Source organism: Fundulus heteroclitus, chromosome 5 (genome assembly GCF_011125445.2).
Source record: "Fundulus heteroclitus isolate FHET01 chromosome 5, MU-UCD_Fhet_4.1, whole genome shotgun sequence".
Classification (NCBI taxonomy): Eukaryota; Metazoa; Chordata; class Actinopteri; order Cyprinodontiformes; family Fundulidae; genus Fundulus; species Fundulus heteroclitus.
The window spans coordinates 43,374,669-43,446,199 of NC_046365.1; the positions used below are offsets into that span (position 1 = coordinate 43,374,669).

Consider the following 71,531-nt stretch of genomic DNA (forward strand, 5'->3'; position numbering starts at 1 on the left):
ATCACCTCTCCTTCCTCTTCACTGTGGTCTACCCCAGGGTTCTATTCTGAGTCCTTTGTTACGTTTATTTATTTAGCTCCAATCCACAACATATCATCTCTTTCCAAAGTCCATCAGATCCTCCAGGTTGGTGAGAAAGTTTCCTCTCTAAGGAAACCCAGCAGGTTGCATCAAGTCTCTCCAAGCAGCATTCACTCCTCCTGAAAGAGCGTAGAGCCACAGTGGACAGTCGTCTGCATTGTTGATGGCTTTGCAGCAATCCCTCATACTGAGCATGCATGAAGCGACAGTGGAGAGGAAAACTCCCCTTTAACAGGGAGGAGAACCTCCAGCAGAACCAGAACCAGGCTCAGTGTGAACGCTCATCTGCCTCCACCCACTGGGGCTTAGAGAAGACAGAGCAGAGACACAGAAAGCTCAGAAGCTCACATTGACCCAGGAGTACTTTCTATGTTAGATGGTAATAGTGGATGATCTGCCTCCCCTGATGATGTCACAGCTAACAGAATGCCAGACCAGGTGTACCTTCTATGAAGAGAAAAATGACAGAGAAGAAAAAGTTAAAAGATGAAATAACAACAAACAATGCAGATTGGAGAGCAGTAGGAGAACTCAGCAGAGTGAGAGAAATAGACCCTGATGTCCTCCAGCAGCCTAAGCCTATAGCAGCATAACTATAGAGGTAGCTCAGGGTAACATGATCAGTGTTCCCTCTAAGCTGCGTGAATCACGCACAGCAAAGCTATTCTGCGAAGTAAATAAAATTCAAGCTGAACTGTAAACAAAATAATAATAAACCAAGTTATTTTTTACCATTTTGCAACTCTGGTGAGATGGTGTTCCACAGCCACACTCTGTGAGCGGCAGGTGATGATCAGAGTGCACCACTGATTGATGGGTGGGGCAGACGGCTTTATAGTTGGGCAGGTGGCGGTGTGTGCGTCTTTGTTCTGGGCCGATCTCCCCTGATTAGAAAACTGCTGCTCTGAGTAGTTCTACCTCATTCTGTCATACTCAGCGGTTTCGGTTTCAGAACAGGTGATATCAACCAGGTAACTAAACTCAGTTAAATGGGAGCAAGCGTGAAAAAAGGTCCTGATCAATGGATCGCAGATAACGTGATTCACCATGGCAACGGCAGGAAATAAGAAGCCCAGAAGTGGCATTTACCGCGAGTGGAATTAGAAATCTTTAAAGAATATTAAGCCATATAAAACAACGCTGTGGCTGCGGAAAAAGTGAGTTGGCGGCAGAGAATATCTGAAAAACTCAAAGCATGACATGAGAGTTATTCGAAGAGAATTACTGCTGTTTTCTCACACTTCCCTCATTCGAAACAAAAAGGGAAGTGTGGGGGGGGGGGGGGCACTGGTTTCAAAATGCATTGAAAGGACATGGCAGCAAATCACGAAGATGTATGAAAATACAGCTTAATCAGTTAAGGTTAAGTTAAAAGTTTTTTTTATGTTTAACGGTACTCAAGTAAAGCATTAACTGCCTATATTCAATATATGCAATTAATTATGGGATGGTGTGAGTTGTTCATCTTCATCTTTTTGCCAGCATTGTTCACCCATCCTTCTGAAAAAATTGTTTCATTTGTGCCAACCTCACTTTTAATAATGACATAGCCTATATTTATATTTTAAGTTGAAGCAAAAGTGCCGTTATTTAAGTGAAGAAATGTGCTGCAGCCCGAACGGTGTTGGGGGGGGGGATTTATGAATGGAAAATAAGAGCTAGAAGTCCCAAATTTTGATACAGAATAAATTATTGCTTTCATTCTGTGTAGTTCTGTTCTTGTGGGTCTCTGACTATGAAACACCGTTAAACCATAACTGAGAGTAACAGTTACACTCCTGACAGCGACATCCAGCTGCCTCTGAAAGATTTTAAGTGTCTCTGACGTTATTAAAAAGCCGCCTTTGGCATAAAATCGAAGAGCAGAACATAGAAATTGCGTATGTGTGTATTTATACATATGCATACACAAATGTATTTATTTATTTTTTTCCATGCATACACAAATTTAGACTGTAACCTCTCATGCTGCAGTATGTTCTGCACAACACAAACCCAGAATTCTGCACTTCTGACTTTCTAATACAACTAGTATCTGTTCTGTTTATATCATATTATATATTTCTATCTCTCGACACAGTAATCTATGTTCTCTGTAAAGAGAAAATTGGTCTTATTAGATGCTAAGGAATGTTTGCTTTAGGCTTCAAGGGTAGTGTTGATCATTGCAATTAACTGATTTCAGGGAAAAACAGTTTGGAAAGATTATGTTTTGAGTAATCTGTGTGCATTCTGAGCTGATGTCTGTCTCGCTAAAATGTCATTGTAGGAACAAGATTCTTCATTCAATAAAAAAAAATAAATCAAGATTTTCATTCTGTATTGTTCTACTGTAGGAAGGAGTCAATCTACTTTATTATTCCAGGATCTATAGCATGGCAACAGTTGAAGATGATGTAGAAATACCAGCCGATTCTGTAGAATCAAAACCTTCAACAAGGATGGAAGTTGCGAAGAAAGTTCCAGGTGAGACTTAAATCCTAATAAATCAGGATCTCTGAGGTAAACCTTTATGTATGACAGTTTTTGTTTCATGCTGTCATTCAGAGGAAGTTATTTCTTGGTTATTTCTCTGTCTTTGTGTGGATTTCTGCTTTCAGACAGAAACATTTACAGGCTGGTTGGGTTCAGCTTTGGACTTCTTTGCATCCTGCAAGTTGCTCTCAACATTTCCCTGCGTCAGACTCTCTGTGAGTTGGTTTATGTCCCATTTCTGCAAGTCCTCTGGATTTCTAAGCTAATCTGGTTCTCTTCTGAAATTAGCTCCCCTGCCTGTAAAACAATAGCAGTGCGCCGACTTCAGAGAAAAACTCTGCCACCCAACGGACATGTTGATACAGTGTGCTAATTTCTTTATGCTAATTAGATAAACTTTTCTGAAGCTATTATCTCTAAATGGAATATTATGATCCGTTTGAGAGTTTTATTTGCACTAACTCTGCTTTTTTAGACCATTCTGATGACCATGGAATAAAGTCACCTGAAGACGATGGAGACCGAGGCAAAGGCAGAAAGATCAGCTCAGAGGGATTTTTTTGCTTTTACGATGATGAAAATAAAAAGAGTTTGAATCTTACAGCAGGTGAGTTTAGTGATTTCTAAACTACTTCAGTTACAGAACGTGTCATGGTCTGACCTTTATAATCATTTTATTTGAATACCTATCCATTTCTTCTGACACTTCATTGTAGTAACAGAAACATCTAAAGAACTGCTGGCAGAATTTTGCCCCAGTGTGTATTACATCTCCTCCACCAAGAAAACGTGGCCTGAAAGTAGGAAAGATTGTCTGAAAAGAGGAGCTGACCTGATAATCATCACCAGCAAAGAAGAGCAGAAATTTATGGGACAGTTTAAAAGGATCGTTTGGATCGGTCTGACTGATGCTGACAAAAAAGGTTTATGGAAATGGGTTGATGGGACTCCGCTGACTTTAAGGTTTGTAATGTTTTTAAATAATGATATACCACCTAACTATTAGTCTCTTAGACTTCCTCTGAAGCTTTTCTTTACCTTCTAGTTTGTAATTGGAGATTGTAACTGAAGTGTCAATTGGGTTCTCTCTGGGTACTACCACAATTTGTCTTTTAATCCAAAAGTGAACTGTGCTGTAAACACAGATCAAAAATCAAACTGAGCCGCAGCCTTATAGACCAACAGCAGCTGTTTACATCTACAATATTTCTTCTTCATGTGTGTGAATTTTGTTTTTCCTGACCAGGGTTCTCTCTGTTTTTGGTTTTCAGCTTTTGGGTTCCCGGTGAGCCGAACAACTTTCTAAATATAAAAGAATACTGCGCAGAAACTAGGGATTTTGATTCAGAAAACAGCTGGAATGATAGAAACTGTGATGCTCACAACTACTGGATCTGTGAAAGGAAGCTACTGAAGAGGAATGGTGCAGCAGCGGGTTCTTAGAGAACCGGTTACAGAAAATCTGTCTCAGGAACCATGAAATGACGCCTGAGAGAGTTGCACTGTTTTTATTGACTAAAGGTCAGTTTGAAGGTTTCCATGAATGCAAAGATTTTTTAACAGCCTCAAAATAAACTAAAGAATAAATTATTGTTTTTTTTTTTACTGTATTATGCCATCACAGCATGGCTAAATTGTGTTAATTTTGAACAATGTGTGAAATGGGGAAAGAAACAAAAAAGGACCAGAAGTGTTTCACATCCACAGCCACCAAGGATCCGCCTTTACAGCAGGGTGCCTGCTGTGAACACAGACCACTCCCCCAGACAAAATGTCAGAGCACTTCTGACCAGACTCTCAGACCACTTTTCCCTGGAGCACTGGAGGAGAGGGAGGCTGCCACCCAGTCTTCACCTTCTTCCTGCCTGAGACAAAGGAAGAGGGAGGCTGTCCTGAACCACGAGGGCTCACAAGGCCAGAAAAGACCCACAAGCACAGGGGAGAAATCCCTCTTCACCCGGAGGATATAACCGGGCAAATCAGAGTGAAGTCTGCTGTCTTAACTTCAGTGTAAAATACCAGAGGAAAGGATCCCTCCATGCCAAAAATAGCTTTGTGTATTTCTTCTGAGTCTTTACGAAAGCGGACTGCAGACAGAGCTGAAAAGCCGGCAAAGGACCCACTTTCACATGCTAAGGAAAAATCTGCTGAAATCTTGACTGTTACCGGGTCAGAGACGCTGCAGGAGCTGCCAATCTCGACCACGTGTCAGCTCATGGCTCATGTCTACTGCTAAGCCACTAGCCGCTGTTGAAGAAATTACGTTTTCCCTTTTCAGTGCTCCCTTCCTTTGATGACCAAAGTGGACTGAACTCACACGAAGCGCCGACAAGTCGGGCAGAATTGAGACAGGGAAAGGTTACACGGTCATTGGGAAATGTTTGCGTAATGTGTTTACATGGTGTTTTTAAAACAAAGAGCTAACGGAATTAGCTCATGAAAGTATTTGGTACCCTATCATTGCCCATATGATTCAAGTGTGTTTTTATGGTTGTGACAAAAGTTATCTCCACAAAGGTTTATTACATTAATATTAATTTTTATGTCAACCAGCCAACTCATTATGACTAATACAAAAGGTGAAGCTTTTAAAGTAGCGCCGAAAATCCACTAGCCAAAATGCTATTTAGCTTCTGGTAACTTCCGATTTCCAGTTATTCAACAAAAGCCGTTTTAAAGCATAAGGCTTGCTCGATTCGCTCCGCCATCGTTTCATAGTGCTGAGCCTTATTTCCACATTAATATGGAATATTAATATTAATATGGAATATTAATGTCAATATAAAGGCGTTTTGGTTAACTTTAGGAGTAACCGATTTTAGTGACCGATCGCTACAGCGACCCCTAGCTCCTGGAAGTAGAATCGCATTAATCAAATCGGGCGTCCCTAAAGTAAATTATTTTAATGAGCAAATCACTCTTTAAAATGTTATTTCCTCAAATAATGTTTTGTGTATCTCATGATTTGCATTGTGAATGGGTTGAAACATATTCCAAATCATATTTTTCATCATTAATTGAGAATAAAAATAATCCTAGATTTCTCTTTAGTACAGTTGCCAAACTTACCCAGAGCCACAGCTCTGTTGATCCATCCATTTTCCTTAGCTCTTAGCAGTGATGATTTTATGGGATTCTTCACAAATAAAATTGATTCCATTAAAAATAAATTAATTGGCATCCTCCCAAACATGATTACCTCGTCCTCAGTAAGTGAGGCAGCGTTGGAGGAATCTTTAGAACCTGCGCAGTGTTTGAACTGTTTAGAAGCAGTAGAGTTTTCTGAGCTATCTAAAATTTTTGCTTCATCTAAACCTTCTACCTGTATGTTAGACCCAATCCCAACCAAGTTGTTTAAGGAGGTATTCCCTCTGATCAGTGGTCCTATTTTAGACATGATTAATCTATCCTTGGTAAATGGATATGTACCACAGGCTTTTAAAGTAGCTGTTATTAAACATTTACTTAAGAAACCTTCTCTTGATCAAGATGAGTTAGTAAATTACAGACCTATATCTAATCTTCTTTTCTTATCTAAAATTCTTGAGAAAGTAGTTGCTAATCAACTCTGTGAACATTTACAAAGTAATGACCTACTTGAGGAGTTTCAGTCAGGCTTCAGAGCTCATCATAGCACTGAAACAGCTCTGGTGAAGGTCACTAATGATATTCTCATGGCCTCAGATAATGGACTTGTGTCTATACTTGTCCTGTTAGATCTCAGTGCTGCATTTGATACAGTTGATCACAATATTCTCCTAGAAAGGCTTGAACATACTGTAGGGATTAAGGGAAAAGCATTAGGCTGGTTTAAATCTTATCTGTCAGACAGATTCCAGTTTGTTCATGTTAATAATAAATCTTCCACAAACTCTAGAGTCACCTGTGGAGTACCACAGGGTTCAGTCCTTGGACCAATTCTCTTTACTATATATATGCTTCTGATTGGCAAAATTATCAGACAGCATGGGATTAATTTCCACTATTATGCTGATGACATTCAGCTATATTTATCCATAAATCCTGATGAATCCAATCAATTACTTCAACTGCAGTCATGTCTTGATGTCATCAAAAGCTGGATGACTTTAAATTTCCTGCATTTAAATTCTGACAAGACAGAAGTTGTAATCTTTGGACCAGAGTCCTCAAAAAACTTCTTAATCAATCACTTAATCTGGATGGCATTAACTTGGCCTCTGGTAATAAAGTAAAAAATCTTGGTGTTATTTTTGACCAAGACATGTCATTTAAATCCCATATTAAACAGGTTTCCAGAGTTTCCTTTTTTCACCTCCGGAATATCGCCAAAATTAGAAACATTCTGTCCAGGGGTGATGCTGAAAAACTAGTCCATGCATTTGTTACTTCAAGGCTGGACTATTGTAATTCTTTACTATCAGGAAGTCCACAAAATGCAGTTCAAAGCCATGGACAATGCAGATAACTCTCCCTGTAGCTCTACGCTTCCCCAGGAGTGAATGCTGCTTGTCGGGAATTTGATGCAATCAACCGGTTCCCTTATATAGGAAATATTCGACCAGTCTGTATAATATGATAATCATACGAGTGACAAAAGGGAAATGACTCCTGATGAAAGTCAAAGTGGAAATTTTTCAGATGAGTCAACAGGGAGTAAAAATGACGATGAAACTCGAGCAAAGAGAAGTGATTATTATCTAAAAAGAGAAAATACCCACAAAATACCTTTCAAGATTACCTGCTAGACCCTAAAACCAAAGACGCAACAGAAAACACATTAAAAAACAACTGAGAGACAAAAAGGCTCTATTTTCTATTTTTTTATTTAAAAAATTTGTTTATGTCAGTAATCTGTTATTCAGAGTTTTGGGTGTGTTTTAATGGCAAGGCAAGGCAAGGCAAATTTATTTATATAGCACAATTCAGTACAGGGACAATGCAAAGTGCTTTACATGATTAAAATATAGCAAATTAAAACAGAATAAAAGCAAGTAGGAATAAAATGTAGATATAAATTAGAACAAAGAAGTGGTGATTCAGTTAACTAGAACAGTCTTGATTTAAAGGAACTCAGGAACTTAATATTAAGCATTTACAGAGCGTTTCAGAGGCAATTTTAATAAATCAAGAATAGTTCGACAATTATTAGCTTGTAATGCAACCTTTTGGTACCAGTATAAATGTTAACATAAAATACTATTTTTCCAGTGGAACCACTATTACAACTGTTCCTGTTCTTTATTCATAATTAAACAAAGGATAAATCTAAATTTTTACGCTTTGCCTAAAGTTTTTCTAAACATTAAAAACACTGTGAACGTCATTTTAAAAACTCAGGAGACACCTCAGATTGTATTTATTAACATTTTTACTATAACTGCAGCTAATCTGGGCTGAATCATAAGCATGTTAAGCTTTAACCACAGGTGAGTCTGCTTTAGAGAGGCCTTTTATCCAATCGCTCAATGCAATATTTTTAACCACTATTCTCAACAAAACTATGCACGTGTGTATTTAATGATGAAAATAAAACTATTTTTAGTTTATAAAAGTTTACTAAACTGACTACTTGTCATAAAAATCAGAGCAAGTATTAAGGAACCACAATAAAGCCGTACCCTGAAGTACAAGCTAGACCTGAAATTAATGATTAGCCTAATTATGCATTTTATTCTCTAAGTTTTTAAAGCTTATTTCTGAGTTTTACATTTGCACATTGCAAACCCATCTAGAAAAGCTGTTTTTCACTTTAGATCCTGTTGATTAGATCTGTGTGCTCTGTGTGCAAAACTTTATTTAAGCTTATTAATATTTTAGCCCTTTTATTCCAGACAGATTGTGAACAAGGTTCTATAAGAACCTCTATATGCTGTCATGTTTACCGCATAAAACTAAAGAGGTTTATTAGATTTCAGCAGAGCTCAAGCAAAGACGTGTCTTCCTGCAGCCTGAATGTAAAACGTTTCTTCTGAGGAAACAATATGTTTTTGTTTGACTTTATTGTTTCTTTAAAATCTGATTCAGATGTCTTTTTATCGCCGTCATGTAATTCATTCAGATTTTATGACTGATGCATGTTTTATTCATTAAACATTTAAATAGAAAAAAAGATGAAAATGAAAATGAAACAGAAATTAAGCACACAAAAAAACTGAGAGCAAAATAGAGAGTTTATTCAAATTTCTTTTGTCCATTTCAGGACGGATTATTCTGACATAAAGGCAAGGCAAGGCAAATTTATTTATATAGCACAATTCAGTACAGAGACAATGCAAAGTGCTTTACATGATTAAAATATAGGAATAAAAGCAAGTAGGGATAAAATGTAGAAACAAAAAAAGAACGTTAAAAACAGTAAAACAGTTTAACTGGAACATTCAAGGGCAATTTTAAACAAATGTGTTTTTAATCTTGATTTAAAGGAACTCAGGCTTTCAGCACTTTTACAGTTTTCTGGGAGTTTGTTCCAGATTAGTGGAGCATAGGAACTAAATGCTGCTTCTCCATGTCTGGTTCTGGTTCTGGTTCTGGTTCTGCAGAGCAGGCTGGAGCCAGAAGACCTGAGTGGTCTGGATGGTTGATACACCGATAACAAGTCTGTGATGTATTTAGGTGCTAAGCCATTTAGGGATTTATAGACTAACAGAAGTATTTTAAAGTCTATTCTCTGAGAAACAGGGAGCCATGGAAGGACTTCAGAACCGGGTCCATGTTCTCTACGTTCTTAGTCTTAGTGAGGACTTCAGAACCGGGTCCATGTTCTCTACGTTCTTAGTCTTAGTGAGGACGCGGGCAGCAGCGTTCTGGATCAGCTGCAGCGTTCTGATCCACTTTTTAGGCAGACCTGTGAAAACACCGTTGCAGTGATCAGTTCTACTAAATAAACGCATGGATTAGTTTTTCCAGATCCTGCTGAGACATCAGTCCTTTAATCCTGGAAATGTTCCTCAGGTGATAAAAAGCTGACCTTGTAACTGTCTTTAGATGCTTTTGAAGGTTCAGGTCTGAGTCCATCACTACTCCCAGGTTTCAGGCCTGATTAGTGGTTTTTAGCTGAAGCGACTGAAGCTGTGTGCTAACTTTTGATCTTTCCTCTATTGGTCCAAATATTATTACTTCTGTTTTGTTTTTGTTCAACTGAAGAAAATTTTGGCACATCCACGTATTGATTTCTTCTAGGCATTTACTCAGTGCCTGAACTGGTTCATAGTCACCTGGTGACATGGTGATGTAGAGCTGTGTGTCGTCTGCATAGTTATGGTAGCTGATGTTGTTGTTTTTTATTATCTGAGCTAGAGGGAGCATGTAGATATTGAATAGGAGGGGACCCAGGATGGACCCTTGGGGAACCCCACATGTGATTTTTGTCATAAAGGAGGATTTCCAGAGAGGATAAGCACAGATCAAGCAGTTTTAAAGCTTTAAAAGTTTCATAAGGTTAAAACGTAACAAACGAGCCTAAAGCCAGAACAGAAACCTGCTCAGAGATTATTGCAGCAGATTATTACAGTGATGCGTCTGGTGCAGAGAGGGATTCAGCTGAGATCAGAGACAGGTGAGGAACTTCCTGCTGCTTTCCATCTTCATCATGTTCACTGATGACAGGAAGAGGAAAAACTCTGTTACCAGCAGAAAAACACCCAACATGTACAGAAATACAACCTGAGATGAATCATGTTCTCAACGCAAAGTAAAACGTTTGCAGGACTCTGAGCTGTTCTAACATCAGGAGGAAGCAGGAGGATGAACCAGAATTCAGAGCAGAAACACAACAGAACCCAGAATATATACAGTAAATGTCATATTCTATAATAATTCTGTCATAAGATGAACACATTAATATTCAGACCTCAATTAATCAATAACAAAGAACACCAAACGTTTATTCACTGTAGTTCACATTAAATCTGATGTGTCGACAAACTAAAAGTTTAGACAGTTGAGAAAAGTGAAACTGAGTGACACAACTAACGTCTGTGACATGAAATACAGATAATAAACGATAAACTCTGTAAATTATGATTGTCTCTATGGTTAAAGAATTCTAATAAGCAGGACCAAAAAACTCCCGTTCCTTTTTTCAGCCATCCTGTCAGAACAGCTGCTGTGTTTTGGGTCATTGTTCTGTTGATGACCCAGTTTGGTCCAAACTTCAGCAGCTGGGCAGATGCATTCTCACTTGACTCTAGAACAGTGTGGTCCATAGAGAAGATCTTAGTCAACGTTATGACAGCAAGGTGCCCAAAACAAGCCCAGATCATCATTATCCCTCCACACGACTGTCCAGCGCACAAATCGTCCCCACATAAATAAAGATATTCTCCATATGAGGAGAATTTGCCAGAAAGCCGAACGACGATGGAAAAACTCAAATGGATGAAAAGGGCATCATGGATACTTTTCAATCTGGTTTAGAAAATTAGAAAATGTCCTTCTACAGAGTCGGCATCATTAGAAATGACCAGAGACCCTGGACTCTGCTGTTTATTTTGGACTTGACATCAGCTCCTGATGGATCATAATGTTCTTGTTCACAGACTTGTTTGGTATTTCTGGCACTGTGTTAAACTGGTTCACTTTGTACCAATCAAAATGCTTTTTTCCTGTTTTTATAAACCAGGTGTGATGTCTTTCCCCCCTGGCATTGTGGTAACCCACACCAGTGTGCTGCAGAGCATCCTCCCCTTACATACAGGTGGTCTAACTGATGACCAATGAATTTATAAGTTCTGGATTATGTTAAATAAAAAGTGACGCAGCATCAACACTCACCTGTTTATATCACTTCATTATAACAACCATTAATTTTATTACTATGCTCAATCATAAACCTTCTGTGCTTCATTAGTTTCTCCTGGCAGAAAAACACTTTTAACACTTTTAACCTTTGTGTTTCTCTAAGAACCTTCCTCACATTTCATGATTCTGATGTAGCTCCTAAAGGCACCGTGACTTTTCTACTGAAACACCAGACCTCTGCTAAACTCTTCTAGGAATTATTTACCTGCAGCTTTCTTTCACAGATCCAGTAGTTTTTGAAATTACAGGATATGTCGTTCCAGTTATTTTCTGAGCCAGAGGACCCAATTTCTCCACAGTCTTCGAGACCTTTAATACTGTTCGGCTCACCAGGACGCCAGTAACTGAAAACCAAAAACAAGAAAATCTTTGCTCACCAGTTTAGAGACAGTGTGCAGCTTGCTGCCACGGCTCACTTTGGTTCCTGAACTGTTTTGTTCACATATCTACTTACTTTGTTTACAGTTTACATTTTTATTTAAACATGAAAAATTAACATCTGCTAATAAATTAGTTTTTATTTATAGAGGGCATTAAATCAGATAAAAACAAGAGTTTAAAAAATATATTGAGTTAAATGAGGCCAAATATGCAATAAATATACTAAAATGGGGCTTTAGCATCCTAAGATTAATAGCTAATGAATTAATCTACATTGCTTTGAACAGGTTTGCTCTTCATGACAGTAAAACAAAATAAGTATAGTAGGTAGAATGATCAAGAATTAACATAAAGCCAAAGTAAAAATGACATAAAACTACAGATTTAAATAACTAAGGTTAAATAATTAATTAATCTTAACAACTAAAATTCATGTGAAAGGCAAATCAAAAACAAAACATCTTTAAGTTTTTATGATAAACACATTATTGGTCTCAGCTGCTCTATCAGCGTCAACAAAGCCTCAGTAGTAGATCCAAGTCCGTTTAAATTTGAATTTATGCTCCTATTTAGTCTTACAAACTCACTTTACATGTTTTTGACACAGAACTTAAGTTTGTTTTAAGTTGTCCTGACTTTTCTTAAGTTGGGAACACGCAAAGCTGAAGGTTGACTTTAATTGCAGTTTTAAGGCAGCTTTTGAACTTTCGTTTGTACGTTGAAGAGACTTAACATTTATTACAGGCTGGTAACCTCACCAACTCTGGATCTGTGTGTCCACAAACTACCAACCTTGTGTTCAGCTGAGTCCCGTCGACCCATTCCCATACTCCTTCTTCTCGAGCATCAGTCAGTCCGATCCAAAGCCTCTGTCTGAACCGTCTCAGGATGTTCTGCTCTTCTCTGCTGTTGACGATCACCAGATCTGCACCTCGTTCCTGGCAATATCTTCTACTATCCCACCATGTTTTCGTGCCATAAGAAATGTAGTACACACTTGGACAAAATGTTGCAAATGGTTCTTTAAAGGAATTGGGCCCTGGATGGAGAAGAAGAAGCAAAAAAAACAAAAACTGATGGTTAATTTGATGATGAATAAATGTCTCAAAGCATTGGAGATTGGATTTACTATAACAATCCCTGTTGTCTCCTAGCAACGTATAACATAATATGAATGCAACAATTTACATTGTTGAAGACCTCTTGTGGGGAGTACAAGGGGCTGTCCAGCATTCGGTGCTGGGATGAAAGCCTCTGACTTCTGACTTCCAGCTAGACGTAGTTAGATTTTAAAAAAGAGAATCCTCTCTCATTAAACCCAGACGACCAATAAATGTGAGGCCTTTCATTTGGTTGGTCGACCTCACGGAGGACCGGTAAATGAGTTAAAGGCGTTTCCAGGGCCAATCTCACCCAGGGGAAAGTTTGATTTCATGCTGAAAAAGTATGGTCTCGAAAGCATGACATGCATAAACTAGAATCGTTCAACTTCTGAAGAAGTTGAAGAAGGCGCCCACCTGGTGGTGGGCTAACGTCAAAGGCAAAGCTTCCGAGTTCCTTGGTCGTAGGCTCTCATCGCTTGGGGATTTTAAATCAAACCTTCTGAGTGAAAAGGATTTGTCTTCATCAAAACCTGCCGACCAGGAAAACTTTGCGTCTGCAGAGCTGCAAACTGCGTATTTCGATCTGAGACGCAGCTAATGAGCTAATTGCCGACAGCCGACAGTCAAAGTTTGCCATTCATTTGCTACGGTAGTCCTAAATCACTACTGACATAATACACTTTTTGGCCACAAGCGTCATTTGGGGGCGTTGTTTCCACCTCTTCTCTTAGAGTCGTTTTTTAATAGAAAGAAGAAAAGGCAAAAACGGTCCAAACAAAAGGTCGTAACGTTTACATTTGTAACCTCTGCCTTGCATAACCACTAGAATTAAATCTTAATAAATAAAAGTATAGACAATTATTTCAGTAACTCAATTCAGTAAGTGAAATACACTATATACAGGGGTTGGACAATGAAACTGAAACACCTCTTATTTTAGTGTGGGAGGTTCCTATGCTCCGCTTATCTGGAACAAACTTCCAGAAAACTGTAAAAGTGCGGAAAGCCTGAGTTCTTTTAAATCAAGATTAAAAACACATTTGTTTACAATTGCCTTTGACTGTTCTAGTTAAACTGTTTTACTGTTTTTAATGTTCTTCTTTGTTTCTACATTCTATCTCTATTTGCTTTTATTCTATTTTCTATCTACATTTTATTCCTACTTGCATTTATTTTGCTATATTTTAATCATGTAAAGCACTTTGCATTGTCTCAGTACTGAATTGTGCTATATAAATAAATTTCCCTTGCCTTGCATCTGTGACCAAGACAGCAAGTGTTTGTAATGTATCAAGAGCCACGGTGTCCAGGGTAATGTCAGCATATCACCAAGAAGCATGAACCACATCCAACAGGATTAACTGTGGACGCACGAGGAAGCTGTCTGAAAGGGATGTTCGGGTGCTAACCCGGATTGTATCCAAAAAACATAAAACCACATAACTCTACTTATAACTAACTTTCTGAAATATAAACTAAAGGTCACCAATCAGTTCTAAAACATCTTTAGATGAACTCTTGTTGAGCCCTGGAGTATGGAGGACCAAGTCTTCCATATTTAAAAATAAATACAGAAATAAATAAATGCTCAATAAATAAATATGCATACAATTATGTGCCACCAAAAATACAATGCACAAATAAATGTAGATAGAAAATGAATTATACAGTGAGACAAAATGTATATATTTCCTTTAATTAGCCACTTTATTTATTAATTACTTATTTAAGTATTTATTTATGTGCATGTTATAATATTTTTGTCTGTTTTATTCTTTCTTTGTATTTTTTTGCCCTATTTATTTCTCCGATGCTATTTATTTCTGCCTGTCCTTTTTACATTTCTGTTTGTCCTTTTTACATTTCTGTCTGTCCTTTTTACATTTCTGTTTGCCGTTTTTACATTTCTGTCTCTCCTTTTTACATTTCTGTATGCATTTCTGCCTCATTATGCAAATGAGGAGGGGCTGTGTCTTAAGGGCTCAACTTCTTCCCATTGGTTGGTTAGCATTTTACTGCATCGGTGAATCTACATGGCTTTTCCCCGACATGAAGCATTGTTTAATAATGTCAAACTCAGCAGGCAGACGTTCAGTGGCCGACCTCTTATGGGAAGCTGCTAATAGACTGGAAGAATTAGAACGCTGTACATTTGGTATCTGAAATGTTTTTCGGTGGTTTCAGATTCGGCTTTCCAGATCAATAACTCATCGGCGGATGATTTATTCTACAAAACAGACACCTCTCCGCAACCACCGCAAGGCAGACACTGAGCTACAACCGTAGTTTCCTCAAAACGAGTCTTAGTCCGTGGGCCAGAATCTGTGGGACGTCTCCTTAAGAAGTTTCGTATAAACTGTCAGACGGCAACTTTCTTGCACTTAGATAAGTTGCTGCACATAGCAGTGATCTCAAAACACCAATGTTCCCACGTTTTCACTTTAACATTAATAAGTTATTGCTGATAAAAAATCTAAACTGTTGCGCTCTGGGCCGAGTGGTCACGTGATTCGATTTTTGCTGCTCAGCCAATCAGCTGTATTGTCAGCTGAGTGCGTTCAATGTGTAAGGTGTTGTAAACATTTGTTTCCAGACGAAGAAAACCCAATAATAGCATTTTCTGGCGCCAGTTGGCAAAGATCTTGATGGCAAGGAAAAATAAATAGCCCAGACCATCCATCATCCATTTTCTAACACGTTTATCCCTGCTAGGCAAGGCAAGGCAAGGCAAATTTATTTATATAGCACAATTCAGTACAAAGACAATGCAAAGTGCTTAACATGATTAAAATATAGCAAAATAAAACAGAATAAGAGCAAGTAGGAATAAAATATAGATAGAAAATAGAACAAAAAAGTGGTGATTCAGTTAACTAGGACAGTTGAAGGCAATTTTAAACAAATGTGTTTTTAATCTTGATTTAAAAGAACTCAGGCTTTCCGCACTTTTACAGTTTGCTGGAAGTTTGTTCCAGATAAGCGGAGCATAGGAACTAAATGCTGCTTCTCCATGTTTGGTTCTGGTTCTAGGTATGCAGAGTAGGCTGGAGCCAGACGACCTTAATGGTCTGGATGGTTTATACGCTGATAACAAGTCTGTGATGTATTTAGGAGCTAAGCCATTTAAGGATTTATAGACTAACAGAAGTATTTTAAAGTCTATTCTCTGAGATACAGGGAGCCAGTGTAAAGACTTTAGAACTGGGGTGATGTGCTCTACGTTCTTAGTCTTAGTGAGGACGCGGGCAGCAGCGTTCTGGATCAGCTGCAGCTGTCTGATCCACTTTTTAGGCAGACCTGTGAAGACACCGTTGCAGTAATCAATTCGACTAAAAATAAACGCATGGATTAGTTTTTCTAGATCCTGCTGAGACATCAGTCCTTTAATCCTAGAAATGTTCTTCAGGTGATAGAAAGCCGACCTTGTAACTGTCTTTAGATGCTTTTGAAGGTTCAGGTCTGAGTCCATCACTACACCCAGGTTTCGGGCCTGATTAGTGGTTTTTAGCTGAAGCGACTGAAGCTGTGTGCTAACTTTTGATCTTTCCTCTATTGGTCCAAATATTATTACTTCAGTTTTGTTTTTATTCAATTGGAGAAAATTTTGGCACATCCACGTATTGATTTCTTCTAGGCATTTACTCAGTGCCTGAATTGGTTGCTGGGTTCGGACCGGTGCCGATCTCCAGCTGTCAATGGGCGAGAGGCGGGGTAGACCCTGGACAGGTCGGCAGTCCATCACAGGGCAGAAATAGTCCAGACTTTTGCTCATTTTACTGTGATATCACCAAGACCTGCTGCGCTAGGATAGCACAGCCAAACGATTTATCCACGCCAAAATTTGTATCCCCTGCACCGGGAGAGTGTTTGAAATCAATAAAACTTTTAACCTCCAGCTTTGTGAAGTCTAAATATTTTTAAACATCACATTCTAATAAAATGAAATTTATATTTTTTTACCTCCTAATACATTGTTTTGTTTTTAAAATCGACATATCTCGTTGTTGATAAACAAAGAGCAAAAGGCTGGGGTGTTAAATGTGCACGGCCGCCACCTCAGCCATGTCTTTCTCCAAATACGTCGTCGCCTTTTCTTTTTAGGGCTTTCTGCACACAAAATTGCACATATTGCCAAAGCAGCGCGTTTCTCTCCGGTAATGTTTACAGTATCCATAGACACTTCCGTCTTCTTCTTCTTCGTCGTCTTCTTCTGTCTACGTTCGGACGTACAGTATGAGCACTCCGGTCGCTTCCGAGCATTGCGCCGTACACAGATCGTGAGCGGTGAACTTTTAAACCCGCGGTTCCGTCGCACAGTTTGAGATGTATATAAGTACCACGACTGAAAAACTCGTACAGTGTATGCCCGGCTTAACACACTTACCATAACAGCTCCGCATCACCGTTTATGACAACGAACTTCCACTTCTTCTTCTTCTGTTTTAAAAGTGGTGCGCCCTTCTTCTTCTTCGTGTTTTAATGGGTAATGATCCAAAAGGATCATTACCGCCCCTCTAGTGGTGCGCTCTGTTCCTCATCTTTATATTATCAGCAGCGCAACCAGCTACCGTAACACCTGTTAAATGTATCACTGTTATAGCTCCGAAGGTCCAGAAACTCATGTGTGCTATAGCGCAGCAACGCGGTGCAGTTTTGGAAGAAAAGATAGCCAGTGTGTTGTTAGCTTTAGCCTAGCACGCACCCCCCTCCGCGGTTAGGCCGGCTTGTGTACGTTCCGGTCGCCGGCTGAGTTGCACTTCTGCCCGGCCGGGAGAAGTCGGCAGGATCCAGTGTTCTGGAGATCTCTAGGATGACGGGAATATCGGTGATAAATGTATCACTGTTATAGCTCCGAAGGTCCAGAAACTCATGTGTGCTATTGCGCAGCAACGCGGTGCAGTTTTGGAAGAAAAAGTCCGGTGAAAAATAGATTAAAAAAATCTTCAGGAAAACTTTGTTGTTTTTTGATGTGAGACGGTGCAGAGCTGAAAAGTCCATATTGCGCCTGCTAATGAGCAGTAGTTCTTGCTGTTGCAATTTTTTCATCATTCATTCATTTATATCAGTTGTTCAAATTATTTATTTGTTACTTGTAAAAAATATATATATATATTGGGTACCCCCAGTGGGTTGCGAACCTGCGACCTTTGGTGCACCAGTCCAACACCTAAACCACTGTACCAAAAAAAAGTGACATGCTGAACTCTGCATTCTGGAGAGGTCAACAGTGTCTAGGAAGTGGTTTTGAGAGGTGGTTTTTGATTAATTTTGTCACCACGGTAACTTTAAATGGCGTCAAGTACAAATAGCACATTTCGCGGCGTCGAGACGCACGTTTTGATATATAGTTTGTGGGGGTACAGCCTACGGTTCGGGCTGTATTAACGGTGACGGAAGAATAAAATAGAATACTAGAATCGTTCAACTTCTGAAGAAGTTGAAGAAGGCGCCCGCCTGGTGGTGGGCGTGACCGTCAAAGGCAAAGCTTCCAAGTTCCTTGGTCGTAGGCTCTCATCGCTTGGGGATTTTAAATCAAACCTTCTGAGTGAAAAGGATTTGTCTTCATCAAAACCTGCCGACCAGGAAAACTTTGCGTCTGCAGAGCTGCAAACTGTGATATCGATCTGAGACGCAGCTAATGAGCTAATTGGCGACAGCCGACGGTCAACGATTCCCATTCATTTGCTACGGTAGTCCTAAATCACTACTGACATAATACACTTTTTGGCCACAAGTGTCATTTTGGGGGCGTTGTTTCCACCTCTTCTCTTAGAGCCGTTTTTAATAGAAAGAAGAAAAGGCAAAAACGGTCCAAACAAAAGGTCGTAACGTTTACATTTGTTACCTCTGCCTTACATAAACACTAGAATTAAATCTTAATAAATAAAAGTATAGACAATTATTTTAGTAACTCAATTCAGTAAGTGAAATACACTATATACAGGAGTTTGACAATGAAACTGAAACACCTCTCATTTTAGTGTGGGAGGTTTCATGGCTAAATTGGACCAGCCTGGTGGCTATTCTTCATTAATTGCACATTGAACCAATAAGAGCACAGTGTGAAGGTCCAATTAGCAGGGTAAAAGCACAGTTTTGCTCAAAAGATTGCAATGCACACAACATTATGGGTGACATGGGTGAGTTCAAAGGAGGACAAATTGTTGGTGCACATCTTGCTGGATGTGTCAAAACTTTCTTCAATTGAATAAAAACAAAACTGAAGTAATAATATTTGGACCAATAGAGGAGAGATCAAAAGTTAGCACACAGCTTCAGTCGCTTCAGCTAGGAACCAATGATCAGGCCCGAAACCTTGGTGTAGTGATGGACTCAGACCTGAACCTCCAAAAGCATCTAAAGACAGTTACAAGGTCGGCTTTCTATCACCTGAGGAACTTTTCCAGGATTAAAGGACTAATGTCTCAAAAGGATCTGGAAAAACTAATCCATGCGTTTATATTTAGTAGAATTGATTACTGCAACGGTGTTTTCACAGGTCTGCCTAAAAAGTGGACCATACAGCTGCAGCTGATCCAGAACGCTGCTGCACGCGTCCTCACTAAGACTAAGAAAGTAGAGCACATAACCCCAGTTCTAAAGTCCTTACACTGGCTCCCTGTATCTCAGAGAATAGACTTTAAAATACTTCTGTTAGTTTATAAATCCCTAAATGGCTTAGCACCTAAATACATCACAGACTTGTTATCAGTGTATCAATCATCCAGACCACTAAGGTCTTCTGGCTTCAGCCTACTCTGCATACCTAGAACCAGAACTAAACAAGGAGAAGCAGCATTTAGTTCCTATGCTCCGCTTATCTGGAACAAACTTCCAGAAAACTGTAAAAGTGCAGAAAGCCTGAGTTCTTTTAAATCAAGATTACAAACACATTTGTTTAAAATTGCCTTTGACTGTTCTAGTTAAACGGTTTTACTGTTTTTAATGTTCTTCTTTGTTTCTACATTCTATCTCTACTTGCTTTTATTCTATTTTCTATCTACATTTTATTCCTACTTGCATTTATTTTGCTATATTTTAATCATGTAAAGCACTTTGCATTGTCTCTGTACTGAATTGTGCTATATAAATAAATTTCCCTTGCCTTGCATCTGTGACCAAGACAGCAAGTGTTTGTGATGTATCAAGAGCCACGGTGTCCAGGGTAATGTCAGCATATCACCAAGAAGCATGAACCACATCCAACAGGATTAACTGTGGACGCACGAGGAAGCTGTCTGAAAGGGATGTTCGGGTGCTAACCCGGATTGTATCCACAAAACATAAAACCACATAACTCTACTTATAACTAACTTTCTGAAATATAAACTAAAGGTCACCAATCAGTTCTAAAACATCTTTAGATGAACTCTTGTTGAGCCCTGGAGTATGGAGGACCAAGTCTTCCATATTTAAAAATAAATACAGAAATAAATAAATAATTTAATGTTTTCTTAAAACTTCTGAATACAAACTAAATTAAATAAATTAAACAAATTCATTTATCATCATTCATTTATATCAATTGTTCAAGTTATTTAATTGTTACTTGTATAAAAAAAAAAAAAAAAAAAAATTGAGGCCCCCCATTACACCAGAGGGCCCAAGCGGCCCCTTAGTACGCCTATGGCTTTGACCGGCCCTGGCTGGCTCTCTGCTGCATGGAAAAATCCCAACAACTACAGCTCAATATGGGGAGGGTTTGGGGTTGTTGCCGGTCTGAGGTGATTTGCAAAAAATCTATAAATCGTACACCAATGAGGGCTACATTTCCTGAATCCAGACAAAAAGACCTACATTTTGATGTATAATTTGTGCACGTAGATCGAAAATTGAGCGAGTATGCTAAAGTTGTTTGTTGTTTTTTAGACAATTTTGTCACCACGGTAGGTGAAAATGGCGTGATGAAAAAAATCTATAAGTCCTACACCAATGAGGTTTACATTTTCTGAATCCAGACAAAAAGACCTACGTTTTGATGTATAATTTGTCTACGTAGAGTGAAAATTGAGCGAGTAGGCTGAAGTTGTTCGGTCTTTTTCGCATAAGTTTCACTTTGGGGTTGTTGCCGGTCTGAGGTGATTTGCAAGAAATCTAAAAGACCTACACCAATGAGGGTTACATTTCCTGAATCCAGACAGAAATACCTACGTGTTGATGTATAATTTGTGCACGTAGAGTGAAAATTGAGCGAGTAGTTTGGTGTTTTTTGGAGAATTTTGTCAACATGGTAACTGAAAATGGCGTGATGAGAAAACGATAAAAGATACGCACATTCCGTTTTCACTTCTGAATAGTTCAAAGATATATCTACAAACTGGAAGCTAAATGATGTTCGTAGGTGAAAGCATGACGACACAGTAGAGGGTTGAAAATGACCATTTTTCTGTGTTGTTTTGCGAATTTTGTTCCAACCGTAAGTCGGAATGGCGTCAAGTACAAAAAGCCCTGATCGCGGCATCGAGACGAACGTTTCGATATATAGTATGTGGGGGTAGACCCTACGGTTCGGGCTGTATTAACGGTGACGGAATATTAATAAACAATAATAATAAAGAAATCCTTATTAGGTGCATAACATAAGGCCTCCGCCATGCATTTTCAATGCATAGGCGGGCGCCTAATAATAAAGAAATCCTTATTAGGTGCATAACATAAGGCCTCCGCCATGCATTTTAAATGCATAGGCGGGCGCCTAAATATTAAAGAAACCCTTATTAGGTGCATAGCATAAGGCCTCCGCCATGCATTTTCAATGCATAGGCGGGCGTCTAATGATTGGATTAAACAGGCAGATTTCCCACAAAGGGGTTAATTTAATATTGCAGTACTGCTACTAAACAATAACAATTAAAATAGGAAAAATTTAATAAAAAGTGAAAAACGGAAATGGAACTAAAAGGGCGTTGCACCGGGGAAGCGTTTAGGGGAACTTCCGTCATAAGTAAAAGTGTTATGAATTGCTAATATCGAAGTACAACTTTAAAAAAATGGATAAGCGTCCAGGAGTCTGCGAGACAAAAAGTTGCATCCTTGTGGGGCTGAAGCGTAGAACCATGTGAGGATGAAACAGTCGGGGGTCGCAAACACCGCTCACCCTCCCTTTTCAAGTAAGCGGGGAACTTTACACACTGAAAATATATCTTTCGCCATTGGCTCGGAGTTTAGACGTTTTAAAAAATATGAAAAAACACAGAGCTGTGTAAAATATGGAAAAAACAGGCCTGCGTGTGTTTGTTTGTCTGAATGTCATCGTTTGTATGTAACTAAATGTTCGTCTGTGTGAAGTAATTCAGTTCAAATATTATAAATCATGGTTTCAAAAATGTTCATTTGTTTTGGGAGACTGCAGCTCCGAAATCAAATGATTTTTAAGCATGAACTATGTTAACTAAAAGCTAAAGAAGGAAAAGAGAGACTTTTTTCCCCACATTAAATGTCTGGCCCAAATTGAATTGATACACTGAGGGATTAACATGGCTTGAACGAAAATATTTCAGCTTTGTTGGAAAATTGGAACTGGTAATAAGCCGTACATAAAGCTTGTTGAGTTTACTGTTTTACAACATTAGGCACAGATCCTATCACTTGTTTTAGCTCTAAAGTAATATAAAATTACTGAGATTTTATTGCTTGTAACAATAAGGATTCATCACAAACCAGTCCATTTGAAAGAAGTTTTAGATATACATGATCTTTGATTTAAATAGATGTAAAAAAAAACTGTGCTTTGGCTTTGAACAAAATTGCATGGAACTAAATATAAATTGTTTTTCTAAGGGTTTACTATTTATTTTTTTACTTCGAATTGTAATGCAGCTAAAGAGGAATTTTGAAGAGCGTCAAAATATCAGAAGGCCACAAATGCGTCATCAGTCACAAAGTCATCTGATGTTTTCCAGTTACGCTGAGCTGAGGCAAACCTCAGAGGGACAGTTTAACCTGGAAAAAAGGACAAAAGATATGATAAACAAATCTGACCATGATGTGAACATCTAAATGTTTATGGCGAGGCTGGGTCAGTGTGTTCTGGCCTGGGGCACGAAAAGAATTTCAGCAAAAATAAGGCCAGCTTCAGATCTAAAGTGTTACAATTCTAATTCTAATCTTGGTTTGTTTTGGGCAGTGTTCTCGAGGCTGAATTAGGGGGGGGGGGACTTTTATAAATTGGAGAGAAACACTAGAAGCTAAAAAACTAAAAGAGAAAATCATTGCTTCTGCTGCTGATGTTAGAATAATTGTAAATCAGTTCACTTTAAAGTTTCACCTTAGACCAACTGGGATTTGGAAAGTTATATATAAATATAAGTATTACTAACAGTAAATTCACGTGGTCAAAGGACCAGAAAGAAATCAAAAGTCAGCCAAGAACATCACGTTAAAATGACACTAAGAGGACCAGGTTTTGACTGCATGCTTTACCTAAATATTAACGTATTTGTTTTCTCTGAGTTATTGCTTTTAGATGAAGGACAGAGATTCTTGAAAATGCCACCTTTCTTCCAACAGAAGACTCTGACAAGTAAGCAGGGTATGGTAAGAAGTTATAGTCAAATTTGGACACTAAATTATGCTAAGTTTTAACCAACTTATGCCAGGTAATATTGAGGTCTTCCAGCGGAGAAAGGTGGTATTTTTAAATTTTTGTTGCTTTACTGCTATTAACATTTTTTTTCTGCTTTCTGCTCCATTTCTTTGCAAAGAAACCTGGCCAATATATTGGAATGTGCTAACATTCCAATATATATAGATTTTAGTCTCTTTTTAGACTTTCTCAGATGCGAGTGAATACCAAAACAGTGCTGCAGTGACATGGGGGCTGATTCTGGGGACAAAGAGAGAAAAGGTGATGTCAAACCTCTGCCTTATCCAGTTTTGATTAAAATTTTGGCAGAGCAAAAATTTGTTTCATTTATTTCTTTTTAAATTTCATTATTAATTAGTTTATTTTATTTTTTATTCTTATTTATTTAATTTATTTTTATGTTTTTAAGAGGGAACACTGTGGTTAAAATGTTTGTTTGTGACTGCTTTACAGTAATTTCTTTTCAACCTATGGAGCTTCTTTGGCAAAAATGTTGGAGGAGTCCGTTTCTGATTTTAGAGATGAAGGCGGGATCATGGGCTTTGCGGATGTGGCAACTGGCAGGGGGCAAAAACAACGGACATGTCAGCAACAGAAACAAAGATGAGTTTGGCACATCTTCCTGCAATACACTTCAGATTTTCTTGTGCACAATTAAAACACAAAACGCACATTACGAAACACATTGATGAATATGTAAAGGTGAAAACTTCTAAAGAAGCAACTTTAACATTTAACAAGCTTTGTAAACGCATCATGCATGACAAAACAAAGACAGTCTATCCAGACAATCAACATCCCACACAGTAACTACGCAGCATTTGGCCTTGCAATCAGCAAACAGTGGATCTCATACACAACCATCATGGCTCCAAGCCTCCTATGTCCGAGTGGCGTGAGGCAATACGGACTTTAGAACAGACCCGGCTGCAGAAACAAATTACAGTGGGGGCATTCCATTTTTTCACATTTGTTGGGCTTTTAGAAATAATTACTAACAAAATAGTTTATGTCTAGAAGAAAACTAAAACCATTTTAATAAAATGCCATCTCCTTGAACTAATTTTGCTAGTCAATATGTTTTTTAAATTAGTCTAATCTGTCGAATCTGACATCATCAATGAATAATAGTTATAACGAATAATATTGATTGTTATAATAAAACCAGAAAAGAATAATGGTTAATCAAGTGTTGTACTATATTACTGCCATGAAAATAATTGAAGTCAGATTGAATTCTGACCACACAGCCTCAAAGGACAGCCCTCTCTCTCAGCAGGGTGCTTTTGTAAACACCCCACAGATAAAAAGGCTCAGAGTGCTTCTGACCACTCCCTCTTCAGACCTCACTTCAGACTGCAAGCTGCTCAGACCACCTCTCCCTGGAGCAGACCAGGAAAGAGCTACTTTGGACCATGGGCCCTGGCCGGGCATGACCGACACACAAACTAACACCTAGGAGAAACATCTCGTCGCCCGGGGGACGTGTCCGGGCAAATCAGAGTTAAGTCTGCTGTCTTAACCTCATCATCAGTAGCAGGAGGAAGAAGTCCTGCCTGCCAAAAACAGCTTTGTTTATTTTTGTCAGCCTTTACAGGGAAGCAAAACCCAGACGGAGCTGAAAAGCCGGCAGAAGGACCCGCTGGCGAGTGCTGAGGAGGACCTGCTTAAATCAGACTACAACCGGGTCAGAGAACGTGGCAGAGACCGAGGAACTTATTAGCAAAAACCCTTTCTAGAGTTACGTCCTCTATTTGAACTTGAATTTCAATATTTTTATAACAGTTCCCAAAGACCATGAATTTCGTCTTGTCCAAATTTAGGGATAATTTGTTATGGTCAAACCATATCTTTAATTTACTAATCTATGAAGTGACTGTTGAGAGAAGATGCTCTAAATTATCTCCTGAGGCTAGAATATTTGTGTCAACAGCGAATAAGATAAATTTTAATACATTGGACACTTTACTGATATCATTTATATAAAGATTAAATAAAACTGGTCCCAATACTGATCCTTGTGGTACTCCACAGACAGTCTCCTGCCAATCAGATTCCACATCTCCCAATTTCACAAATTGTTTCCGGCTCTTTAAATAACTCCTCATCCAGTCAGAAACTACTCCCCTAATTCCATAGCGTTCTAATTTTTTAAGTAGGATTTCATGATTTATTGTATCAAAAGCTTTCTTTAAATCTATAAATATCCCTACTGCCAGTTTCTTACTATCTAATGCGTTGGTTATTTCTTCTATTAAGTCAGTTACGGCCAGCGATGTTGACCGGTTTGCTCTGAATCCATATTGACTGCTGATAAGTAGCGAATGTTTTTCTATGAATTGTTCCAGTCTTTTCTTAAAGAGTTTTTCCAGGATTTTAGAAAATTGTGGAAGAAGAGAAACAGGCCTGTAACAGGTGTTTGTTGCCAGTTTTATACATTGGTTTGACCTTCGCTATTTTCATTTTGTTGGGAAATGATCCTGTTTGAAATGATAAATTGCAAATATAAGTTAGTGGTTTAGAGATTCCTTTAATTACTATTTTAATAGTTTTCATGTCCAGATCATCACAGTCAGTGGAAGTCTTATTTGTACAGTTATTCACAATGTTTATGATTTCTTCTTCTAGTACAGGGTTGAGATATAAGGAGCTGGGATTATTCTCAATTAGATATTGCTGAGTTGCAGTTTTTGTAGTCGGTATTTTTTCTGCTAATTGAGGTCCTATATTAACAAAAAATCTATTGAATTTATTGACGATACTTTTCAAATCAGTTATATTCTGTTCATTATCTATAAAATAGTCTGGATATTTGTTATTGTTAACTTTTCTAATGACTCTATTTAAAATATTCCATGTTTCCTTAATGTTGTTTTTATTCCTATCCAGTAATTTATAATAATAGTCCTTTTTACATGTTTTTATAATATTAGTTAACTTATTTTTATATTTCTTATATTTGTTTTCTGATTCAGACGTTCTATGTTTTAGAAATTCTCTATAAAGTTTGTTTTTCTTTTTACATGCCTTTTGTATTCCTTTTGTGATCCACTGTTCATTTTTTTTTATTGCTTTTCCTGTTATATTGTTTGATTGGGCAGTGCTTGTTATATAATATTTTAAATATTTTAAAAAAATTCATCATATGCTGAATTCACATCATTCATTTTATATATTAATCTCCAATCATAGGCCAACAACTCGGCTTCTAGAGCTTTTAGTGTCTCTTCAGACGTAACCCGTCTGTAATGCGTCTCTATTTTTTGATCGTCTGTTTTGCACTTACAGTCGTAGACTATGAACACTGGTAAGTGATCGGTTATGTCATTCATTAATATTCCACTAGTTAAATTATTTTCCAGCACATTTGTAAAAATATTATCAATTAAGGTAGCGCAGTGCGATGTAATGCGACTGGGCCTGGTGATTTTAGGATACAAGCTTAAACTGAACATGGTGTTAATAAATTCTTCAGTCATTCTATGTCTATTTGGATTGAGAAGGTCAATATTGAAATCCCCACAGAAAAATATTATTTTTTGATTAATTGTTATAAATTTTTCTTCTATCCAGTTGTTGAATACTTCAATGTTTGATCCAGGGGCTCTATAAATGCAACTCACTAAGACATTTTTCCTTTTTTCCACGAGTATTTCTATAGTCACACATTCAAACATGTTGTCCATCACAGTTGACATTGCTTCGATCAACTTATAATTAATCTTCTTATCAACATATAAAGCTACTCCCCCTCCATTTTTGTTTTCTCTGTTCTTACAAACCATTTCATAACCATTGATTTCAAAGTCTATGCCCTTATCACTATTGAGCCAAGTTTCTGATAAGGCAATAACATTGAATGTCTGTGAAAGTTGTTGGAGGTATTGTTTGATGCTGTCAAAATTTGCATAGAGGCTTCTGCTATTAAAGTGAATTATTGACAGCTTTTGTTCCATTTTAATGCTATTATTGAACTGATCATCACTGTAATAGTGACAACTATCATCGCTGACATTATAGAAGTTGTTATCAGGATCAATGTCAGTTTCAATATCTTGCTGATAATAGTTTCTGTGTTGGAATACGGGTAGCTCTATATCCTCATAGGCCGTGATCTGTTGCATGTTTCTCTTTCAGAAGTGAACGTCAGTTATGTCTGGCTGTCTGTCATACATTGTTGGATAATTTAGGGGTACTAGTACGTGGATGGGTGATCAACTTATCATAACGTAGGTAAGCAATGTCCCCTCTTTGACGTGCTGATTTAAGTCCGGCATTAGTTCCGCCCTCCTTTTCCTTACGGCATCCGTGAAGTCTTCGTTAATGAAAATCTTAGATCCCTTAAGTGCCTTGGTGCTCTGCAGAATAGTTGATCTGTCCTTGTATCGTAAAAATTTGACAACAATGGGCCTGGGTCTGTCTCCTCTATGTTTACCGGTGCGGTGAGCTCTCTCAATGTCAACCTTATGTTGAAAGTTTAGCTTTTCATTTAAAATAGTTTTCACTTTCTCCTCAGTCTTTCTCCTCAGTCTCAGCCCAAGTCTCATTTGGTGATTCAGAAATTCCATCAAAAACCAGATTACTTCTCCTTGGTTGCCCCTCAAGGTACTCCATTTTATCCGTGATAGTCATCATACCCTCACATACTTTTGCACATGATGCCTTTAAAACAAAGGGCAAACGAGATAGCTCATTGCTAGCATTGGGTACCATGTCATTGTCGAGTGTGTCTTTATGGTTATAACAAAGGTTATCTCCACAAGGGTTTTATACATTAATGGGACATTAATGTTTACATTATCCAGCCCACTCATTATGACTAAAATAAAACCAAAGCTTTATTTGTTAGCACCGAAGGTCCGCTAGTCAAAATCCAATTAGCTCCTGTTAACATCCGGTTCCGGACATTCACAAGGAGCTTGTTTTAAAGCATAAAGCTTGATCGTTCGGCTCCTCTGTAGGCCGATAGAGCTATGGGCCTTGTTCCCGCGGTAATATTGAATCTTAATGTCAGTTTAAAGGCAATTTTGACAACTTTAGACTTTAACCAGTTTAGCGACCGATCGCTACAGCGACCCCTAGCGCCGGAGGTAGAATCGCATAAACAAAGGCAAGCGATTCTGAAGTAAATGATTTTACAGGACAAATCAGTCCTCAGAATATTATTTACTGAAAATAATGTACTGGTTAACTTGTGCTTTGCATTGTGAATGGATTGAAACACATGTCCAATGCTTTTTTAACTCCATTACATGCTTTTTGGAATCAGATCTGCAGCGAACCAGGATTCACTAAAACTATTCTGATTATGACCAACCACTTTTGTTTTGTCTTTTGTTTGTTTTTGCATGTATATAGTTCCTTAGCTTAGCTTCGAAGTCTTCAGCTGATCCAAAATGCTGCAGCAAGAGTTCTGATGAAAATCAACAAGAGGGATCATATTTCTCCAATTTTAGCTTCCCTTCATTGGCTTCCTGTTAAATCAAGAATAGAATTTGAAATTCTCCTTCAAACGTATAAAGCCCTTAATAATCAAGCTCCATCATATATCAGAGCTCTGATTACCCCGTATGTTCCTAACAGAGCAATTCGCTCTCAGACTGCAGGTCTGCTGGTGGTTCCTAGAGTCTCTAAAAGTAGAATGGGAGGCAGATCCTTTAGCTATCAGGCTCTTCTCCTTCCTTCCTGTGGAACCAACTCCCAGTTTTGGTCCGTGAGGCAGACACCCTATCTATTTTTAAGACTAATCTTAAAACTTTCCTTTTTGACAAAGCTTATAGTTAGAGTGGCTCATACCCTGAGCTATCTCTATAGTTGTGCTGTGATAGGCCTAGGCTGCTGGAGGACATCAAGGTCTAATTTTCTCACTCTACTGATTTCTACTGTTCTCCAGTTTTGCATTGTATTACAACAGTCAGTCAACGACAGTCATTTCAATAAATGACTGTCGTCATTTCAGCTTTTAACTTTTTGCTCTCTCTCCTTTTTCTTCATAGTAGGTACACCTGGTCTGGCGTTCTGTTAACTGTGACATCATCCAGAGAAGACGGCTCACCCGCTACTACCATCTAATGTAGAACAGATTACTAGATCAATGTGTGCTTCTGTGCTTTTTTGTCTCTCTTGTTGTGTCTCTGTTCTGTCTTCTGTAACCCCAGTCGGTCGAGGCAGATGACCGTTCATACTGAGCCCGGTTCTGCCGGAGGTTTTCCTTCCCGTTAATGGGGAGTTTTTCTTCCCACTGTCGCTTCATGCTTGCTCAGTATGAGGGATTGCAGCAAAGCCATGTACAATGCAGACGACTCTCCCTGTGGCTCTACGGTTCCCCAGGAGTGAAAGCTGCTTGTCGGGACTTTGATGCAATCAACTGGTTTCCTTATATAGGACATTTTTGATCAATCTGTATAATCTGACCCAATCTGTATAATATGATTGAACTTGATTTTGAGATGACATGTTTCATGATTTGGCGCTATATAAATAAAATTGAATTGAATTGAATTGAATTCTTTTTATCTTCATTTTGCTTAGTAGTTTAGTTAAGTTTCATTAGCCTAGTAGAGAGAATTTGTTGACTGAAATATAGTGTTAATTCAGATAAACAGCATTACATAGTGATGTTCTCTGGATGTTCATTTTATTTCTGTATTAAATTCTTGAACTTGAATTGAAGTTGTCACTCCTTTATTCTATGCGTGTGCAGGTTTTGCTGTTAAAAGATCGCTAGTGTTCGAATTCATGCCTTTCAACCATTGTCCTGATATCAGCTTCAGAGCTGATCATCACCAGACAATACTTAACAGAGGGTTATTTAATAAACATTAAATAACTTTGAACAGTTAAAAGTGTTCAAACTTAATTTGAACACTTTTGATACGTGAATATTCAAAGTTTACCTTGTTTCACTCCTAGAGTTAGACTTTAAGGAAGCTGATGCTAACTGATAACCACCAGCTGTCCTTCACACATCTGCAGACAAAAGATCCTACATCTACGGCGCATGATACGCATAACGCAGCGCTGCATAGTTTAGGGAATAGCTGTTTTAGTTCAGGATAATAAATGATGTTTAAACTTTTATACAACAGTGGAAGCTTATGAGAAGAATTAATATTCTATCTATCCATCTGTGCCCAGGCAGCAGCATCTTGAAGAGAACGCTGTAAGTGAGTGTGGGTTGGAAGCCAGTGTTGCCAGTTCCTGCAAGAGAAGCCAACAACTAGATCTATTACCTCAACCTAAACAGTATACATGAAGAAGTCCAAAGTCTCTGATAATAAGTGGACCTGGCAACACTGCTGTAAGCCTGGAACACAGTGCTAAGCGTTTCTAGAGGTCCCTTCTCCCCTTCTATCATCAGACTTCAAAAAAAGTGCAATAAATCATGAATTTTTGGGTTACTTATTGATGTAACTTACTTATTGACCTTATCTTCCTTGAGGGGGCTTCCTGTTTGCGGTAAGGCGTATTCTGTCACTTCCTGTTGTTGCTGTGTGAACGACGGAGCTTTGCTCCAGGCTCTCTCGCTTTTTATCTTTAAACCTCTTTGCTGTAACATCTGTTTCCAAACATAAGCACTTTTAAAACATTGTCTGTGGCTGCTCATCACGTTTGGGAACTCCTCGTGTTTCACACGGTTTGTTCTTTGGCGTGATAATAGGGCGTTAGCCTAGCTTTAGCCTAGCGTTAGCCTAGCGCTAGCCAAGCCTTAGCCTCATAATGGCTTCTCCGTGTCTGACTAAGTCTCCTATCTGCTGCTCTCTGTGTCAGATGTTCAGTTATTCCTCTGCCTCCTTTAGTGATGATGGTACATGTAATAAATGTAGTGTTTTTGTAGCTTTGGAGGCGAGGGTGTCAGAATTGGAGACCCGGCTCCGTGCTGTTGAAAAACCAGCTGATAGCCGCTCTTTTGCTAGCGCGGAGCCGCATAGAGTAACTTCACGTAGCGAACCTAAAGCAGTAGCACCCGAGCAGCCTGGTAACCAGGCTGGCTGGGTGACAGTTCGTAGGAAGCATAGCTCTAGATTACAGACCCCAGATCACCACCAACCCATCTGCGTTTCTAATAAATTTTCCCCTCTGAGCGACAATCTCGCCGAGGAGCCGACCTTAATTATTGGCAGCTCCATAATAAGAAATGTGGCACTAAAGAAACCAGGGACCATAGTTAAATGCCTACCAGGGGCCAGAACAGGCGACATAGAATCCTACTTAAAACTACTGGCTAAGGATAAGCGTAAATACCGCAAAATTGTTATTCACGCTGGCGGTAATGACACCCGGTCACGCCGATCAGACGACGTGGGCTACATTGATAACTGGAGAACTTTCTGGGGAAAACCTGGTCTGATCCGGAGAGACGGCATCCATCCTACTTTGGATGGTGCAGCTCTTCTTTCTAGAAATCTGGCCGGATTTATTAGTTCTCCTAAACGCTGACAACCCAGGGTCCAGACCAGGAAGCAGAGCCGTAGTTTAACACACCTCTCTGCAGCTTCTGTACTGTTACCCACCCATTATCCTATTGAGACGGTGTCTTTCCCACGGCCAAAACTTAACAGATCAAAAACTGATCTAAAAGGAACAAATCATAAAAACCTAATAAAAATTAATATGGTTCACCTTGAACCTAAAAATAAAATAATAAAATGTGGTCTATTAAATATAAGGTCTCTCCCTCCAAAGACTTTGTTAGTTAATGAATTAATTTCTGATAATCAGATTGATTTGTTTTGTCTCACAGAAACCTGGCTACAAGAGGACTACGTTAGTATAAATGAGTCAACCCCCTCCAGTTATTCAAATTTCCACATTCCCAGATCTGTGGGAAGAGGAGGAGGAGTGGCAACTATCTTTCAGTCTGATTTATTAATTAGTCCCAGGCCAACTAATAATTACAGTTCTTTTGAACATTTAACCCTCAGTTTCCCTCATCCAAACTGCAAAGCAATAAAACCTCTTCTGTTTGTTGTTTTGTATCGTCCACCAGGCCCTTACACTCAGTTTTTGGATGAGTTGTCAGATTTCTTATCTGATCTGGTGTTAAATACTGATAAGGTTATTATAGTGGGTGATTTTAACATCCATGTTGACACTGAATGTGATAACCTTAGTGTAGCCTTTAAAACTATCCTAGATTCAATTGGTTTTGCTCAAAATGTGCATGAACCGACGCACTCTCGGCTCCATACTTTAGACCTTGTGCTGACATATGGCATTGATTGTGAAGAATTAACAGTATTTCCTCACAACCCTGTCCTGTCTGATCATTTTTTAATAACATTTGAGTTTAATCTAACTGAATTCTCCACCCCCAAAAGAGGGTTCCATTATAGTAGATTTTTATCGGATAATGCTGTATCAAAACTTAAAGAGTCTGTCCCCTTCTTAATATCCTCAGTATTGCAGAAATGCCCTGTAGATGGCAGCATTGCTGTTTCTTCCCATTCACAAATCGATACCTTTGCTAACAATGTGACTTCCTCATTGCGTTCTGCATTAGACAATGTAGCTCCCTTGAAAAAGAAGGTGATTATTCACAGGAAGCTGGCTCCTTGGTTTAATTCAGAGCTGCGTTCCTTGAAGCGCAATGTTAGGAAATTGGAGAGAAAATGGCGCTCTACACACCAAGAGGAATCCTACTTAATCTGGAGGGACAGACTATTGTTGTATAACAAGACCCTCTGCAGAGTTAGAGCAGCATATTTTTCATCATTAATTGAAGAGAATAAAAATAATCCTAGATTTCTCTTTAGTACAGTTGCCAAACTTACCCAGAGCCACAGCTCTGTTGATCCATCCATTCCCTTAGCTCTCAGTAGTAATGATTTTATGGGATTCTTCATAAATAAAATTGATGCCATTAAAAATAAAATAATTGGCATCCTCCCAAACATGATTACCTCGCCCTCAGTAAGTGAGGCAGCATTGGAGGAATCTTTAGAATCTGCGCAGTGTTTGAACTGTTTAGAAGCAGTAGAGCTTTCTGAGCTATCTAAAATTTTAGCTTCATCTAAACCTTCTACCTGTATGTTAGACCCAATCCCAACCAAGTTGTTTAAGGACATATTCCCTTTGATCAGTGGCACTATTTTAGACATGATTAATCTATCCTTAGTAAATGGATATGTACCACAGGTTTTGAAAGTAGCTGTTATTAAACCTTTACTTAAGAAACCTTCTCTTGATCAAGATGAGTTAGTAAATTACAGACCTATATCTAATCTTCTTTTCTTATCTAAAATTCTTGAGAAAGTAGTTGCTAATCAACTTTGTGAACATTTACAAAGTAATGACCTACTTGAGGAGTTTCAGTCAGGCTTCAGAGCTCATCATAGCACTGAAACAGCTCTGGTGAAGGTCACTAATGATATTCTCATGGCCTCAGATAATGGACTTGTGTCTATACTTGTCCTGTTAGATCTCAGTGCTGCGTTTGATACAGTTGATCACAATATTCTCCTACAAAGACTTGAACATACTGTAGGGATTAAGGGGAAAGCATTAGGCTGGTTTAAATCTTATCTGTCAGACAGATTCCAATTTGTTCATGTTAATAATAAATCTTCCTCAAACTCTAGGGTCACTTGTGGAGTACCACAGGGTTCAGTCCTTGGACCAATTCTCTTTACTATATATATGCTTCCGATAGGCAAAATTATCAGACAGCATGGGATTAATTTCCACTGTTATGCTGATGATACTCAGCTATATTTATCCATAAATCCTGATGAATCCAATCAATTACTTCGACTGCAGTCATGTCTTGATGACATCAAAAGCTGGATGACTTTAAATTTCCTGCATCTAAATTCTGACAAGACCGAAGTTTTAATCTTTGGGCCAGAGTCCTCAAAAAATAAACTTCTTAACCAATCACTTAATCTGGGTGGCATTAAACTGGCCTCTGGTAATAAAGTAAAAAATCTTGGTGTTATTTTTGACCAAGACATGTCATTTAAATCCCATATTAAACAGGTTTCCAGAGTTTCCTTTTTTCACCTCCGGAATATCGCCAAAATTAGAAACATTCTGTCCAGGAGTGATGCTGAAAAACTGGTCCATGCATTTGTTACTTCAAGGCTGGACTATTGTAATTCTTTACTATCAGGAATTCCACAAAATGCAGTTCAAAGCCTTCAGCTGATCCAAAATGCTGCAGCAAGAGTTCTGATGAAAATCAACAAGAGGGATCATATTTCTCCAATTTTAGCTTCCCTTCATTGGCTTCCTGTTAAATCAAGAATAGAATTTAAAATTCTTCTTCTAACGTATAAAGCCCTTCATAATCAAACTCCATCATATATCAGAGCTCTGATTACCCCGTATGTTCCTAACAGAGCACTTCACTCTCAGACCGCAGGTCTGCTGGTGGTTCCTAGAGTCTCTAAAAGTAGAATGGGAGGCAGATCCTTTAGCTATCAGGCTCCTCTCCTGTGGAACCAACTCCCAGTTTTGGTCCGTGAGGCAGACACCCTGTCTACTTTTAAGACTAGGCTTAAAACTTTTCTTTTTGACAAAAATTATAACTAGTGACTCATGTTACTCTCAGCCACCTTTATAGTTTTACTGCTATAGGCTTAGGTTACTGGAGTATATCAGGATCTAATTTTCTCACTATATTGAGTTCTACTGTTCTTCAATTATGCATTATGTGTTGTCATTTCTGCTTTAACTTTCTGTTCTCTCTCTTTTCTCTTCATAGTAGGTACACCTGGTCTGGCGTTCTGTTAACTGTGACATCATCCAGAGAAGACGGCTCACCCACTACTACCATCTAATGTAGAACAGATTACTAGATCAATGTGTGCTTCTGTGCTTTTTTGTTTCTCTTGTTGTGTCTCTGTTCTGTCTTCTGTAACCCCAGTCGGTCGAGGCAGATGACCGTTCATACTGAGCCCGGTTCTGCCGGAGGTTTTTTTTCCCGTTAATGGGTGGTTTTTCTTCCCACTGTCGCTTCATGCTTGCTCAGTATGAGGGATTGCAGCAAAGCCATGTACAATGCAGATGACTCTTCCTGTGGCTCTACGGTTCCCCAGGAGTGAATGCTGCTTGTCGGGACTTTGATGCAATCAACTGGTTTCCTTATATAGGACATTTTTGACCAATCTGTATAATCTGACCCAATCTGTATAATATGATTGAACTTGACTTTGTAAAGTGCCTTGAGATGACATGTTTCATGATTTGGCGCTATATAAATAAAATTGAATTGAATTGAATTGAATGTAACATCAATAATATCAGCTATTGTTATATTTAATGTGCAATTTTTGGAATTAAAAAGCATAAATTAAATGAATTGCTGTGTAGAAACAAGTTTTTCTTATTTTATACATGCTGGTTAAATGTTCCTTGAGGATTACAATAACAGGGGAGACAGTAAGCTGACCGGTGTTTTGGGTTTTTTGGGTAAAGGGTCCTGCTGAGCCATGCAGCTACCCAAAAGCCCAGTCTCGTTCCAACTCATGCATTGCACGAAACATAACAACAAGCTGCATGTTCATACAAAATAAGCTCACCAGTAGTGTATTTTTAGAAGCACAGAACTGTTCTTTTACTTCCTCGGTTGTACTGAGCTGTGCTGCACTGATCATTATTCTCCCTTTAATGGGCAAGAAGTGAGAAAGGAGTGCTTGCTTTAGTGTAAAGTGCAATGCTGCTGGGTGTGAAGCTGAAACACTCATTTCCCCTTACAATGCTTGATAAAAGTCGTAGTTGGTTTTGTTAATTTCTTAAAATAATAGTGTCAGGATGCAGCTTGTAGGCTGCATGCTGAGCCTCCCTTCCTCTCTCTCTTCCCTGCGCAGCCTGATTGGTTCCACCTGTCAGGCTGCAATTATCACTGATCTGTTTCCACGTGTGTTCACCTCTATATATACTCACCTCATTCTGTTCTCGTTGCCGGTCCGTAGTGTTCAATTCCTGCTCCGTTTCAGTCACTATCCTGTATCAGCTCAGTTTTTTGTTCAGTCAGCCAGAAGACTTTACTTCAGCTTTATTTTTTGTTCAGTCACTGCCAGAGACTCTGCTTCAGCTCTGTTTCAGGTCACCCTCGGCCAGAAACCTCATTCCAGCCCAGCCTCAGCCTGAAGCACTGTTCCAGCTAAGTCACAGCCAGAGACTCCATTCCAACTCAGCCCGCAGTTTGGTTTTGCTGTTTCCGGAGTTCCGCTGTGGTCTCTGTCTTCAGCTCCTGTCTTCGTCCTGGTCTCAAGTTCTCAGCTCCTGTCTTCGTCCTGGTCTCAAGTGTACCGTTCTGGTCTTAAGTCATCGGCTCCAGTGTTCCCTCCTGGTCTGACTCTCCGCACTACTCCTGCCGGCCAGCTTCTGCACCCTATATCTCCGTTTGATGAAAGACTCTGGGTTCCATCATCATCCATCATCCACACTGTTCAATAAACTCACTTTTAAGAACTAGCTCTGTGTGTGCGTGCTGTGTCCGGGTTCATGACAAATAGCAGGCTATATAAAGTAGTATTAGTTGTAGGCTGTTAAAAACAAAACACCTCTTCCCCCCTATGAATGCAGGACCCTTAGTATTTGCCAGTACTGCCTATAGTCTGTCGCTGCATCAAGGTGGTGATTCAGCACAGCTCAATCTATTGTGTATGTGACCATATTTTATTTAGCTTCTTAACATAAATGGTTTGTGCCCAAGAATTAAGACATTTTAATGCATTAAATGACAAAGCTTTGGGGGTTTCAGGTCATGAAGTATTCTAATTCTCCTTTGACTAGCTCTTCATCACGTAGGTTTTAATTCACCCACGTCTTATATGAATATTGTCTGATTTTATTTACATTACTTTCCTCCTTTATTACATTTTGTCTTCTTTATCATAATTTGGTAAACTTTTTTGGGAACGTTTGAAGATCACTGGATGTGGAACCATCTGTAGCTTCTCATATGTGTTTAAAGAGTTTCGTGTTTTGTAATTTCTTTTAAATGAAGCTAAATCCAAAATAGTACAGTGATTATCAATTTCATGAAATTGGGAAAATTCCTTTTTTTTTTAAATCCTCTTATGTATTACCTTTCGTTCTGTATCAACAGCGCAAAACAGATATGATTTACTTTGCCAGAACATGTTTGCCTGGTCTGATTTGAGGAAACAAAACCAACTATTTACTCACATGCGTTTAAATCAAGATCAAGATATCCAACAGTGCTGCCATAAACACAAAACAGCCACTTCTCTTGTTGATTCTGTGCGGTCAGGTTTGCAAATGGGTCTTCAGTAGGTTTTTGGGTCGGGTTCTGGCCAGGTTCCTCACTGGGTTGGATTTTCAACTTTCTGCCAGAGTCTTCGGTCTTTTGTGACCTATCTGTGGTGTGTAAAATGCAGGTTTACTCAAACAAACGTTTATTGTCAATCAGATGCTTTAATCAACCATCTCTCATAGATCTGCAAAATATAGTTAATGATTATAGTTACCATTCAATTCTATTCAATTTTATTTGTACAGCGCCAATTCATGAAACATGTCATCTCGAGGCAATTTACAAAATCAAAATCAAATATGTTATACAGATTGGTCAAAAATGTCCTATATAAGGGAACCAGTTGATTGCATCAAAGTCCCGACAAGCAGCATTCACTCCTGGAGAAGTGTAGAACTACAGGGACAGTCGTCTGCATTGTTGATGGCTTTGCAGCAATCCCTCATACTGAGCATGCATGAAGCGACAGTGGAGAGGAAAACTCCCCTTTAACAGGGAGGAGAACCTCCAGCAGAACCAGAACCAGGCTCAGTGTGAACGCTCATCTGCCTCCACCCACTGGGGCTTAGAGAAGACAGAGCAGAGACACAGAAAGCACAGAAGCTCACATTGACCCAGGAGTACTTTCTATGTTAGAGAAGACAGAGCAGAGACACAGAAAGCACAGAAGCTCACATTGACCCAGGAGTACTTTCTATGTTAGAGAAGACAGAGCAGAGACACAGAAAGCACAGAAGCTCACATTGACCCAGGAGTACTTTCTATGTTAGAGAAGACAGAGCAGAGACACAGAAAGCTCAGAAGCTCACATTGACCCAGGAGTACTTTCTATGTTAGATGGTAATAGAGGATGATCTGCCTCCCCTGATTATGTCACAGCTAACAGAACGGCAGACCAGGTGTACCTTCTATGAAGAGAAAAATGACAGAGAACAAAAAGTTAAAAGCTGAAATAACAACAAACAAAGCAGATTGGAGAGCAGTAGGAGAACTCAGCAGAGTGAGAGAAATAGACCCTGATGTCCTCCAGCAGCCTAAGCCTATAGCAGCATAACTATAGAGGTAGCTCATCATATCTATGCTGATGATATTCAGCTCTATTGTTCTTTTGAGCCAATTGAATATTTTAAGTGCTTCACACTCAAGCTACATTGAACCAACTATGCTCACAAACACATTCATACAATGAAAGGCAGTAGGTAACTTGAGGTTGAGTGGCTTGCCCAAGGGCACACCAGCAAGTGGGGGGAAGAAAGCTGTAATCAAAACCTTTTCTGATTTGCCCACTGATATAGTCCCTGGTGGTTCAAAAGCTTTCAAATGTTGAGGAAGGTGATAAACCTGAGTGAAGTTGCCCCCCCCACCTTCTTCAAATCAGACAAAATTGGTGTCAAACGTTTGTGCAGCAAAAATTGTCGTTTGTGCTCCTATCATTCTAAAGATATAAAGAAAAATGTTCTCTAGGGGTCATCAGAGGTCAATCACTCCCGTGACCCTGCTCACATTTGCAAAAATAAATAAATTTGGTGTGTTATGGGAGTTTTGAACAGATAACTGACCTCCCTGAGTTACTGAAGAAGGAGACGGTGGAGTGATATAGTTCCAGCACTTTTATTGAGAAACAGAGCAGAGATCACATAGATGGAAAGTAATCGCACCCCACGGTTCCGCTGCAGTCTGCGTCTGCCCTGTCTCTGCCTGTCTCACTTTTCGGCTTCCACTAATACTGCACCGTGGCCTTCCCATGAGACAAAACAAAAACAGTCTATCGTAACAATCAGTATCCCTCAGCAGCTGCAGCATTTGGCCTTGCAAACAGCAAACAGTGTATCTTATACACAGACATCAGGTCTCCAGGCCTCCTGTGTCCGAGAGGTGTGAGGCCATAGTGACTTCAGAATAATAATTCTTATAACAGGTGTCAATCAACTGTGCTACGTTTGTGCTGGTTTGTGCAGCAAACATTTTCGTTTGTGTCGCTATCATTTTTTTCCAGGTTAACATTAAATTATTCATATTCATGGGTTAGCAACTTAGAATGTATAGGAAATTCACAGTTTCAAGATGAACTGATGTTCACTGACCTTTGAGGACCTCTACAAACTATTATTAATATCATTAAAATTATAGCAGTACAAAAATGTTATATATTTTAAAATATGCATCTTAAAATATATATATTTTATGTCAGAATTCTGCAGGCAGTGCTGTGCAGCTCTCTGCCAGCGCTTCCAGCTCTCTCCTCTCTCTCTCTATGACAGGTGATTGCAGTTGTCGGGTGGGCGTGGTGCGCACCTGCGGCTCGTTGTGGCTGCTTCGGCTGGAGCTTAAATGGAGCATTCAGGCAGCTGGAAGACGCCAGAGTGTTACGCCGTCGTGGTATGCCTAGGCCACAGATCTGTCTCCCGAGCTTCGGACCTGTGAGTTTTTGGAAACCCTGTTTTTGGACTAATCCTGTCTCCTGTCTTCTCCAGTTTGTCGTGTTTGGATTTACTCACCTGTGTTGGCTCTGTGTTCTGGGGACCAGTCATCCGAATGCCCACCACTCAGATTTTACTCTGGCATACCCCCTTGGTGGTACCAAGCCGGGCGTGAGAATCCCCTTCCTGAAATCACCTGGTTCGTCAGTCACATTTCAGTTCTTCCAGCTGCTCCTCCTGCCTGTTGCCGCATTGGTGCGGTTTGGGCTCCCACCTGCGTTCCATCCACCAGCTTACCTGTCACTCAGTCACCTGATTGAAGAGAGCCCTGCTGAGTTCCACTTGCCCCACTTCCCCCGGCCCGGTTTGCGTGCTCTGTGGTAACCTCCCCCTTCTTTCACACTACTCCCGTGCACTGGAGTTATCTAACCGCTCTCCTCTCGTCCTAGATCGTGCGAGTCCTGGCGACACGTCTCTCACAGGCGCAGCCCCATCGTGACTTGTCCCTTCGTTCTCCTCTGTTCGTCTGAGTGTCTCAATAAACATCTTTAAACTGCTCTCTGCCTTCCGATTGTGTCCTGGATGTGGGCCTAACACCTTAAAACCAAGATATTTTAAATATCTATATTTAAAATATATTTATTTTACAAATGAAAATGTGTACAAATGAACATTTTTGCTATACAAAAATATAAAATTTTGAAATGTATATTTTATATTTAAAATATATATTTTAAAATTTTATATTTTTGTATAGCAAAAATTTTCAGTTGTACTGGTTGATAAAGGTCTTTCAACATGGATAACACCAAAAATAACATTTCATGCGCCAGAAGGGCAACTTTGAACGCTTGGTGACAAAAAAAAATAAAGGTCAAATGTAGTGTTCTTTAACAAAACAAATTAGGCTTTTATTGTAAAATGTTGTTGAAAATTCTGTGCTACGAATTGTAAAGCCAGATAATCAAGATAAATAAAAGTAATTTGTAAACAATTGTGGTTATGAGTTGGTCATAACGGAATAAGTGAAGCTTCTCTGTTTTAAGTTTTCAGTCATATGTTCAAAGCAAAACCAGCACGCTTGACATCAAAAAGTTTAAACTGTAATTGATATCTTCAAAGCCAAAGCAGCACAAACAGAGTCGAGTTAACTGACAGCAGTGGCGGTTCTAGACCAAATTTACCAGGGGGGCCAAGGTGGGGCCAGTGTTTTTTCACAGGGGCACAGAACAAAAAAATAAAAAAAAAAAACAATAAAATGGCAATATTTAAATGTGTAATAATATTAAGTAAACCACTGGTGGCTCTGGAACTGCAGGTTTCGGACCCCTGATCTAGCAGTTGAAAACTTTGCCCCCAGCTCAATACGGCTAAAGCTAAACATGGAACATCTTAAGTTTTAAATTCTTTTTAGTGTAAAACTGCATAGGTAAAAAATAATATTGGTCAAAGGGACCAGTCAGTTATGGTTTCTTTACCATTGGAAATAATTATGAGAAGTGTATTTATTATCATGTCTTCAGTACAGGGGCCATAACAGGGGCCAGGACCATTTCTACAGGGGCATGGGCCCCTGTTGGCCCCTGTCTAGAACCGCCCCTGACTGACAGCCATTTCATCTGATTTAAAGAAAGGGAGGGGGGGGGGTTGACCTTTGATGACCTCTAGAAACACTTCTTTATATCTTTAAAATGATAGCGGCACAAACGTTTGACACCAATTTTGTCTGATTTGAAGAAGGTGGGGGGGGGGGGGCAACTTCACTCAGGTGGAAGATGGCTGTGCTGAAGCTCAATGTGTTGACGGAACGCTGCTGTTTCCTTGGACTAGTTTTACTCAAAGGTTGGAATTACATTTTCTTTGGATTAGACAGAAAAGTCCAGCGAACTCACAGAAGGTCAGACGCAGTGAAATGTTGAGAGCAACTTGAAGGATGCAGAGAAGCCCGAAGCTCAGGAGAATCAGCCTGAAGGCATTTCTTCCTGCAGCAGAAATTAAATAACATGAAAATAACAGGAAACAATTACCTCAAAAGCATATAGCAGAAAACAGATACAACCAACACTAAATACTGCATATTGACATTTTTATTTATTAAATATCATGTTTAGAATGAAAAGGATTAGTTTTAGTGACGATAAAAAGGTTTTGGATTTAATTTGAATTAGCTTCTGACTTTGTTTAATGAACTGATAGATCTGGTATTTCAGCAGAACAGGAAGTCGATCATCCGATGTGAAATTTATGTTTGCATGTAGTTAAGTGATGCTGCAGATATGAGCTGCATGTCCTGAAGCTTTTATCTTGACAAGCAAACGAAAGATGTTGGTTATATTGTTAAAGTTTCCAGTTAAACTCTGTGCTGATAGGTAATCTGTGGGGGTTTGTTCTCACCTGGAATCTTCTTTATAGCCTCATTCTTTGCTGAAGATGCAGATTCTTCATGTTCCACTGAGATCTGATGTTCCCCTTCAAATCTCACCATGTTTGATGCTCAGAACTGTTGGGTCAGAGATGCAGCTGTAAAAGATGGTGCTTCAGAACAGAGACACAGAAAGTTGTGCTCCTGCAAATTCTTTCAGGAGGAATTTCCATTTTGCTTTCCAACAGCCAGACTCTCTTCATGTTTCAACACTTTCTTTAGACTTTTGCTGCTTTTTTAATACCTGTTTCTGACAGTTTTCCAAGAGTTGTTTTTTTGTTCGTTGAGCAGCTTAATTCTGACATGCAGGTAGAAAAGCCTCCTAAGTTTAAGAGATGAACCAGAAACAAAACAGAACTCATCGTTAAATGTGAACTTTGGCACCATGAGACTCATTCTATTTCTTTAGATGATTCAGGGGAAAGGTAAAGAAAAAGTGGTTTAAAAACAACAAACCTAACAATATGTAAAAACCGTTTAAAATCAGAGAATTAAAAAAATAAGAAAAACGTTTATCTGAATTATGAAACAGGAAACAGGATGAGTTATGCTCTATGTTTCCTGTTCCATGGTATCTAGAAAATTAAATTAAATATTTCATTTGTTGTACCGGTCCATTGTGGTGAAGAGAGAGCTGAGCCAAAAGGCGAAGCTCTCGATTTACCGGTCGATCTACGTTCCTACCCTCATCTATGGTCACGAGCTTTGGGTCGTGACCGAAACAACGAGATCCCGGATACAAGCGGCTGAAATGAGTTTTCTCCGTAGTGTGTCTGGGCTCTCCCTTAGAGATAGGGTGAGGAGCTCAGTCATCCGGGGAGGACTCAGAGTAGAGCCGCTGCTCCTCCACGTCCAGAGGAGCCAGTTGAGGTGGCTCGGGCATCTGGTCAGGATGCCTCCTGGACGCCTCCCTGGTGAGGTGTTCCGGGCACGTCCCACCGGGAGGAGGCCCAGGGGAAGACCCAGGACACGCTGGAGGGACTATGTCTCTCTGCTGGGAACGCCTTGGGATTCCTCCTGAGGAGCTGGCCCAAGTGGCTGGAGAGAGGGACGTCTGGGCCTCCCTACTGAAGCTGCTACCCCCGCGACCCGACCCCGGATAAGAGGAAGACGATGGATAGATGGATGGATGGATGGATGGATGGATGGATGGATGGATGGATATAGACAATACTATAAGACAGCCATGTTAACAGTTTATTGGCAAAAATAGTTGAGTTGATTTGGCCTTAGGATAGCAGAGACGCAGTCCTAAGACCACCAAAACGGATCCCCTCAACACCTTGGCTGCGCCTGGAAATTCTGTCCATAAAAGTTATGAACAGAATTGGTGACAAAGGGCAACCTTGGCGGAGTCCAACTCTCACTGGAAACGAGTCCGACTTACTGCCGGCAATGCGGACCAGACTCTGACACCGGTCGTACAGAGACCTGACAGCCCTTATTAAAGGGCTCAGTCCTCTGTACTCCCGGAGTACCCCCCACAGGATCCCTCGGGGGACACGGTCGAATGCCTTCTCCAGATCCACAAAGCACATGTTGTCCTACATATTGTCTATATATCCTGGTCATTATTTTGAAACAATAGTGCATATTTGTTGAAATCTTACTTTTGTGTCTAAAATCATCATTGTACCTGCATTGAATTTCTAATTAACATTTCTTTCTGTGGCTGTGACATAATTCTGATATAGTGACTTTGGTAGCTCTGCCGTTGTGGGGTATAGGGTAGTTCACGCGTGATGTCAGCGCTACATCCGGGTCACGGTGGTTGGCAAAAAACAGTACTGTTCTCGTCTACTACATGACAAAACGGGTGATTTAGAGCGTACTTTTAGTTTTTTTTTTTTTGGAATCTAAACAATGCCTACGACTTGTTGTGCTCCCGGTTGCACACAGAGGCATTCCAAATCGTCGGATGTACGTTTCTGTCGTTTACCGAAGGAGGAAGGACTAAGAAAGAAATGGATATTTTCAATGAAAAGGATGCGGGCAGACACTCCCAATGGACTGTGGGAACCAGAATTTGCAGTCTACACTTCATCTCCGGTAAATACAACTTAATTCTGCTCTAGTCATTGTTCCACTTAAATAGCGGCGGAGGGGAGGTGATCGTTACACGATCGCTGTCTGGAGCAGCAGCCTGCTGCTGCTCCAGACAGCCGGAGAAGCGGGCCGGAGAAGCGGGCCGGAGAAGTCCAGACAGCGGCTCCATTACGCCCCGGTTCACGGGCGCTAGTACTTCTGTGTTTACGCTGCAATGTCGCCGACACACCCACCCATTTTAACAAGACAAAAACACCAAAATAATCTGTAGTGAACAATGTTTTTTTTAACCTACCAGGCGGGTCTTCCTCTCTGCTGAGACGCGGTCTGTGTCAGACGCCGCTTTGTGCTGTTGCACAAACGTGTGAACAACATTCATCCATCCATTTCCCGACCGCTTAATCCCTCATGGCGTCGCGGGCGTTGCTGGAGCCTTTTTCCTGATATAAAATAATTGTAGCCGTCCAGTGGTTTCAGGGGCTTTCATGCTCTCTCGTCTGTACTGGCCTGCCGTGTTTATAAGGCAGCTGTATATGTCACGGTACGGAGCACTTGGCCAGCATTTCACAGACTCTCTCTGTCTCTTCAGGCTTTTGCTGTGTCGATCTGGCAATCTGATACCATCAATCATCAACTTACTCTTAAAACGATCTTGTGATACGTTATCTAAAGAAGAAAAATACTTTGGCCCGTTGGGCTCCACAAGCCTCCCTCAACCTCTGGGTACGAGGGGGATGAAAAATCCTCCACCTCAAAAGACCAAACCGTGGTGTAAATACCAGCATAACCCTGCTCACTCTTCATGATTCAATATGGCCAATCGAGCTTGCAGCTTCTTCCCTCCATCCTAAACACAGCCCGCTCCCGTTCCCGCGTATCCCCGCCCACTTTGATGGAGTTTTTCAAATTTGTCTGGGGGCAGAAATATGCTTTACATGGGGTTGAGTTACACTTTAAATTATTCTCTGACACTTCAAGTCTTCATCTGAATATTGTAAATGTGAGATAATGAAAATTCATGATGGTCCAGAAACTCTATTTAATATTCCAGTCAAGATGCAAATTCAATATTTACATATAGGATCACCAACTTAGAACTTTCCAAAAATAAAAACTTTCAAAATATTGTGGAAGAAACAAAACTATATTAAATAATTGGCTACAAATAGATATGACTATTTTTAGAAGGACTTTGCTGACTAAAATGGAATCGATAACCAGGCTTGTTTTATGATTAGGTCACCATAAACCAGGGGGGTCCAAACTTTTCAGTACATGGGCCAAAGTTGTAAAAAGCACTAAAAAAATGAATGGCTGAAAAATGAATATAAAAAAATAACCAATAGTTATGTTGTAATTTTTTTCACATGCTCTACAAAATGGGATAATTTCAAACAAAAACAATAGTCAGATTGTGTAGGAAATTAACTTGTAAATCATTAAAGGAGGGTCAACCAGTTTGGAAATGATTTTGTCTCGATCCAAAAAAAGCTAATTCCTTTTGATCTAAGCAAGATAAGAACTGGATGTCGGTCAGTATATATTTTTTTAAATACTTTCTTTATTTAGACAATTTTGATAAATAAATTTCAAGCAGATTTTAATGCACCAAAGGCTTCATTTAAGTAAAAGCCCAGACTGCTCCTCAGGGGCCACACAGTGGCAGCCCACTGCTCCATGAGGGACGAGTTACATGCAGATACATGCAGAGTTACATTTCATTACAATGTCTGTAAAAAAGCATACATTAAACACATTTTTTTATTATTATTTAAATTAGATTTTGGGTTAAATCCTAATTTGAGAAATAGTCCTCAGTACCGAGGAGAACCTCAGTTAACAAGAAATAACTCTGGTAATAATGTCAGAACAACGTTCTTCAGAAGGAACTGAACCAGAACACACAAAGCTGATTTTTAAAATAAAAAACTGACAACAACATAAGGTTCTGCTCTTACCTACGGGTGGAGATGTCAATTCTATCCACCGGTCCGGACTCAGGCTCAGAGAGTTTAAAAAAGCTGAGAGGAGAAGACGACAGAACTGCAGCTCAGAGGAAGTTCAGAAAGTGGTGAGGTTCTTCCTCCTTTTTCTGCAGGGTTTAAAGCCATCAGATAGCATCATTTAACACTCTTCAAAATTATGAAGTCCATCATAGAGGGAGGCTGGGCCTTTCACCACCAGAAAATGCCATCCCCTCTAAGAGACGGTAAAAACTGATGACACCATTAGGGAAATCCCACTGTTGTGCTATTACGCATGTTTTAAGTTATTCAATGTTTAATAAATAACTCTCGGTCTGTTAGGTATTGTCCAGAGTCAGCTTTTGACCGGCAGAGGCTCAACATTGAATATAGAGGCAGGACCATGAATAACTTTTGAGGTGGCTTTATTTAAGGACTTGCACCAAACACACCACACACACTGAACAACAACAACGTCTGCCTTTTATAGCAGTGCACCCTGAGTGTCTTGCTAGAATGACCCAATGAAGGGGATGATCAGAAAATAATAAACAACCATACTTACACAAAAATAACACGCAAAAACAGTAAATGAAACCTAACAAATATTTAAATAAATGCAAATATTTCAACTACACAAATCTAAAGTCAATCAAAATAATACTTCAAAATAAACATAATTCCTTAAAGCTCTACCCTCCTTACAAATAGTTTGTTCCAAGAGCTTTCAGCAGCACCTGCAGCTTGTTTCTCCCTTTTGCTGCCACACCCTGCTGAGGAGCCAAACCAGGAAGAGGTAGGTGCTTACAACTAAACAAGTGTTCTGTCAAAGCAAGAAAACAAACATCTGGAAATTTAAGGAAACATCAATTGACATTCATATATTGACACTTCCTTCACACAGAATGGATGGCCAGTCCCCCTGCATCTCAAGAAGGTACACTTAAATGTCTGAACAAAAATAATACGATGCAGCTGTTTGGACTGTAACTCAATCAATAATCAAGTTTCCTGATGTAATGGAAGCTATCTCTATTACATTCGGTGAATATCAGCTGGACAATATCAGCTGGAAGAACAGCTGATATTAGGGCAATAGTTGAAAATGTGATTCGAGCACTGATGTTTAACAGCAAACTGCACACATATGGAATAAAGGAGTGACAACTTCTCTTCAAGTTCAAGAATGTATTAACAGAAATAAAATTAACAGCCAGAGAACATCACTATGTAATGCTGTTTATCTGAATTAACACTATATTTCAATCAACAAATCCTCTAGGCTAGTGAAACTTAACTACAACTACTAAGCAACATGAAGATAAAAAGAAGAATGCGGAATGACATCAAATTAGCTTGACTACTTTAGAACAACATTTGGTATGTTCATCCCACTCACAATGCAAATCCTGAGTTAAACAAAACATTATTCGAGAAAATAACATTTAAAGAATGATTCGCTGAGTAAAAATCAACAATATTTAGGACAAGTTTATTAACGCAATTATTCCTCCGGGAAGCTAGGGGCACTGTAGCAATCGGTCGCTTGATAGGTTAATCCTAGTTATACAAAACACTATTAAATTGACATTAGTCTTTCCTCATCACTATTAAAAGATTTTAAGGTTTGAGTTTATTCAGATATTAAAGTGTTTTTCAGATAACTAATCTTTCTCTTCCATGTTACAGAGCAAGGCTTTGTGAAGAGAAAAAGTCTCATGATAAAAACATTTTTTGCAGCACTATCTGCACCTGTGATGAATTGCACCTAGCCATTTGTGGTTACTCCTTTCCCTGAGAAGTGAATGCTCAATTGTTCTGCATAACTGAACTGCTAGTTTATGATGTTGAAGGTCACATTGCAGTTTGCTTCCCTAGGAAAATGAAAAAAGTTAGGGGTGACAGAGATGTGTTTTAGAATGGATGGGGGTTCGTAACTGAGCATGTTCCTGTGTCGTTCTCCTTGCAAGAAAAGATCTGTTGTCTTTCTTTTCTGTGTTGTTTAATGAATGTTTTAGTGTTTAAACCTGACATTTAATGTTATCTGGGAAGCTAATAGCACTATGCTAGCTGACATTTAGCGCTAATCTAAAAATACTTATAAGCTCTATTTGGTTGTAATGAGCGAACCGGAAAACACAAACATTAATATCCCATCGGTGTATAAAACCCTTATGGAAATAAAGTTTGTTAGAACAGTAAAAACACATTCAAACCAGATAAGCAAAGTTTGGGTTCCAGAATGCTAGTGGAAGCTAGCCTATAAGCTCCAGGATATTTACTTCGGTCAAAGCTTAAAACAAAACAGTAAAAAACATTTTAAATAAACCATTTAACTTTCCCTGCCTAAATCTGATAAACCACCCCCTTTGTGTCTCACCTGTGCAGAACTCAAAGTGTTCTCCCAATGCTGCTAAGCATCTGGCAAAAGAGAGCGTTTGTCCGTGGCCTGGGCGTTTTATACAGTGTCCTCCTGCTGTGAGAACAGTCCCCTGAGGGCCTGTAAAAGACATTTTAGCAGCTTTAAACTTTAGTCTAATTTTACCCCCATGGCTTGATTGCACAACATCCCCCCTCAAATCTGATAATGGAAATCCAATTCTTAATTTTTGTATTTACCAAAGGTTCATCAGCCATGATCTGGAACAGTAAAGAGTCACTGGGCTCCTGTGGATTAGAAGATAGTTCATTCAAAGTTCAGTTCCATCAGAAGCTTGTCTCTGGGAGGGATTGAGGCAGACCCGGTGGCATTGGGGGACCGTGCCCGACCGCTGAGCCAGCCGTGCCCGCCCTGGACAGGAGGCTGTTTTTTTATTTATTTATTTTACCTAGGAGTGGCCATCGGTCTAATAGTACTATCTTTGATTTGTCAGTCATACAATTCAATCAATCAAATTAACATCTGAAGGCAACATGCTAGCCAATTACAGCTGGAGAGGGGTGGGTCGCTGGGTCACACAAATGGCTGAAAGAGAGACGCCGCGGCTCGGCTGTGGTCACCGTCGGTGTCAGTAGAGCGGGATGGATATTCAATTCAATTCAATTTTATTTATATAGCGCCAAATCATGAAACATGTCATCTCAAGGCACTTTACAAAATCAAGTTCAATCATATTATACAGATTGGGTCAGATTATACAGATTGGTCAAAAATGTCCTATATAAGGAAACCAGTTGATTGCATCAAAGTCCCGACAAGCAGCAGTCACTCCTGGGGAACCGTAGAGCCACAGGGAGAGTCGTCTGCATTGTACATGGCTTTGCTGCAATCCCTCATACTGAGCAAGCATGAAGCGACAGTGGGAAGAAAAACTCCCCATTAACGGGAAGGAAAACCTCCGGCAGAACCGGGCTCAGTATGAACGGTCATCTGCCTCGACCGACTGGGGTTACAGAAGACAGAACAGAGACACAACAAGAGAGACAAAAAAGCACAGAAGCACACATTGATCTAGTAATCTGTTCTACATTAGATGGTAGTAGCGGGTGAGCCGTCTTCTCTGGATGATGTCACAGTTAACAGAACGCCAGACCAGGTGTATCTACTATAAAGATAAAAGAGAGAGAGCAAAAAGTTAAAAGCTGAAATGACGACAGTCATTTCAATGTAATACAATGCAAAACTGGAGAACAGTAGACTGAAGAACAGTAGAAATCAGTAGAGTGAGAAAATTAGACCCTGATGTCCTCCAGCAGCCTAGGCCTATCACAGCACAACTATAGAGGTAGCTCAGGGTAACATGAGCCACTCTGACTAGAAGCTTTGTCACAAAGGAAAGTTTTAAGATTAGTCTTAAAAGTAGACGGGGTGTCTGCCTCACGGACCAAAACTGGGAGTTGGTTCCACAGGAGAGGAGCCTGATAGCTAAAGGATCTGCCTCCCATTCTACTTTTAGAGACTCTAGGAACCACCAGCAGACCTGCAGTCTGAGAGCGAAGTGCTCTGTTAGGAACATACGGGGTAATCAGAGCTCTGATATATGATGGAGCTTGATTATTAAGGGCTTTATACGTTAGAAGGAGAATTTTAAATTCTATTCTTGATTTAACAGGAAGCCAATGAAAGGAAGCTAAAACAGGAGAAATATGATCCCTCTTGTTGATTTTCATCAGAACTCTTGCTGCAGCATTTTGGATCAGCTGAAGGCTTTGAACTGCATTTTGTGGACTTCCTGATAGTAAAGAATTACAATAGTCCAGCCTTGAAGTAACAAATGCATGGACTAGTTTTTCAGCATCACCCCTCGACAGAATGTTTCTAATTTTGGCGATATTCCTGAGGTGAAAAAAGGAAACTCTGGAAACCTGTTTAATATGGGATTTAAATTACATGTCTTGGTCAAAAATAACACCAAGATTTTTAACTTTATTACCAGAGGCCAAGTTAATTCGGTCTGATTACCATACAATTACAGGAAGTGACAACAAAGCAAACGAGAACGAGCTGGAAGCAGCGCTATTAATTTCTGTTTGAAAGCACTGAAGTCAACACTGGAGTAAACATTCAGGCTAGGAGGGTTAGCTAGATAGCTAGAAGCACAAGGAGCAGAACCAAGCAGTAAAACTGCCAAACTGAAGAAACTTGGGTTACTTGCAGGTAGAAGGGAACTTTGCTTTGTTCTGATCCTTGTTCTCATAGCTGCTGTAATTACAGAACCTCTGCAGTATGAATTTTTACTTCAGTCAGTGTTCAGCCTGACACCATTGCTCATGTTTATGTATGCTAATGCTTGACTTTTGAGTGCAGACACAGCTCTACAGGTTGCTGTATCTCACTGTTAGTGTCCAGCCCAAACCAGCATAAAACCTGACCAACTTAAAATAAAAAAACAAGCCCAAATCTCAAACTCTCTGATGTTAAAAGCACAAAACTAATAAACACATAAGAACATGCCATTAGCACACAATTGCGCTGAAGCAAAGAAAACACTTTGTGCACACGTGGTCTGCACAAAATACACAAACTCAACCCCTCTTTGGGCGTTTACATTGACCAATACAATTTCATAGTGACACTTGATTAATCATTATTCTTTTTTGTTTTATTATAACTATTAATCAATATTATTCATTATAACTATTATTCATTGATGATGTCAGATTCGACAGATTCGACTCATTTAAAAAATAAATTGATCAGTAAAATGAGTCCAAGGAGATGGGATTTTATTAAATGGTTTTAGTTTTCTGCCAGACAACTATTTTGTTATATTTTGTTAGTAAATCATTCTAAAAGCCCACAAATGTGAAAAGCTTCCCAAATTTTTACAACCTGCCCATAAGCTATTTTTGTTCCAGCTCAATGTGTTCAAAAGAAGCCTAAATGGGTGGAAACCTGTCTAATCTGGCAACACTGAATACACTATTGCTTTTTGTTTGTTAGTATTTTTAGATTTTGGGATTTTATTGGGAATTTATTTTTCGGCGCTGTAGGAATAGTCACAGAGCCACTATTCAGCTTGAAGCATATAAAATGTTTTTTGAAAAAGTCTCTGAAAAAATGGAATGCCCCCCCCCCCCCCCCCCCCCCTCCCCTCCCCTCCAGTAATTTGTTTCTCCAGCCGGGTCAGGATTGAGGTAGGTCTGGCAGACAACTGACCCTAATCAAAATATATACACATACACACAATAGCATCATTCCTTAAGTCCCAAAACAATAAGAAATGGTTAAAATAGAATAAACCGTACGAGAAATTATGTTCAACCTTACCATACCCTGGGGCATGATAAATTTCAGGGGCACTTTTGGATTAGATCAGCTCGCTGTTTAATTATGTTCAACACACAACAATCTATGTGAGAAATTTTTCACAGATATTTTCAAAGTTTTCCTTTGTGATAATTCCTTGGGAATGGCTCCACCTTTTACCAATGTTACCTTTTGGTTTTGCATTGTGATAAGGTTGATATTTATCTGGCTGCTTAGGCTTTCGTGGCAACCTGTCTGCAAACCTTTCGAACCTGAACAATTACATCCCTGAGAATAAACGTTCCTTAAATGATAGTGATATTCTGTGGGTATTTCATTTCCTTTTTGAAGAACGGCATAGCGTCAAGAGTTATAGGAGCCTGATCCTTTTACACAGAATATTCTTCTCTTAAAGCTTTGAAAAGAGCTTAATAACTGTCATGAATCTCTGGAGGAAGAGCTTTAATGAAAACATGAACGCTCTTAGCTGTTTTCCAAAAAAGCTTTAGTTTCTCACAAGATGAGGGAAAGGGCAGGTCAAAAAGGCAAGGTTCGACCTCCTGCAGATAATCATGAATGTTGTAATCCTGATTACTGTATTTTTCAGACTATAAAGTACACTTAAATTCGTAAAGATTTTTCAAAAATTGATGGTGCGCCTTTTAATCCGGTGTGCTTTATATATTATTTCCGTTGTGCTTACTGACTGATTTTATGTGGTACAATGTGCTCAAAAATCTGTTAAAATGTGTAAGTATGACTTTGGTTAGCAACGGAGCCACTCCACTCAGTGGATATTCAGAGCATTACAGTACATTGTGTCACTACCTGATCAGACTACAAGACTGTAATGGTAAATCGACTGAACTTATACAGCACTTTTCCAATCATGCTGACCACTAAAAGCAGTCAGAATAGAAACCCCAAGTTGATATGTAGCGCTTTGCCCAGGGGCACATCGACATGTGAGTAGGGGCCACTAGAATTAAAACCCATAACCTTCCGATTGTATGATGACTACTCAACCCATCAAGCTACAGTCACCCACAATGTCAAAACTAGAAATGCATTCATGTAAAGGCCCCAACATACTCGGGCGTAATGCCAGACTCCATCAGATCCTCCAGGTTGGTCAGAAAGTTTCCTCTCTAAGGAAACCCAGCAGGTTGCATGAGGTCTTGTCCCTGGATCTCAGAGAATAGACTTTAAAATACTTCTATAAATCCCTAAATGGCTTAGCACCTAAATCCATCACAGACTTGTTATCAGGGCATCAACCCTCCAGACCACTCAGGTCTTCTGGCTCCAGCCTGCTCTGCAGAACCAGAACCAGACATGGAGAAGCAGCATTTAGTTCCTATGCTCCAATTATCTGGAACAAACTTCCAGAAACTTGTAAAGGTGCGGAAAGCCTGAGTTCCTTTAAATTAAGATTAAAAACACATTTGTTTAGGATTGCCTTCAACTGAATCACCACTTTGTTCTAATTTCTATCTACATTTTATTCCTACTTGCTTTTATTCTGTTTTAATTTGCTGTATTTTAATCATGTAAAGCACTTTGCATTGTCCCTGTACTGAATTGTGCTATATAAATAAATTTGCCTTGCCTAGAAATAAAATTTTATCTCCAATTGTAATGACAGTTCTTGTTTAATACACCCATTATTTTCATTAACAGCAAACGGCTCACCCTGATTAACTCCCCGCTACTGCTGACCTGATCAATCCTCCACAACTGACTTGATAGTAAACTGATTAAAAAGGTTTTCATTTTTAGCGTTATTATTTTTCCTGACAGGACATGAGACCAGGATCCCTCAGCATTTATATTCTGAGAAATTCTACACCAGAATAAATGGAAGTTTGTTTAAAACTACACGAATCAAACACTGAGCACCTTTCTCAACATCTTGTCTGCTGATTTTAGATTTTAACTGGACCGCTCAAAACATTTTATTTCCAGTCCAAAACGTGAGATTCTTCCAGGGATATGAATAATTCTGGCCTCACTTCCGAACAACCAAACTTTCCCCATTAAAACGTTGCAGGACCCATTCTCTGCCAGCAGGGGGTAGAATTGTATTTTTAACCAGACACATTAGGATGCCTGACAATCACATGGCTCCTGATGTTCTGGATAGAGGATTTCAGAACCTGCAGTAATGCAATATCTAGTTTACAGCAGATGGCCAGAAGAGAAAAGGTCCAGTGAGCAGCAATTGAAGGAAAATGCAGCCTGGTTCTGACCCAGCAGCTTAGATTACCACCTCTGAACCCAAAGTGCAGGGAACCTAGGAACCTTCAGCAGCAGTCCACACCAGGTACCACTCCTGGCAGCTTAGAACCACAAACTGGGACTAAAAGGGACAGACTCATCAGAACTGGACAACTAGATGTTGTCGGGACCAGTGAGTCAAAATCAGATTCCAGATTCACTGCAGTTTAAATATGGAAGTTCTTCAGGTTCTGGTTCTCACTTTGAGACCCGCTCAGTTTAAAGTGCAACATTCTACCCAGTTTCCCACTAAACCTGCAGCGGTGGCATTAACAGAGGTCCCTGAACGCATCATTAAGGCTTTAATCACCTGCTGCAGGTTTAAGCACAGAGTTCCCTCCAGAACCAGCAGACCAGGCCCAGTCACAGCCAGATTTAACATTTATTGGAACATAATTAAAAGTTTTACAGTCAGCACGTGGAACAAATGTTACAATCTATAAAAATATTTTCTATTTACAGCAGGTTCAGGCCAGCAGAATAAAACCCGGAAGGCGAGGTCCAGTCAGTGTCCGAACATCTCCTGCGAGGCGTAGGTCATGTAGAGGAACCCGTCCTCGTCCTGGTGGTCCTTGTACACCTGCGCCATGGTGAGGGACATGCTGGCCAAGCCGCTGTTGTTGATCAGCAGGTAGAAGGCCTGGCTGGGCAACAGCGCCATCCGGTTCCTGGGAGGGGAAACGCACATGAGAGCCAGAATCTTTCAGAACCCGTCCTGGACCTCCTGGTACCGGCTTTAAAGCAGAACACACCTGATAGATGCGTTACAGGTTTCAGTGGTTCCGAGCCCTCAGCAGGTCCATGGAACTGGACTTTGAAGCAGAGGTTCTGCCATGACCTTCAGTCCCCGACCCAGATGAATATTTTAACCAGAAAAACCTGAAAGTGTTCCTAAAGGCCAGTAGTGAGTCAAGCGTTTGGGTTCTACCACCTCTTAAAGAACCGGTCTTAGTGGGTTCTGTAGCTCTTGGTACCAGCGACCCGTTTCTTAAACTGGATCAACAGCAAACTCTAAAGATGGCAATTAGAAAACTGCTCCAACAGAACCATTTCTGATGCTCAACAGAACTGGAACCACACTTTTAATGATTGGATCTGCAGCTGATGCCACCAGAACCACCACATGGTCCTCATTTGGACCCGGTCCCTGAAACGGATTACTGCAGAGTCATCATGACGGCGGGATAAAGAGGAAGACTAAACTCTGGAAACTTCAGGAATTGGACCCAACAGCAGCAGAACCGAGCCTTCTGGCAGAACTGGGTCCAGCAGACGGGTCGATGCATTGAGCGGTCCGGACCCGTTTAGCTGATTTCAGGGTTAAAGGTGGCCCACAGTTCAGCCTGGGACCGGTTGGACATGGACCAGAACCACCCGGGTCAGACTGGTTCTACAGGAATTAGACCGATCCCTTCAGCCACAGAGTTCCTCAAATCACCAGAACCAGAACCCTCAGAACCAACCGGCTTCAGTTAAACTCCAGAAAGCTCCAACAGAACCAGTGGGTTCAGAAGCTAAAGCAGGACATGAGCGTCAGAACCACCCAGCCTTATGAGCCTCGGAACCGAATGAAGCCGCGTACCTGATGATGGTGACGAACTGGGTCATGGTGAGTTCGTGCGGAACCAGAAACTTGGTTTTGTCCAGCGGAGGGAGGTACTTCTCCTTCTCGTAGCGCTCGATGATCACCTGAGTTCAGAGAAACCAGGTGAGACCGAACCGAACAGAACTCAGGCTCCAGAACCACTCCCACACACTCACCGGGATCTTGTTGGGGAATTTGGACCGGATCCCCGCCACCTCCTGCTTCCTGGTAGCTGCAGAGAAAGAGAACAGTGTGAGTCCTCTGCGCTCCAGGCGCGTCCTGCCTGGTTCTGGAAACCCACCGAAGCTCTTCCTCTGCTTGAAGGGCCTGTTCTGCTGCGGGGTTCGGTCCAACGGAGGCATGCTGACTGCGGGCCGAGCTCTGCGCAGCCGCAGTTAAATACCAGCGGCTGCGGCGCGTCAGCTGATTAGCACATGTCCGCAAACACTGCGCCACATCTGCGGGTCCAGTCAGGGGCGGCCAGGGGACAGCCGGGGGCCCCGGGCACCAGGGCCCCCGGCTGTCCCCTGGCCGTTTCTACATTCAAAAGGGTTCAAGTGTTTTACCGCATTAAATCCAATAATGCCAGTGAAGCACTGATAAATTAAATTAATGCATATTTTAAAAGGTGCAGAAATAGTTTATAAACTTGTTTAAAATCAACTTCAACTAAAATGCAAGAAAATGAACAATATAATCAACAAAGATAAATTCATTTTAATTTTTTATAATCAGCTAAGAACTGATGTGGGAGCAAATAAACAGCAGGTCTGGTTTCACAGGCAGCAGAACCAGAACCGGTTCTGCTTTTCTTCAGCAGAAGTTCTCCTGATCTCAACTAAGGTCTGGACCAAGGTTGGACATCAGGATTAAAGGTTCTGACTGGGTTCTTCTTCGTGGTCTCTGAGTTTCCAAACCCTACAGAACCAAACAGAAAAGTCTCCCACTGATGTCCAGAACCATCAGTGGTCTCAGCTGCCCTTGGTTCTGCAGGTGAAAAGCAGCACTCAGAGGCAGTTTTGGTTCTTTGGGCTTAACAGAACATCTGGGGGGATTCATCAGATAAAACAGTAACTTCAGGGTCCATAAAGCTCCTTGGTTCCTTTGTCACGGTGGATCAGAATCTGAACAGTTCTGCACCGCTCAGCCTGACCCAACTCTGCTGCCAGAAAGCTGAAGGAGTTTTTCATCATCACGGTCCAAGGTTCTGGCGTGGCCGGGCCGGGCCGGAGTCCAGACCCGGATCTGACGGATGGGTTCACCTGAAGAGGCACTGCATGAAATCTGTGAAGATCTGGAGAACTTTTCTCAGAGACCCTCAGAAAATGTGGAGGTGTTCAAAAAGCACCTTCAGACATTCCTGTTTCAAACGGACTTTTAATATTTGTGATTTTATGGTGTTTTATTGTGGTTTTTGTTTTTATTACACTTTGGGAACTGTTTTTAACCCCTGTTATTGTAGCACTTTGATATTTTATTTGAAATGTAGAGTGCATTATAAATAAAAAATATTATTATTATTATTATTACTATTATTATTATTATTATTATTATTATTATTTTCTACAGCAGAAGACTGAATGCTGAACATGGATCAGCACAGTGTTAGCTTCCGGGTCAGAACTCTAGCATTTTTATTGCTTAAATATCCATAAATTATTTATCTAATTAATTCATCTTATGTGTTTCATGCTTTGTATAAATCAGTTAAAAATAAGACATTAAATTTTTTTATATTTTGGATTTAAAAACATATGTGAAGAAAATATGATCGTATGCAACTCAGCCATAGAGGGCGCAGTTCTGTTGTAAAGCCCATGAAGAAGAAATAGCGCTTTAATTTGTCTTGAAAAGAGAATAAATGTTTGACCGTATTTTTATGGCGCTGCGACGGAGGAACTAAAACATCATTCAGACGACGCTAAGATCAGCCTCTGCAAACCTCTTTAGTAGAACTACAGTAGTTCTACGTTCAGTTCACCAAACTGATCCGTTCGTGTTCATAGTTCACTACTGACCCAGTCAGGACCAGTTCTGGTTCTTTTATGAGATAAAACTGTAATCTGAAGTCAAGGCAAGTTTATTTTGGCTGACTATAGGGGGCTGGTTCTGTCCTCTGGGCTCAGATGAACTGGACTTTAACTCTCTGATGCAGCAGCCCCCCCCCCCCAGGTCTGAGATCTGGACTTAAAACAAGAAGAGTTTCCTTTAGTTTGAACTTCAGTGAATTAGCTGAAGAACCGGTGATAATTATATACGGCATTATTCCCCGGCCGTATGCAGAACCAGAACCATGATGTAGTCGAGTCTAAATAACAGAGGTGACGCATGTATTCTAACAGAAACTGTCACATATTGATGTGAGGAAACACTCCACCTCTTTTCCTACAAGATATCTCTTAAAGTTGGACCAGAACCCACTTTCTCAGAGGTTTCTCAGAAACATTAAAGCTCTTATCAGTCTGCAGGACCTTCTCCGTAGATCCATCGGACAAAATATAAAGTAATGAAGGCTTCTGGTTCTCAGTTTGTGATTCTGAAAAGAAAGAACTGTTGAAAAATTCCAAATCCTGAGTCCAGATGTGGCTGAGAGATAAAGTGACAGATTTTCTAAGGAACCGCTGAGGTGTTCCTGCTAATAATCGACCACGGGTGGTTTTTATCAGTGAAGCCCGCAGCAGCAGCAACACAGCCTTGTTGTTGCAGAGCAGGTCAATTCCTCATTGATTTACAGGGACAGCAGCGCCACCATGAGGTCAGAAATGCTGCTTCCACCAATTTATTTCTCATGATGTTCCCCTGACGACCTTTCACATTAAAATGTTGTTCAACTTTACAGATAATCGTGAATATAAATGCACATTTAATAAAACTTGGCCTGCGAGGCCCTGTTTAATGACGTTTTCTGATTTGTTGTGTTTGTTCTGTTCATTTACACGACATCGCTGAATGTTTTCTCTGACTACGTGTTAATTTCAGACCATTTCCAGAGTGTAAAGATTAGAAAACGCCCTGATCTCCGTTGATGTGTAAACAGGAAAAACACATTTTCCTTCCTGGGAATCCTTGGCTTGTGTGCAGTACCATATCAGGGTTTTCAGTTTTTATGTAAATTATTCAATTGTGGTCTTTATAAAGTGGAACAGCAAAGTTTTGGTCAGAATTCCTCGTTAATTTACCACCACCTACCTCGTTCTGAGCTGGGTCTGAGAGAAACTCGTTCTGGTGCCGTCTCTTTAAATCTGAAGGAGCCACTCCACCCCATTCGGCCATCTTTGTAGTCTGCTGGAGGATGGTGTGATGATAACTGAATATTTTCCCAGATCAGCTCCCTCAGTCCATGACCTCGTTTAGCAGCTCAGCAGCAAATACTGACATAATTATTCAAAAAAACATATTTAAAAAATGCGCCTTGGCAAATATGAGCGAAAAAGAATCTAAAGATCTCTCCGCAGTTCCGGGGCAGACTACATTCAGCTGTTCTGCTCTCCTAGAGAATCGTGGATTTAAGGGCTAAAAAAGTCGGCTTTGGATCACATGTCCCCTTTAATGCATACAGGCACAACATAACAGCAGTCTACAATTTTTAAAATCACAGAAGAAGAAAAAATGGCGGGCAATGTAACACTGTTTTGGCTGCTGACTCTTATGACTATAACTTCAGGAATGATTGTGTCATGTTAACCAACAGCTAAACTCACCGTCAGCCCAAATCAAAACTTCATTCTCTGCAGACATGAATTAGAACGTTGTTGTAAAAACGAGGTTACAGAAATGGAAAAGAGTCCCGTCAGTTGTTGTGAACAGGGCCTACGATCTTATAAATCAATGATTTATCTTTTTATTTCACGTTATTTTATATTATTTATTGTTCATCCTTATTTACTGAAGGAGGAGACACTAAATAGGTGTGTAAGCATCTGCATTTAGCCATTTCACCTGAACAAATTTAAAGAAGGGGGCGGGACTGAAGAGCTTGACGTCATCACAAGAAGAGTCAAGCTCATACAGACAGGAAGATCAACAAGCTGTGCCTTCAAAATAAAAGCTTGAGGAGCATGGGAACAATATGTTTCCTGCTCTTGTATAGTTCTAGTTCTGGGAACTTAGGCTCCATCTGAAAACCCTTAGAGTAAGGAAAAGGAGCATGTATGCTTCCTCTCGCTAATTTAGGGACCCTTAAGGGACCTGAACCTCGTGAGGTCCCTTAACAGTCCTTAAGGCGCTGTAAGGAATCCCACAATCCTTTGCGTGACATGACGTATCAGCACAGCCACCTCACAAAAATCAATAAAGGGAGGGAAGAGAGCGTCTCTTTGTAGATGATTTTCAGAAGGCTGTATCTGACCTCCATCATCCGTGTGCGTTTCCGTCACGTAATGTCGGACTTAAAGGCTGTCTGGATTCAGCACGATAGAGTTCTGCCTGTTGAAGCAGGAGCTAGGAGCGGTTGTTAAGGGCAGGTGGATGGAGCCTGAAACTGAACCGGTGTCTGAGGACCTGGAGGCTCAGCATGCTCCATACCTGACCGTCTCTTTTGGACCGGCTGGATCCTACAGACCCGTCATGTCAGATTATTGAAGGACATGATCTGTTTTCCAGGTATTGGTTGGAGTTCTGGCAGCAGGACTTTGGATCTGCTGCAGCTAAAAGACGGATTTTATTTACAAGCAGGCATCATTAAAATAATCACACTTACTGAAAATAAAAGCATGAAGCAGTTTTTCTCTGTGTTGAAAGAAAAGTGGTCTAATAACTAATAATAAGATCTGAGGGCCTCTCGTGGATTTTGGATTCCATCAAAAAAGTTAGTCTATTTGTTGCATTGGATTGAATTAAAATGTTTAGCTAGCCTCTGATGTTATCCCAGGTTTTAGGGTTATTTAAAATGATTATTTTAACAGTTTCTGGTGTAAGTTATGATTAGTGGTTCTATAGTGGTTCGTTACAGGGGCCATTTGTGGCCATTGTACTGATTTTGGATAAATAAAAACCACATCTATCTAATGATTCAAATGCAGACTTTGGTGCATCAAAATATGCTTTGAATTCATTTATTGAAATTGGCCAAATAATATACATTTGTTATCAATAAAGAGTCAAATTAAACTATTCAAAAATCATTAGCAAACTGATGAAAATCTTTTAATAGGACCAATGGACAAAATCCATTTTTTACTTTTGAATCCATAATTTACACATCCCTTTTCTACAGAAAATCTGACTAATTTATTTAAAATGATCAGATTTTGTAGAGCAGGTAAAACAATTAACATCCTATTTGTTTGGTTGACTTTGGTTGAAAAAAGATTAATAGATTTTTTTATTAATTTTTTTACTTCACATTTTTGGAACCCGGACCTCTCTGGGCGGTACTGGATGCAACAGAACTCTGGGTCCGAACAGGTCGCCCAACAGAAACATTTTCAGACAGGATTTAGTTTTTGGTTTGAGTTTCAAAAATCTGCAGCCACAGAATAAATTAACCTTTTATTTTAGAACTCTTGTTTTTTTTTTATTATTAATTTTTTTACTTCACATTTTTGGCCGATGTGCAGAAAAGTTCGGACACCCTTGGCCCACCCTGACTCTTTAACTGGGCGCTTTTATTGTGAAAGTCCCAGCCGGAAGTGGCTTTGCCGCCTACGTGCTGGCAGCTTGCAGCGCATCTCTGACAGCTGGGTCACACGGTTCCGTCCCCCATGGACTGAGCGCATCCTGCCGAAGCGGCTGATCGAACCGGACCGAACCTGCTCCCTCCTCCCCGGTCCGTCCATGGACGAGCAGGCGCGCCCCGGAGGCTTCTTCAGCGGCGGCGGCGGCGGCGGCGGCGGCTCGGGTTCTGGCGGCACCGGGAGCGCCCGAGCCCCGCAGCCCGCGGACGGAGAGGCGGCCCGGGCTCTCTACAGCATCCCGGGGATCCTGCACTTCCTGCAGCACGAGTGGGCCCGCTTCGAGGTGGAGCGGACCCAGTGGGAGGTGGAGCGGGCCGAGCTGCAGGTGAGGTTCGGTTCGGTTGGGCTCGATGTGGATCAATGACCTAGCAGCGGTTGTTATGGTGCTGGTTCCGGTCTGCGCGTGACTTTAACCTGTGCGTGTGTGCTGGAGAGGTGGACCTGCGTGATTACGTCACATTTCACCTGGGGGTCAAAAGCCATTAGAAACAGCAGAACCAGGTGCCGGTCCATTATCGGACAGCGGCTGGTTCCGCCCGCTGTCCGATAATGGACACATGATGGATGTTTGCCTTCACGGCGCGCTGCGTGCGGGGAATCCCCGCACGGCCCGCTCCAGGAGGTCCGGTTCTGGAGCGGGTTCTCACGGAGGTTCTGGACCCGAGAACCTAGAGATCATTCACCTGCAGCGGTGCTGATAACAAAGATGGAGGTGGTTTTATTCTGGTAAACTGGAAATAGACCAGGAGGAGGAGGAAGATGAGGAGGAGGAGGAAGATGAGGAGGAAGATGATGACGCTCCCATCAGCTCCTCCAGATCCAGACTGATGATGATGAGTTCTCCTCTTCCTCAGCAGAAGAACGCAGGACTTTCATCCTGAAGCTTCTGGTCCACCAGAGAACCGATGGAGAACCAATGGAGAACCGTGAGCCCACCAGAGAGGAGGTCCAAACGGGCCGGTTTCCTCCTTAATAAGGCAGAGCTGCATCTGGCTGCTGTCCCCACAGACAGAACCTCTAACTGGGTTGGTTGAAGTTCTGGATCAGGCCCGATTCCACGCTGAAGGTTCTTCCTTCCTTCTGCTGTTGAGTCTTCAGCTTGATCCTTACTTCCTGTGCAGCCTTGTCCCTTCAGCCAATCACAGTGGTTCTGCTGCTGATCCGTTGGTTCTGCTGCTGATCCGTTGGTTCTGCTGCTGATCAGTTGGTTCTGCTGCTGATCAGTTGGTTCTGCTGCTGATCCGTTGGTTCTGCTGCTGATCCGTTGGTTCTGCTGCAGTCTGAACACGGTGTTGGGATGAAGAGCAGAGGTTCCTCTGGGAGGAGGAAGCTGCACAGAGTCCTGCTTTGAGCTCATGGTGGTGACAAAGGTCCAGCTGGTGGTTCTGGTGCTGATGGGTTCTGCTGATTCTGCTGGAACCAGCATCTCTGGCCGGGTTCTCCTACGATCAGCGTTAAAAAGAAGAGGCAGTCAGTCAGGGAGGATGTTCAGGAACCCGGACCTCTCTGGGCGGTACTGGATGCAACAGAACTCTGGGTCCGAACGGGTCGCCCAACAGAAACATTTTCAGACAGGATTTAGTCTTTGGTTTGAGTTTCAAAAATCTGCAGCCACAGAATAAATTAACCTTTTATTTTAGAACTTTTCCATTTTAAAGCTGAATTTTTCAATCAAATGACAGAATTTACATTTTTAATGCTCATCTGAAATATTCGCTGTAGAATCAGTTAAATAAGACTTTAGATTATTTGTTGCTGTTAAAATATATTTAACTATCCCAAAGAGCCAGCTGGGTGCTGATGATGGAGCTCGTTAAGGAGAGCTCGTTAAGGAGATCTCGTTAAGGAGAGCTCGTTAAGGAACCTGGCGTATTCTGAGGGATCCTGTCTGGATCCTTGTCTGATGCGTGGCAGCGAGGCGCCGTAGGTCCGGTTCTTCTCAGGACGACCAGGAGGCGCTGGCTGTTCTTGTTCACCTGGCGGCTTTCAGCCAATCAGCTGCTGCTGTCTGAGGAGTTCCTCTCTGAGGTAACCAGACATCTGCCAGGTCCGGTTCTGGAGGCTCGGTTCTGAAAGCGGACTTGTTTAGGCGGGACTGAGGCCAGACATTCCCGATATGAGCCCACCTGGACCAGGACCAGGACCAGGACCAGGACCGGTTTTAACAGGTGGAAGGTCACATGACGCTGTGCACTCATGGTGCATTCAGGTGTAGCTGGGACGTTTGGGCTCCAGCAGCATCTGAAGGTTGCATTGATGGCGGCGCCTCGTCCCAGAGAAGTTCTGGAGGAAAATAAATCCTCCGACAGGCTCCTCTGGTGTGACCCGTTTAACTTTCATCTGTTGGTTCTGTGGAAACGGACGACAGGAAAAGGTTCTCTGAAGGTTCCTGTGGTGAGAACATCGGTCCATGGTGTGTTCAGGTGCTGATGCCACCCGGGCCTCAGGACATCCAGAATCATTGAGAGCGACGGCACAATGCTGCATCCAGACAGGTTTCTGGGTCGGGTTTATTTCTGAAGGTCCGGTTCAGAAACGGCTTGTCGGGTTTACTAAAGAACCGCAGACTTCCTGAAACTGGGTCTCCCTTTGGTTCCCAGTGTTGGTTCTGCTGCCAGAGCTCCTAAAAACCCGTTTTAGAACAGCCAGCGGTGTACCGGAGGTATTTATTGATGCTCCGCAGGAACCAACAGAAAACGGTGAAATTAAACCAACAGCACAGCTGATTTTTTTTAATAACCATTAATTGAAATTTAAAGCTAAATCCGGATTATTATTATTATGCTGAATTTTTTGATGATATCCATAAAATATCCGATACAGCCCAGCTGGTTCTGGTCATTGCGTGGGCACGGATGAGTCCTGTCTGACCCACTTTCACAGTATTTACACAAATATTAAAATACACTGATTTAAAACAGAGAAGAAACGGTGATTAAGAACATGTTAGCGGTGAATTAACTGTATTTATTGGTTTGAATATTCTCCCGTTCTGCTGTTAGTGGACCGCCACCACGGAACCGTAATCATCCAATCACGAGGCTGAAGGGCAGGGTTCCTCTGTCAGCAACAAGTGGGGGAGGGACAGCGCTTTGTAAACTCTGGTCGGTCCAGAACTTTATTTGGCATCCCAGTAAAAGAACTTTAAACCAAAGGAACGCTGTGAAGGAACCGTACCAAACGAGGACCTTGGTGCGTGTTGGTACCAGAACCTCGGTACCAGAACCGCTGCTCTGCACAGCGGAGAGGTTCTCCTGTTCTGTCTGATTGGTGTTTTGGTATCTGGGCTCGTCCGCTGGAAAGTTCTGGTGATGAACAGAGCTGAGATGGTCCAGAACATCGATGGGGCAATAATGTGGGTTCTCTACTGGGTTCTGCTACTAAAGGGATGGACCATACTACCGGTCCATCTGGTTCCTGGACCCTGGAGATGAGCGGCTGAAACAGGACCTCCATCGATGTCTGGACTTCCTTTCTGAATCTGCCACAGATGGAGGAACCGACCCGCCAGAACATGGGGTTCTCTACTGGGTTCTGCTACTAAAGGGATGGACCCGCCAGAACACCAGCGGACAGCTTCTGGTCTCCGTGACCTCTGACCTCCATCAGAAGTCAGTCTGGAAGCTGGAAGCCTCTGCTGCAGCGGATGTAGCGTCTTTGTTCTCAAACATGAGGTGCTGCAGAACATTCAGAGGATGTTCTCCGTGGTTCTAACACCTCGGTTCAGTGTGAAGCAGAGCTGGCAGCGTCCTCCTGCTAACGCTCGGTCCGCCCACGTTCTGCGTTCTGTCTCACCGACACACTCAGAGCGCCGTGTAGGTGGGATCTGCAGCGAGGACAGAAACACGTTCCCTCAGTCTGATCCGGGCTGGTACCCTCACGCCCAGGAGGCAGAACTTCACCTGGATCCTCAGCAGAACCACAGACATGCTGCTGCGGAACACTGGGTGTTAAAACTTTGTAGTACTGAGCCTTAGAGCTGGGGGCGCCTTTATTTCTCCACCCGGCAGCTTCATGCAGCTCATGTGTGTCTGAGTCAGGAAGCTGTGGAGCTGTAAATAAATAACCTGCAGCATCACCTTGCTGCGCTCTAACAGGGTTCCGCAGCAGAACCAGGCGGCTGCTGCCTGAGTGGGCGGCAGCCATGCTGCGTACTCCAGGGTTCTTCACTTTAGCAATAATATGAAATGCTCTACAAATAATCACTTCTGTAAAGATACTCACTCAGGTTGAGTCATTTTCATCTCCCAGGCCAGTGCCCCCCCCCCCCCCCCCCCCTTCCTGCAGAGCCTCACCTGAACCTGAACCTGAACAGAAAACGGTGAGCTGGACGTTTAACGCTCCGCTAACGTGGAGAGGAAGTCCGTCCTTCAGACTTTACCCGACAACGCCAAACCTGCAGAGTTCAGGTTAAACGTCCTCATGCTGGTGGATGCTAGCGGTTAAAAAGGTGGTTTGAGCTGCTAACTGTTAGCCACATTATTGAGTTGATTTTCAGTTCCTGCATCGAGATGTGGGTCAACATACCCATCAGCAGGTGAAGGAAGGACCAGCACGCCGCCCACAAAGTGGTTTATAATATTACGAGTGAAGGTTAACAAACTAGACCCAGACTGAAGCTGACAGCGGCAGCAGAAACTAACTAGAACCAGTACCAGCCTCCCTGCTGACTGCAGTGCATCATCAGAGAAGATATGATGCAAAATGACTAGAAACTGAACAGTGGCTCAATATGTTTTATGAACCAGATCAATGACTACACTGTAAACTCCGTCTACTGGAAGAGAATAATCCTAATTTATTCCTTGGTGAGAAAATCTCTGTACCTCAGCTGCAAAGTGAGGCGCATGGAAGTACACAGATACATTTTAAACATAAGCAACAATAATAAAACTTGAACAATTGATCAACTGAATCCACAAAGTACATGAAGACGCTTTTTCCTTTTCTTGCTCCACAAGGCATCAACACTTTTAATTGTACCAGTATCAAACATCAAGTGTTTTCTTAATTTCAGTGTTAAGTTTTAAATGTTGGCATCATAACGAGCCTAATATATATCCCACATATGCTCCACTGCTACAGAATCGACCAGGTTCTACGGAAATGCAGCAGCAATGACCCAATGGTAACACGAGTTAGCCTCATTCTACGCCATGCAAACACTCGGTCTGCAGGAACGAAGTGGAACTCCTGCGAGCTGAATGATTGGACTGGCAGCAGCCTGAACTACCGTATTTTTCAGACCATAAGGCGCACTGTGAATTAACGTGTCAGTGTGTCTATGTCCACACATAAGACACATTATTCACTCCACTCCTCCACGTCCACAGCTCTCTATCCGTCTCTGTGGGAGGACGGAGTAGCTGGAATACACTGCCCTGTTTCTGACATAAGGCCAAAATAAACTCAACTTTTATATTGAATTAACTTACTAGGTTTATTGTTGCTAGCGTTTACTCCAGGCTGCCTTACATGAATGCTCTTCTAGTTTAGACATTACAGTCAGGCAGTCTGGTAGCCAGCTCAGGGGTCCTATCAGGTAGTGACAGAGTGTATCGTAATGCTCTGGTTCATTGCTAACCAAAGTCATACTTACACATTTTAACAGATTTTTGAGCGCATTGTACCACATAAAATCAGTCAGTAAACACAACAGTGATCGTATATAAGGGGCACCATGAATTTATGAGAAGATTTAAGGATTTTAAGTTAGTTTTATAGTCCAAAAGATACACTATTTTCTGATTATTTCAGCTAAGAATTAATTATTAGATCAGTTGGGAGCTACCCTAATGCCAAGGAGCAATAAATGAAAAAATAAAGAGTTGGTGTCCTAGTTAAAGTAAGGTTCCTCACACTGAAGCAGCAGAACTGTGAATGCCATGCTGTTCATACAGATACACACCGTATGAAACAGGCTGCATCAAATGTGACATTTTTACACATTTTCACTAAATGCTTCATTTCAGACCCACAGAAAGCTAGTTTTTGATGAGCCAACATGTGGCTGAATAGGAACCAGCGTGACCGCAGCTTCATGGGAGCTGGTCTTGACTGTTAGAGTCCAAATTGTTTGGGTTCAGGATCCAAAGCTGGAGCGCCGCTCACAACAAAATAAAACCTCCAAGGAGGTTTGGTCCAGTTGTTTCTAGAAGCAAAATAAATCATCATCATAATGTTCAGGATCTAGCTTCAACCAGAGTTTGATTTGGGTTTGTGGTTATTGGCTGGACTGGGTCAGGAAGTGTTCTGGTACTGGATCAGACCAGAGAACCAGATGATTCTGAGTGGGTCCATGAACCGAGGAAAGCAGAGTAGGGAGCTGCAGAGATGTTAAACTGAACGGCTTCATTCAGGAACCGTTCTAATGAAACTCTCCTAATCTGTTCATCTTCTCTGTACGACCCGGAAAGAACCTTTGGAGCCCATGTTTCTGTTTCTGGACCTGCAGCTGCTGCTGCATCCCTCCTCCTCGTGTTCATGTCCGTATTTAGGACCGCTGGTTTCCACCTGCAGGTGGCAGCGCTCAGCGATGACGGGTGTGCAGACGTGGTTCTGAAAGCGTCTCCTTGTGGTCCGATACCATTTTCAGACGTTCTTCAGACGTTCTTCAGACGTTCTCCAGAGGTTCCTGTGTCCCGCTGCAGTGAGCCAGAGTTTAATGCTCATAAATCACTTCTTTGCTCTGTGGTCCACACACGGCTCCACGAAGAAACCTGGGGGCAGAACCGGTTCTAGTGGTCCTGGTTCCAGGTCCAAATCAGTAAAAGTTGTTTGGAGAAAAGTTTCAATGTTAGTTCCTGACCCAGAGAGAAGCCTACGAACACCTTTAGCGGGATTCACACGTCTTGTTGGACGGACCCAGTCCACGCGATGCTGGTATCGTCACATGTCTGCTGCTGTGCTGGTTCTGGTTCTGGTTCCATGCTGCGGCCATCAGTTCAGCACAGAGCTGCCTTGGTGCTGTTGAAGAGTGAGAACTGAGCCCTCGCTGCTGTGTTCTGGTGCCGGGTTTAAAGAACATTGAGTTCTGGATGTGTTCTGGTTCAGGAACAACGTTGAATCCATTCTGTTGATGCCATGTGGAACCAAACGGACTAGAACATCTCTGGTAGGAAAACATACAACGTTGCGTCTCTGGGTTCTAAAGGAACACGAAGGGGAACAGTTCTTGGTTTTCAACATTCTATCTGAAAAGTGTGGATCGCATTTCTTCTGTGAGTCATTTACTGCTAGCCTCTGAGTTACGCGTTCCCTAGAGAACATTAGAGAACTTCCAGCTTCATGGAGACCAGGGAACCCATTAGGCAGGTCAGAGAGAAAGTTCTGGTCCAGTTTAAAGCAGGCTCAGGTTCTACAGCAACACACACAACAGACTTCACTAAAGATCATTCAGATGTCAGACGGGAAATCTTGTGAATCCTCTCAAGGTCAAACGTGAGTTCAGAGTAAATAAACATGGAGGATTAAGAATAATGGCGATAGTTTGTGGACTGATTTAGCGGAGAAAAAACAGAGCAGAAAGAAAAGTTGGTGGTTAAAGAAGCGAAGGCGACACAACCAGGGTCTTTACGCTGGCTGCACTATGAAATGGAGGCGAGTTTGGTGTTTTTTCTTCTCTCAGGGTTTCCCTCACCTCACTCTCTGATTGGCTAATGTCACATTCAACAGGCGGCGTGCTTGTTTGTCCTCAGGGGACACCGTACACGTTAGGATATCGGGGCAAGACGATCCAACATGAGTGGTCCCAACGTTCCACCGAACGGACCCGATCGCTCTTAACACACGGCAGGGTATGCTCTTAAGATCATTTTAAAAGACGCACCGATAATCAGCGCCTCTCGGAAGGTGGAGATTGGGCTAAAGAACCTGCCGTGTGAAGGAGCCTTTAGCCTGTGAACTGCTGCAGAAAGCTTTCCCAGCCAGAGTCTGATAGTGATGGAACGTTATCAGGCAGTCCGGTAGCTCTGTTCAGGTCACAGACGTCACAGAGCGTCTTTTTCAGATCATATCCTGGACAAATTAAGATTGTTTGCCTTTCAAGGCCAACAGGCAGGCCAGAGTCTGATGACAGCATTTGTTTTGGGCAGGCAGACTCTTGTTTTTCTGTCTAACACAGCATTTCAGTCTGAGTGCTGGTAGCGGACATTTCCCTCACATAGTTCAGGCAGACTTGGCATGGACCGACACAGCTGCCCACATTTTCACAATTCCTCGATACTCCAGGTAACCGCCAGCTCCAAAAAGCAGAAATCATGTTTTCATAAATACAATTTTGAAAACATTTTCAACATCCTCGACTGACAAAATGGACAGACACACGATCCCACCAGCTGCACATGTCCCGTCAGGCACAGGAGGCTCACCTTGGCCCGGTCTTCTCGTTGAGAAGATTTGATCAGTTGATCAGAGTCCAGCTCAGCAGATCCATAATTTATAGTTTGGAGGATATGGAAAAAGAGGCTCCAAAAAGATCTATAGAAGCAGGATAAGGGCAGATACGGGGGGAGGGAGAGCAGGGGCTTCTCTGGCAGGGTAAGTTAAGCGGGGCACAAAAACTCAACACTTGTTAGCAGTAACACATTTTTCTGTGATTAATACAACCTGACGTTATCAATTTTAAAGGAAACAGATAAATTACCATAAACCAACACACTACAAATGCCATTTTATATAAGCTAAATGTCATTTAATTTTTATACATAAAATTACAAATAAAGGCTTGCTCACATTGTTCATTTATTGAACAGCAAAGATTCACATCAATCCTTCAATTCCAGCAAAGAGAACCTGCACTAGATTAATGTTTGCTTTTAGTTTTAATTTTCCTATGTTTTAATCATGTAAAGCACTTTGCATTGAGTTGTACTGAAATGTGCTATGCTAATAAATCTGCCTTGCCTAGATGGTCTCACACTATCCAGCAGAACGTAAACATAACGTAACATTTCCAGCGTTCTGATTGGACAATTCCAGCTTGGGGCCGTAGGATTTGTTCCCCACAGCTGTCTACTGAGAGCGTACTGAGCATGCTCACTGAGATTTCAGATGTTCATTATTTAAACAAACGTTGGCGGACCGGCCCCAACATCAAGGCGTCTCAGGAGGATTTAATCTGCTGAGGTTGTCAGTCTTCTGGCAGACTTATATATAAAGACACAAATGTTTCTGACAGAATGTTATTGGTGAGATAATCGTTCTTTTTTCCCAGTATTACTGTATAAAGAACGATCCTGTCCCACTGATTATTGTGAGCATGGAGCTCCACAGCGCCATCTGGTGGCACAGAGGAAGACAGAAAAAAGCGTCCGCCTTCACTGAGAGGAAGAAAAGGCCGTCGGTTGTTTTAATTAAAATCTGGTCAGCTGCAGAGCTGCGTGTTTCTCGTCAGCGCCCCCTGAGGGCAGGAAGTGAGTGGTTTCGTCACGCTGCTATTCTTGTCCTGCCCCCCCCCCCCCCATTTACACCCCCACCTCCTCTGAGGAGCCGTCACAGACGCTGGCAGCTGCAGTCTGAGCTGTTTTACAGGATTAAGGAGCGAGGGACGATGGTTCAGATCCAAACACTAACCTTCCTGTCCAGAGACCGTTGGGCTAGGATCAAATGTTTCTTCCTCATCAACAATCATCCCTTCACTGCTCCAGATCCAAGCTGCCCAGGATAACGTGGTCGATCTCTGGGAGCCTCCGTCTGATTTATAACGAGGGAAAAGGCATCAGAGTGAGACCTCCTGTAGACGCGACATCTCCACCTCAGCGTCTGAGATCTAGAAAAACATGAAGAACGAGTTTAAAGGTGGAAGAAATGTTGAGAACAGGTT

At 41.1% G+C, this 71,531-nt stretch overlaps 4 protein-coding genes across 6 annotated transcripts in view; 2 read left to right on the plus strand and 2 right to left on the minus strand.

Annotated features, from left to right (window-relative positions):
• Positions 1 to 4,147, plus strand: part of LOC105918080 (C-type lectin domain family 4 member M) — an 11,361-nt gene extending 7,214 nt beyond the window's left edge. Inside the window, exons 2-6 of one of the 2 annotated variants that reach the window (XM_036136662.1) lie at positions 2,447 to 2,547; positions 2,682 to 2,771; positions 3,032 to 3,163; positions 3,273 to 3,519; positions 3,828 to 4,147. In XM_036136662.1, the coding sequence (XP_035992555.1) occupies positions 2,457 to 2,547; positions 2,682 to 2,771; positions 3,032 to 3,163; positions 3,273 to 3,519; positions 3,828 to 3,999 (732 nt within the window). In that variant the 5' untranslated portion in view covers positions 2,447 to 2,456 and the 3' untranslated portion in view covers positions 4,000 to 4,147. Of the gene's footprint in view, positions 1 to 2,417; positions 2,548 to 2,681; positions 2,772 to 3,031; positions 3,164 to 3,272; positions 3,520 to 3,827 lie in introns of both variants that reach the window. The other variant, XM_036136661.1, reaches the window with a different exon arrangement.
• Positions 4,148 to 9,863: 5,716 nt separating this feature from the next.
• Positions 9,864 to 49,345, minus strand: LOC118563246 (C-type lectin domain family 4 member M-like). Its single transcript, XM_036137656.1, has 7 exons — positions 48,863 to 49,345; positions 46,477 to 46,610; positions 42,445 to 42,550; positions 41,943 to 42,032; positions 12,511 to 12,757; positions 11,543 to 11,681; positions 9,864 to 10,133 (listed from the first exon to the last, which is right to left on the minus strand). Exons 3-7 carry the CDS (start codon positions 42,533 to 42,535, stop codon positions 10,131 to 10,133), a joined length of 570 nt encoding a protein of 189 aa, XP_035993549.1. The 5' UTR covers positions 42,536 to 42,550; positions 46,477 to 46,610; positions 48,863 to 49,345; the 3' UTR covers positions 9,864 to 10,130.
• A 5,466-nt stretch (positions 49,346 to 54,811) lies between these two features.
• On the minus strand, positions 54,812 to 56,474 carry map1lc3c (microtubule-associated protein 1 light chain 3 gamma). 2 transcript variants are annotated; one of them, XM_012854596.3, is made up of 4 exons: positions 56,335 to 56,474; positions 56,210 to 56,265; positions 56,031 to 56,137; positions 54,812 to 55,116 (listed from the first exon to the last, which is right to left on the minus strand). In XM_012854596.3, exons 1-4 carry the CDS (start codon positions 56,393 to 56,395, stop codon positions 54,954 to 54,956), a joined length of 387 nt encoding a protein of 128 aa, XP_012710050.1. In that variant the 5' UTR covers positions 56,396 to 56,474; the 3' UTR covers positions 54,812 to 54,953. The 2 variants fall into 2 exon arrangements, with proteins under 2 accessions (XP_012710050.1, XP_035993550.1); XM_036137657.1 differs by having other exon boundaries at positions 56,210 to 56,410.
• Positions 56,475 to 61,661: 5,187 nt separating this feature from the next.
• LOC105919290 (striatin) overlaps positions 61,662 to 71,531 on the plus strand; it is a 38,189-nt gene continuing 28,319 nt past the window's right edge. Inside the window, exon 1 of the mRNA XM_036137658.1 lies at positions 61,662 to 62,033. Within this exon, the coding sequence (XP_035993551.1) occupies positions 61,809 to 62,033 (225 nt within the window). The 5' untranslated portion in view covers positions 61,662 to 61,808. The remainder of the gene's footprint in view (positions 62,034 to 71,531) is intronic.

Bases quoted from the DNA above. Each gene is read 5' to 3' on its own strand.
- map1lc3c (XM_036137657.1), bottom strand. From the start codon at position 56,395: ATGCCTCCGTTGGACCGAACCCCGCAGCAGAACAGGCCCTTCAAGCAG. The intron at 56,138-56,209 runs GTGAGTGTGTGG...CTCTGAACTCAG, and splicing joins AATTCCCCAACAAGATCCCG to GTGATCATCGAGCGCTACGA. The intron at 55,117-56,030 runs GTACGCGGCTTC...TTCCCCTCCCAG, and splicing joins CAGTTCGTCACCATCATCAG to GAACCGGATGGCGCTGTTGC.
- LOC118563246 (XM_036137656.1), bottom strand. From the start codon at position 42,535: ATGGTGAGATTTGAAGGGGAACATCAGATCTCAGTGGAACATGAAGAA. The intron at 42,033-42,444 runs GTGAGAACAAAC...TTTCTGCTGCAG, and splicing joins GGCTATAAAGAAGATTCCAG to GAAGAAATGCCTTCAGGCTG. The intron at 12,758-41,942 runs GTGAGTTCGCTG...TTCTCCATCCAG, and splicing joins TTCACTGCGTCTGACCTTCT to GGCCCAATTCCTTTAAAGAA.